Source organism: Malaclemys terrapin, chromosome 9 (genome assembly GCF_027887155.1).
Source record: "Malaclemys terrapin pileata isolate rMalTer1 chromosome 9, rMalTer1.hap1, whole genome shotgun sequence".
NCBI classification, from domain to species: domain Eukaryota; kingdom Metazoa; phylum Chordata; order Testudines; family Emydidae; genus Malaclemys; species Malaclemys terrapin.
Genome location: NC_071513.1, coordinates 34,615,323 through 34,687,411, shown reverse-complemented (window position 1 = coordinate 34,687,411; position 72,089 = coordinate 34,615,323). Strand labels below are relative to the sequence as shown.

General features: G+C 40.3%; 2 long non-coding RNA genes across 2 annotated transcripts in view; one reads left to right on the top strand and one right to left on the bottom strand.

The window, feature by feature from the left end:
• LOC128842813 (uncharacterized) overlaps positions 1-4,246 on the top strand; it is a 9,225-nt gene extending 4,979 nt beyond the window's left edge. The window contains exons 3-4 of the long non-coding RNA XR_008446124.1: positions 1,558-1,673; positions 3,372-4,246. This is a non-coding gene — a long non-coding RNA (uncharacterized LOC128842813). The remainder of the gene's footprint in view (positions 1-1,557; positions 1,674-3,371) is intronic.
• An 18,638-nt stretch (positions 4,247-22,884) lies between these two features.
• On the bottom strand, positions 22,885-67,315 carry LOC128842814 (uncharacterized). The gene is made up of 3 exons (XR_008446125.1): positions 67,059-67,315; positions 63,193-63,294; positions 22,885-22,938 (listed from the first exon to the last, which is right to left on the bottom strand). It is a non-coding gene; the product is annotated as an uncharacterized LOC128842814 (long non-coding RNA).
• Positions 67,316-72,089: the final 4,774 nt, after the last annotated feature.

Sequence of the window (72,089 nt, the reverse complement as noted above, 5' to 3'; positions counted from 1 at the left end):
ACAAGGACAAGTGCAGAGTCCTGCACTTAGGACGGAAGAATCCCATTCACTGTTACAGACTAGGGACCGAATGGCTAGGAAGCAGTTCTGTAGAAAAGGACCTAGGGGTTACAGTGGACGAGAAGCTGGATATGAGTCAACAGTGTGCCCTTGTTGCCAAGAAAGCTAATGGCATTTTGGGCTGTATAAGTAGGGGCATTGCCAGCAGATCGAGGGACGTGATCATTCCCCTCTATTCAACATTGGTGAGGCCTCGTCTGGAGTACTGGGTCCAGTTTTGGGGCAACTAAAATGATTAAGGGTCTGGAGCACATGACTTATGAGGAGAGGCTGAGGGAACGGGGATTGTTTAGTCTGCAGAAGAGAAGAATGAGGGAGGACTTGATAGCTGCTTTCAACTACCTGAAAGGGGGTTCCAAAGAGGATAGATCTAGACTGTTCTCAATGGTACCTGATGATAGAACAATGAGTAATGGTCTCAAGTTGCAGTGGGGGAGGTTTAGGTTGGATATTAGGAAAAACTTTTTCACTAGGAGGGTGGTGAAGCACTGGAATGGGTTACCTAGGGAGGTGGTGGAATCTCCTTCCTTAGAGGTTTTTACGGTCAGGCTTGGAAAAGCCCTGGCTGGGATGATTTAGTTGGGAATTGGTCCTGCTTTGAGCAGGGGGTTGGACTAGATGAACTCCTGAGGTCCCTTCCAACCCTGATATTCTATGATGTTGATAAATAGAGAGGAACTGGTTGAGAATTTGAAAGTGGAAGGCAGCTTAGGTGAAAATGATCATGAAATGGTAGTGTTCATGATTCTAAGGAATGGAAATAAGGAGAACAGCAAAGTAAAGGCAATGGATTTCAAGAAGGCAGACTTTAGCGAACTCAGGGAGTTGGTAAGTAAGATCCCATGGGAAGCAAGTCTAAGGGGAAAATCAATTGAAGACAGTTGGCAGTTTTTGAAAGAGACATTAAGGGCACAAGAGCAAACTATCCCACTGTGTAGGATCAATAGGAAGTATGGCAAGAAACCACCCTGGTTTAACCAGGAGATCTTCAATGATCTCAAAATCAAAAAAGAGTCCTACCTAGCTTCCACTTTTTGTCAAATTACAAAGGATGACTATAAACAAATAACACAAGCATGTAGGGACAAAATTAGAAAGGCCAAGGCACAAAAGGAGATCAAAATAGCTAGAGACATGAAGGGTAACAAGAAAACATTCTACAAATACACTAGGAGCAAGAGGAAGACCAAGGACAGGGTAGGACTGTTACTCATTGAAGGGTGGAAACAATAACTAAAAATGTGGAAATGGCAGAAGTGCCTAATGACTTCCTTTGTTTTGGTTTTCATTAAGAAGGTTGGAGGTGATTGGTCTAACATCATAAATGCCAGTCAAAATGAGGTAGGATCAAAGGCTAAAATAGGAAATGAACAAGTTAAAAATTACTTAGACAAGTTAGATGTCTTCAAATCACCAGGGCCTGATGAAATGCATCATAGAATACTCAAAGAGCTGACTGAGGAGATATCTGAGCCATTATCTATTATCTTTGAAAAGTTGTGGAAGATGGGAGATTTTCCAGAGACTGGAAAGGGAAAATAAAGTGCCTGAAGGGAAATAAGGACAACCCAGGGAATTACAGACCAGTCAGCTTAACTTCTGGACCTGGAAAGGTAATGGAGCAAATAATTAAGCAATCAATTTGGAAATTCTAGAAGATAATAAGATAAGTAACAGCATAGATATGTCAAGAACAAATCATGTCATACCAATTTGATAGCTTTCTTTGACAGGGTAACAAGCCTTGTGAATGTGGGGGAGAAGCTGTAGACGTGGTATATCTTGACTTTAATAAAGCTTTTGATACCGTCTCGCATGACCTTCTCATAAACAAACTAGGGGAATGCATAAATGGCTGAAAAACCATTCCCAGATAATAGTTATCAGTGGTTCAGTCATGCTGTAAGGGCATAACAAGTGGGGTCCCACAGGGATCAGTTCTGGGTCCAGGTCAGTTCAATATCTTCATCAATGATTTAGATAATGGCATAGAGAGGACACACGAAGTTTGCATATGATAAAAAGCTGGGAGGGGTTGCATGTGCTTTGGAGCATTATAATTCAAAATGATCTGGACAAACTGGAGAAACAGTCTGAAGTAAATAGGATGAAATTCAATAAAGACAAATGCAAATTACTCCACTTAGGAAGTAACAATCAGTTTCACACATACAAAATTGGAAATGACTGCCTAGGAAGGAGTACTGCGGATAAGAATCTGGGAGTCATAGTGGACCACAATCTAAATATGAGTCAGTGTAACACTGCAGAAAAAGTGAACATCATTCTAGGTTGTATTAGCTGGAGTGTTGTAAGCAAGACATGAGAAGTAATTCTTCTGCTCTACTCCGTGCTTATTAGGCCTCAACTGGAATATTGTGTCCAGTTCGGGTGCCACATTTCAGGAAAGATTTGAACTAATTGGAGAAAGTCCAGAGAAGAGCAACAAAAATGATTAAAGGTTTAAAAAACATTGCCTATGAGGGAAAATTGGAAAAAAAAAATGGGTTTGTTTAGTCTAGAAAAGAGAAGACTGAGAGGGGACATGACAACCATTTTCAAGTACATAAAAGGTTGTTACAAGGAAAAGGGAGAGGAATTGTTCTTCTTACCGCTGAGGAAAGGACAAAAAACAATGGCCTTAAATTGCTGCAAGGTAGGTTTAGGTTCGACATTAGGAAAAACTTCCTGTCAGGATGGTTAAGCACTGGAATAAATTGCCTAGGGAGGTTGTGGAATCTCCATCATTGGAGATTTTTAAGAGCAGGTTAGACAAACTCCTGTCAGGGATGGTTGAGATAATACTTAGACCTGCCATGAGTGCAGGGGACTGGACTAGATGACCTCTTGAGGTCCCTTCCAGTCCTATGATTGATTTATGTGATTTAGTTAGTTAGTCAGTTAGTTAGTTTTACAGGTATACAAATTTTGCTCAGACCCCATACATAGACCTGTGAACATATCTCCATTGCACTACTTTTAAAACTAAAATCTCACTTGTGTTAGGTCTGTAATTTAATATGTGACCAAATATCTGCAATTAATCTGTAACCAACTTCCTAAAGTTCAGCACATCTAAAACAATTGGTTCTCTAGCATCTGAGTTTTTTATTGAAGAGGCTCAGTGAATACCAAATGATATCACAGCATAGGAATCACCCGGTGTGTTCTGCTTCTTCAGATATTAAGAGAGTTGTCACTTAATATAGCAGCAATCAGTAGTGACCTCTGTAGTTAAGGTCGTACAAATTCCAGGGTGGGGGATCAGACCAAAAAAAGTTGTTGTTTGTTAAAAAGCATTCTTTTCTCAGGCATCATAGGACCCCTAATCACATCAGCGATACCATCAGGGGCTCGTTCACCTGCACATCTACCAATGTGATATATGCCATCATGTGCCAGCAATGCCTCTCTGCCATGTACATTGGCCAGACCGGACAGTCTCTACGCAAAAGCATTAATGGACACAAATCTGACATCAGGAATCACAATACTCAAAAACCAGTGGGAGAACACTTTAACCTGTCTGGTCATTCAATGACAGACCTGCGGGTGGCTATCTTACAACAGAAAAACTTGAAAAACAGACTCCAACGAGAGACTGCTGAACTGGAATTGATATGCAAACTAGACACAATCAACAAAGGATTGAATAAGGACTGGGAATGGCTGAGCCATTACAAACATTGAATCTATCTCCCCTTGTAAGTATTCTCACACTTCTTATCAACCTGTCTGTACTGGGCTAGCTTGATTATCACTTCAAAAGTTTTTTTTCTCTTACTTAATTGGCCTCTCAGAGTTGGTAAGACAACTCCCACCTGTTCATGCTCTCTGTATGTGTGTATATATATCTCCTCAATATATGTTCCATTCTATATGCATCCGAAGAAGTGGGCTGTAGTCCACGAAAGCTTATGCTCTAATAAATTTGTTAGTCTCTAAGGTGCCACAAGTACTCCTGTTCTTTTTGCGGATACAGACTAACACAGCTGCTACTCTGAAACCTGAGAAGACCCTGCAGTTCTAATGGCTCGTAGATTTAAGATAGCCTGAGCTTCCGATTGTCAGTAGGTAAAGTCTCCTGAAATCCTGGCTTGGAGTAAGTCCTGGGTGGGATTGTTGTCTATAATTCCAAAATCTGAACAAACTCGCTTCAGCTCTTTTTTGAGGTAAGAGAGTTAAAAAATGCTTTCACGTTGTGTCCTAGTAGTAATAGGTTCTTGTAAAGGGATAACTTATAAATGGGTGATCAAATCTGTGCATGTTAGTCAAAATGTGCCAGGCACTTTACAAGTATATAAGGAGAGAAACAGAACCTGCCCTTATGAGTTTACACATGCTAAGCTACTCCAGTCATGATTTGCTTGCCTTGCTTGTATGTGGTGGGGTTTTTGGTGTGGAGGGCAGGGATTGTTTGTTTTGGGGGGGTTGTACCCTTGATACCTAATTAGTGTGAGGTCTTTGGGGAAGCATCTTTGCTTTATTTTGCCTTTTTATACCATGTCTGCACACTGAGGGCACTTCCAGAGCAAATATTCATAATGGGAAACTTAAAAGATAGAGGAAATACAGTGTGTACAATGTGGTATGAAACTCAAATGAATGCAAAGGGGACAAAGGGCTTGTCTTCACTACCCGCCCGGATCGACGGGTAGAAATCGATCTCTCGGGGATCGATTTATCACGTCTCATCGGGACGCGATAATCGATCCCCGAATCGACGCGCATACTCCACCAGCCAAGGTAGGAGTAAGCGCCGTCGACGCGGGAGCCACGGTCGATTTGCTGCCGTTCTCACAGCACGGTAAGTTGGATCAGATACGTCGAATTCAGCTACGCTATTCCCGTAGCTGAATTTGCGTATCTGAAATCGATCCCCCCCGTAGTGTAGACGTAGCCAAAGATTCTTCCCTAACTGCGCAAGTGTCGGGGTGGGGAGGGAGGGAGGTGATGGGAGGAGACCGAATAAACAGAATTTTGTGTTGGGCCAACATGTGTGAAGGGTTCAGAAATGTATTGTAAATGAGTTTTTCCAGGTGTGTTTAGGGAAACCTGACTATTAGCCTATCTAAATTTGACTTTTTACAGAGCCTGCAAAGGCTAGGAGTATGTGGGTCCACGGTGGTGGCTGTGTCTATTAATGTTTATCTTTTGTGATTTCATCTTCCCATAATATCTGAGAGCTTTGCTTTAAACTAGTAGTCTGTGATTGTGACTGGTGAGATAAAATTTTCAGTAAGATACAGAGTGCTCACGCTAGTGTATGTGACAAATTGCAATGACAAGGCTGTGTTGATGGCAGTTTATGATGTGAAATGAAATCATGACCACAATATTATAAAGAGGTGTGCTTGAGGCATCCTTGCTGAGCTCTGAGTGAAGGAAGATACAGTTAAAATGCCCACTACTTGCACTCAGTTTTTGCCAGAGCTGGTCAAATAATATTCAGATGCCACATTTGGGGAGAGAGGTGGCAATTGCTTTGTGAATCATTCACAAACTAGTCTTGTGTCTCAATGATACACACACTATCTGAAATTATTAATGATGTTCATTATAAAAATAGTGATAATGACTGTTGTGGACTGTTCTAACTATGTGATGATGCTTGATCTGGGAGATTAGCTACTCATTCCCATGGTTTTGTTTCTGCGTAACTGATTTTTTTTTTTTAAAAAAAGGAGAATAACTAATGGGAAATGACAAACAACTAATGCAGCTATAGCACACATTCATGAAACTTTCAGGATATTCAGCAATCTCTTGCATACCTGGCAGTCATCCAAATATGCATAAATAACTAGAAGTATGAGCCCAGAAAAAGATGCAAAAGCATTTGTGAGTCTGTTCTAAATATTATCTACCTGCTGTGGTTAGCTCCATACCTATCCAAAGGGCACAAATCTTATTAAATCTAGACAACAGGCTGTTGTATTTGGGGTGACCAGATGTCCCAGTTTTATAGGGACAGTCCCGATATTTGGGGCTATGTCTTGTATAAGTGCCTATTACCCCTCACCCCGATCCCGATTTTTCACACTTGCCATCTGGTCACCCTACTTGTATCACACCATGCAGCCTGATCGAAAGCCCATTGATGATGATAGAAAGACTCCCATTGACTTCACTGGATTAGGTCCACAGAGAGATTGCCTGCTGGAAGCAACAGAATTCAGGACCAAGTTTCATCCCAAGCCAACTAATGTGGGTGCTGAGACTATTACAGAGGCGGCAGATCCTGCCCCTTGGGAGGAGAATACTTTACAGAAGTGGGCTTGACAGGATCTGCACTGTGCAGACTGTTTTTGTAGGTATGAAGGTTGCTGCAACAACGGTCCTCTTGAGAGTGGATAAAAATAGAGGGAAAACAGGGAATTCTGCTCTGAAACAAAAGAGAAACAAGAAGCGCAAAAGAATGAAAAGTAAACAGGAGATTAAATTTCTCTAAATCTTAATGCTCTGAACTACTAATTAGAAAAGTCATTAGAGGGAATTAGGATTTTAATCTGAGAGTGCCCCTGAGTTAGGTACTCAGTTGGTTCAGAGTGACTATACATTCAGGGCAGACTTCCAAAGGTACTGGATGGCCTTGCTTGCAGACCCAACTGCCAAAACAAATTTTGCCAGTGTAATTGAGTTCTTGCTGTTCTAACTATTTGATTAGAATATGGTTGCAAATTTTTCCAGTGTGAATTGCATCCAAAAATATAAAGGTAACCCATAAACACATGCTGCACTTTCGTTAGTTTCTATTTCTTAACATTTCTTTTCTAGTTAATTATCATTTAAAGGATAATCATCTGTTATCTTTTGGTACAGTATCTATTTATAGTTGACAAGCTTGCTAAGATTTAGATGAGAGTATGTCTGTGTTTCCTTTGAAAAATTGTGGTTTTCATCATTTGATTTCTGGCCCATCACACTGAGCTGATTAGTGTACTATGCAGATATTCTGACTACAAGCATAAATCAGTTAAACAACTTTTTAACTGTAGTTTCCTTTGAGAGGAAATAAATTAACGTTGACATGGTTTCAAGTGCTTTTTAGGACAGCTCAAAAACACTTTTACACTCATCTTATTCTCTCAAACAACGTCCATTTAAACAATGTAAATAGTTAACAGAAGGTACTTTCCTAATGAAGGGGGGGGGAGGGGAGAAGTAATTAACATATAAAACCTTTAAGTTCCTGATTTAAGAACAAGTGCAGATGAACATGCAGTGATTATGAACTACCAATAGGTGCCAGTATTAGATAATTGAGATAAGGGATCCAATGACAAACTGAAGTACATCATAGAAAAACAGAATAAAAATCATAAAAGGCGTATGTTATATTTAATTCAAATGTTATTAGTTTCTACTTCTCCAGTCTTTTCTTTAGAGCTAGAAAGGAATATTATTTTATCAGAAATTCAAAGGAAGAAATAGGAGAAGAATCGCCCCTCTCCCCCATTAGTCACTTACTACATGTTTTTAATTGTCTTCAAAGAGACTTCCCATTTTGAATGCTTGATTTCAGCAATGTACTCCATCAGCCTCTGCATGTGTTTTTTTGCAGCATAAGGGTCTCTGGCATCTTCCACAGTTCCACCATGAAGTAAACAAAAACATAGATTTAAGTCGGACCTCCGTGTCAAAGAACAGACTAGGTGATGCAGGTATTCATTTTGTCTCATCACAGCCCACTCTTTTAGGTAGGACAGTCTTAGTAATGTGGGGCATCAGGTAGGTTTGCTGAGAATTCTGTATTCTATCTTCCCACCATTTGTGGTAGTGGTGGTGAAGTTTTTGGTGCCTCCTTTCCCAGTTGGTCTACATTGCAGCCAACCTACTTTACCTGGTACATTTCAATCCATTTCAGAGAAATATTTCACAAGGATGTTAAATGTCAGATTTATGAAATATCTCTCAAAAGCAAAGCGTCCAGCGAGGGCTGTCTTTAGGAATTATGGGGCCCTACGCAGTATTATTAAACTGGTGACCCCATGCTCCACTGAAGGCAGTCCCCAGCTGGCACCACAACCCCAGTGTGTCAATGGGGCACAGCCACCACCCCTGCCCACAGACCCCCCGAACTCTCCCCCCCCCAATTGCTGACACACACCGAGCTTTGTACACAGCAGACTCTGTGGCAGTGGCTCAATACAGGCTTCGCGCTGTCACATGCGGGCTGTATCTTGCCAGAGCCCCCGGCCCTCCTGCAGCCCCTAGCCACTCCTGGCTCACCACGAGCATTTTGACAGGAAGTAACAAGCAGTAATAACAACAATAATACAACTGTGTGTGTGTGCATGTGTGTGTAAGAGAGAGCCAGTGTCTGTGAGAGAGAGAGAGAGAGAGAGCCAGTGTGTGTGTGTGACTGACTGTGTGTTGGGGGACTGTGTGACAGAGCGTGTGTTGGGGAGTGTGAGACTGTGTGTGTGTGTGTCAATCTGTATTGGGGGATTGTGACTCATGAGAGGCAGTGTATGTGAATGTGAGAGCCAGTCTCTGTGTGTGTTAGGGAAGTGTGTGAGACATTGAGTGCACTGTCACTTGAAGTCCCCCACTCCCTCCATCCCTCCCCCTCTCAGCCCAGATTACACACACATACACACACACATACACACACACACACACATTCACATGGAAGTTTCACTCTTCTGGTCCTGGCCCCAGCCCGGCCCCTGTGCTGCTCTGGTATCCCTGGGGCTGGGGCAGCAGAGCCGGAGGCTGGAGCCCTCCGCCGGCTGTCTGAGGAGCGAGGGCGGGAGCAGGGGCAGGGGCAGGGAGAAGCCCAGCATGGGGCAGGAGCTGGAGAAAAGAGGATTCCAGCCATTGCCAGGGAGGGGAATGGTGCCCCAAATTTCCAGGTGCCCTGCGCAGCCACACATGCCTGAGGACGGCCCTGCGCCCTGCTCACAGAGAGAAAAAAACAAAAATGTCCACAATAAACAAAATCTCTGTTATAAGCCACAGAAACTGGCCCTACTTCAGAAGAAATCAATAACATTTTTTTTATTGGCTAAAAACGGTGTGATATTAGGCAATATGATATTTTGTCTTTGTCTTTATTTTTCCTTTCTGATCAAACAGTTTCACTCAGTTTCTTTTTAGCCATACAACAGTTCAGGTTCACTTAAAACTGAACCCAGATGAAAGTGGCAAATCTGGTCTATGTTAGCATTCCATAACAAAAGCTCAAATCTAGTGACATCTGGCCTGGGCTTTCACTCTGAAAGTTTTGCACAGTTCAACTCAGAACCCATCCTGTGATCTGTGCCCAGGTATGTAGTGAACCATACCGCTTGGTCTTTGGCTAATCTTATTGGACATGTGACCTTTCAACACGCTGGAACAAATCTATTAATTTTTATGCCTACGAATCTTTCCCTTGTAAAATTAAGGCATAATTGATCCATATAGGAATATCACCACTGGTCAAGGGTAGCATGGGTCCTCTCCCCCTTTTTCATTTTTACTACCAGTGGGACTGTTTAGAGATTAATTGGATTTCTTTGCATGGCAAGGCAGAAGTGGCAGAATCAGGCCCTTCTTTGGGTAAAGGCACATAATGAGTTGTTGGACATCTGCTGTAAAAATAACCCTTATCTCTGCTGGGCAAATAACTGCTGTCTCTGTTGTTTTTATATTTTTAAACTATAACCTGCTGAAAACATTAGATGATTTTACAAGCTTGGACTCTGTAAAGACAGTGGTGTTATGCCAATGCAAAAAGTAATTTTTGGTTTGGAAAACTAATTTAAAAAAAAAATTACAAAAATACTCTCGGCATATTGGGGAAAATTACATGCAGCAAAACACAGTAGCCTTACACAGCACTTACCATAAAGGCAGTTCTTTATTATCTATTTTACAAAATTCTCTTTATTTTCTCTTTGTCATGTTTAGTTTACAGAGAAACCTAAAAGCAAAATAACTACTTTTTTCCCATTGTGTTAATCTGAGCTCTAGAAAATGTCACTCGCTAATGTTTATGCAATTTTGAGAAAGTAATTCGAGAGCCCTAGTAGGTGAAAGTAGAGTGCTGGATGAGTTTTGCTGTCCCATGAGAATTTTTGAGATTTCAGAAAAATTTCCTGTCCAAAATTACCTAGGCAATTTCAACAATTTTCATGTACTGAAAATCCAAAAAAAAAAAAAAAAAAAGTTGGATCAGGTCATTGAAAACGTTTTCTTTCAATTTTTAACTTTTTCAATGTTTTCACTATATATTAACTCAAATTTCTAAATAAAAAATCATTACAAACCAAAAACCAGAATGTTTAGGATGTTTTTGGCTATTTCAAAACTCTTTCATATTCTTTTCAAAATGGAAAATTTGTTGTAACGTAGACTTTTCCAGGAAAAAAATTGCCTATTTTTTTTTTTGTAAAGAGTATGGAAAAGAGCAAAAAGCTAGAGAAATCTGATATAGGTTAAAAAATAGTTGGATGTTCTGATACATGCTCCAGTAGTTGGCCATTGGGCCATAATTTCATGCAAAGTCTTTTATTTATTTAATATAGGGAATGTTCTTGAACAGAATTAGTTTTATTTATGTATTTTTATTTGCGAAGTAACGTGTGCTTCATAATGTAGAAGCAATTCCAAAGGCCATGAGAATGTTAGATAAGCCACATCAATGTTGAGATAGCTGGTGTAAAACTATTTTGTAAAGAAAATTACTTTCCTTTTTGGCTTCAGCGATCAGGAAAGGATATTAGGTTTGCAGAATCCTTTGATGTTGAGCGGATTCTAACATCTGAACAATACTGTGCTATTGGTATGTTAAAAATCTGTCAGTGTTGGCATATTGAAGTGTATTTTTTCACCTGACATTTAAACTTTTGTAAAGCATGAAGATAAAACATACAGAGGAATAGAATAGCCTGTTGGTGGCAGCAATAACTTATATTTAATTTCTTGTGAAAAGTCTGGAAAATATGCAGCCCACAAGCAAACTGTAGGCAACTGCATGTAACAGAGATTTCTAGTTATGCATTTAAAATTATAAAGTGGGTCTAGTCTCTAGTTAATAATTTAGAGAAATTGTGTATCAGCATGTGAGTCAGGACAAAGGCATATTGCTTGGCATGGAAGTTAAACTTACAGAATAATGAGATTGGCAGTGAGCTGACAACATGCCATCATTCTACTCTCAGCTCTCCCTTACAGAATGTAGTTGGAAGTCTCTTGCTCTCTGTGCAACTTTTGTGGGCCTCATCATTGAGGAATGCTCAGCTTCCCCAGGTGGCTCAGCAGAATTTATGGTAGTAACACATCTGCAGTCGCTTTCTCTTGCTGACTTACCACATTCAGATTTTAAGAGGTTATTTTGAAATGTATGATAACACTTCCTGAGAACACTTTGCATATGTATTTTGAGCTGAAATTGTTGAAGTTATGTAGCTTTTTATTCATTTTCCTGATTGGCTGTGTCTACCCCATGTGCTCAGGATGGTCAGTTGAAATAATTTCAATCTTTTCAGGAAAAAGTGACTCTGTTTTGTGTTGTGTATCTCAGCCAGTGTGCACATGTGTCTGTGACTTCAAAGCTCAATGATGCATTGGCAATATCTTTATAACCATGGAAGGGGGACCAATAAGATATTAGACCATCAATTTCATCTGTCTGTTTGCACTTAACAAAACGTGCTTGTCATTGGTAAAAGGCCCAAATCAGAGGGGCTTGGAAAATGGAAAAAAAATTCTTGTGAAAATGTTCATGAATTGTCACTGATAGTTAATTTTAGATAAAAATAATTTAGACACACTCTACACAAAAGTCAGACAGCGTTTGCCTAGAAGCCCACAATTAATAGACAAAGAAGATGGTAAGAAATGGTAAACCTAGAGGAAGGGATGTACTTGGATTAAATCTTTACTGCTCCTTGAGTTTTCATGATATAGTTTATGGGTCGACATCATACCTGTTACTCGTGTTGTAGCCTGTTGTAGTGTAACCCAAAGAATTAGATTTACTGTGTGGGGTCTTTCTCAGGAAAAGACAGGCTATGCCACTAAAGATGACATACTGAATGTTATCAGTGCATGTATTTTCTCATCTGCACATTGCCTGTTTTTTCAATTCTTCTGCTGGAGTTAGCTGCAGGGTTGCTGATTTCTGTGTCCTCAGGCTGCCTGCCTATCTTAAATTCCATCATATGTACCCCTCTTCCAAAGTTTGCACAAATGTTGTCAGCTAATCTACTCTAGGGAAGAAGCTGCAACACAATGGAGAAAAGACTTGTTGACCAGTGTTCAGCCCACTGGTGCACTGTGTTTAAAAGTTCACTGTGTTAGTTTTTGGGAGGAAAATTAGGATACAGAGTAGTTGTCCATATCTAAAACTTTTCCCATATTAGTGTTACGGGAATTAGAAATGAAATTTTAAGAAGATTCATAGCAATTCCAACTGGTGTTCCCTTCTCCTCCACCTTTCTTTTTTTCATTTCATTATTTTAATAAATAAAGAGATATTCACTATCACATTATAGGCTTAGCTGAGGATATTTGGAGGATTTCTACTTCTTGTTTATTTTCTTCTCAAATCTATAAACTTTACCAAGTATTTCTTAAGTGAATCCCCCATTTTCTTTTGCAATCTCAGAATGAATCAGTTTTTCCCATACATAACTTGTTTTTTTTTTTGTTTTTTTTATCTGTTGTGACAGACCCAGACCAGTGGGGTACAGGAGTCTGGTAGAGGGCAAATATACTGGTCACTGGATGAGTAGTTTTCTGTTCCCTGAGTGACCAGAGAAGGGGCTGCACTAGAGTAATCAGGAACCTGCTACAACCAGTTAAGGCAAGCAGGCTAATTAGGACACCTGGAGCCAATTAAGAAGAAGCTGCTATAATCAATTAAGGCAGGCTAATCAAGGCACCTGGGGTTTTAAAGGAGCTCACTTCAGTTTGTGGTCTGAGTGTGAGGAGCTGGGAGCAAGAGGTGCAAGGAGCTGAGAGTGAGAGAGTGTGCTGCTGGAGGGCTGAGGAGTAGAAGTGTTATCAGACACCAGGAGGAAGGTCCTGTGGTGAGAATAAGTAAGGTGCTTGGAGGAGGCCATGGGGAAGTAGCCCAGGGAGTTGTAGCTGTCATGCAGCTGTTACAGGAGGCATTATAGACAGCTGAAGTCCACAGGGCCCTGGGCTGGAACCCAGAGTAGAGGGTGGGCCTGGGTTCCCCCCAAACCTCCCAATTGACCTGGACTGTGGGTTCTTCCAGAGGGGAAGGTCTCTGGGCTGTTCCCCAACCCACATGGTGAATCTCTGCGGCAAGAAAATCTGCCAGTAAGTGCAGGACCCACCAAGATAGAGGGGGAACTTTGTCACACTGTATGGAAGATTTTTCCTTGACATAGCCCAATTTTTTGCTTTCTCTTTCTTTATAGGCAAAAATGCTTAATATCATGCTGAGATGAATAATGGGATTGCAAATACAAGTTAAGTGCAGGTCAAATTGCAAAGTCATGTACATACCTAGTTAGTTCATTTAGCCAAGATTGATGTCCAAAAAGGACATGCTCATTTTTAAAGTCCATTAGAGTATTAAACTAAATTCCATGAAACTTTAAGTGTTGCTTTAGTAAAGATCATCGAATCTCTTTAACTTTTTAAACAATTCTAAGAGGCTCTCCAGTGCAGGGTTGACAATAAGTCTGTCCACAGTGCTGTTAAAATAAAGGAGCCTGTCAAATAGGAGAATAAAGACTATTAAGTGGAGAAACTGTTAAAATATAGACACATTAGTTGTCCTCCTTTTCTGAGAACTTGTGGGAGCCAGACTGGCTGGATTTGAGGATTTTTTCCAGTTGTCTTTAGCTGAATCATGTTCCAAAAGATATAGACTTCTTCAATAGCTTGTAGTAAATAATGGTGTTTGTTTATTTTCCCCCACCCACCCCCCATCGCCTGGAGTTCACAATCAATCATTTGCAACCTTAAATATGCTGCTTTTTTTTTTAACCTGACTTGATTCTTAAGTGATTTCAATTTTCTTTACAATGAAGAAATGTTATAAATCAGTAACTTAAAATTTGGACATTGCTTTTTCAGAGTTTTTGGATTTTACTTTACAGTTAAATTCTATGCAACTATTTCTCTGCTAATTTCTCTCAACTCTACTTCAAATCCACATTTTCCTCTACTGAGGAGACCGATTTTGGGAGAGATTCCATCTTAGTATGCTGGGCCAAAAAAACATTCTTCTTTTAAAAAAGCTTAAAAAAAACAACGTTTTGGTTCAGGCAACATTTTCAAAAGGGGCAGGATAGGACTGGCCCATTCCATTGCTGCCCAGATCCTGATGGGTTGTAAAACTCTGGGCCATCTAGTTACCCTGTAAAGGGGAGCAGACCTTTGTATCAGTCTGGAACAGGAAGAAGCTTGTTTGTGAATTTTTCATCTGCTGTAACTGGAACTGATCCTCTCTCCTTCCTCTTTCTTTAATATTATCTTCAACAGTGCCTCCATCCACCCTACCTCAACATTGCGGGTGCACATTTCTTTTAAACAGAGGCAGCCATGTCAAACACCATACCTAAAGGCGAACCATTCCTTTCAGGGTGCGCTTACAAACTACAGTCAGTCACTGCACATGACTGAGTAAGAACACATACGCTTACTGAAGGTAGAAGTAATATAGGTGACTTGACAGGAAGCTGCCATCAAGTAATAATTAATTGAAACCTACAATTTATACAAAAGTTTTAAGGGTACATTGACACTAGAGGTGGACAGAAACTGCATTTTCCATTTTACAATTTTGAAAGTTTTCTGTTCTGAAACAGAATGAAAACAAAAAATGTTGAGATTTCCCAAGAAGTGAAATTCCAGAATTATTTCAAGTCAGTTGAAACATTTTGTTTTGATTTTGACCTTCTTTAACTTTATAACTATATATTAAAAAGTAATTTTGTTTTGAAACATCCTTTTTGAACTATAAAAGTTCCATTTCAAAAACATTGAAATATCCTGATTCAGCATTATCAAAACGCCATGTTTAGTTTTTTCACAACAAAATTTCTTCAAAACTGGCACATTTGTCTAAACATCAATTTAGATAAAAATGGCATTTTCTTCAAAGTCCATTTTGACAAAATTTCCGACCAACTCTTATTGACACCACTATGTATCACTAGTCTAATGATATTTGGCTGTGAAAACCCTTTCACCAGAACATCTTTAGGTAACTGATACAATTAATACCTTTTAAAGATGCACCTATACATTTGCAGAACCAAGGGTAGTGTCCTGTGCAAGGCATATAAATGTATAAGAAACTCACTCTCATTAATAAAATAAATGCTGCCTATCTAAACAGACATTTTCCTCATCCAGGTGGCAGTTTGTCTAAATCAAAAGAATAAAACTAACCTCAAGAAAATCTTATGTCCCTTATTAAAAACATTAAGTGGGCATTGATATCCATTTCAATACTGTAGCTTCAAAGTAAGTTCTGATGTTTTAATTTTGCGTGACATTTGAGGAATAGTGTAGTCTAAAGTGATTTTCTGTAAATACAGACGGTAATATTAAAAGACTTTATTCTTTTGGTAGAAGTTAATAGTATTGTTACCATGGCACATTTATTCCTTTAATTTCATGTAAATTTAAATTTTATGATGTTTGCTTCTCCAAGATTATATAATCCCTTTTTTATTGAAAAGAATCACAGTTATGCAAATTATGATATCCAAGGAGACAACCAGCAATTAACAGTGAAAGACAGGCTGTTACCTTAAGAGTTTTATTCACACTGAACAAAATAGGACTTGCTTTAAAATAAACCTTTATTTAAAAGATTCAATTTGGTGTAGTGTGTGTGTGGTTTTTTTTTGTTTCTTTTTTTTTAAAGCACTTCGTTCAGATAAAAGTTAGTAGTCTCAGTGATGTCATCATGTTTGTTAATGTCTTCAGTTTTTGTTCCTTTTACTCCTAATAGATTAGTCTGTTCCCTTGCTTAAAAAAGAAAAAGGATGCTTCAGCAATGACTAAATTACTGATCCTGAAAAGCTCTGGTGGAAGTTCTGTCACATCAGGATGAGACCCTTTTTATGGTAGGATTTATATGAAGCTATAGATGAGCATAGGTATTTTGATCCAAGATATGAGAGTAGTTGCAAGTAGAGTTAGTTGTGTAGTCAGATAACTCACAACTTGCAATACTCGAGGCAAATAATGCACCGAGCACTGTGTTTGGAGGCCAGACAGAGGGTTTGGATAATGTAGAAAATAGTCTGTTTGTTTAGTGCTATACGTGTTGCACTCTTTACACCTACACTCCATACGATGCATCACCCTCTGTTTGCTTCTGAGTGCACTTTTAATCTATAGAAATGGCATAAATCCTGTCTACTTTGAGAAGCATCATTCCTTGGATTCCCTCCCTATGGTTGGGATGAGTTAAGGCACCACAATGAGCAATGGACCATTCTACTGGACCACATCATGTGTTCCATTCCACACTAGAATGAATTCTGCTGCCTCTCCTTTTAGCACCATGTGCTCAGGTAGTGTTCTGCAGTACAGGGAATAGCAGCTGGCTGATGGAGATAGCAACATGTGAAGGAGCCTTTCCTCGTCTGCTGTGGGCCTCTCACACTTCCACTGCTTAAGGAGCAGAGAGACTCTGAAGAAGGGAACACAGGAGTGACCATGCCACCCTTCCCTTCCCTTTCCCTTCTGGGAGGTAAAACACCTCCCAGTATCTAAGCACGTGGGCTTCTCTCTCTTGGTTAGGGTAGGTCTAAAGTGGAGCTGTAATTTCCGGCTTGGGTAGATATACTTACATTAGCTTGATCAGAGTAATGTGCCCAAAATAGCAGTGTAGCTGTGGTGGTGCAAGTGGCGGGATGGGCCATCCATCCAAATGCATACCTAGGGTTTCAGATAGGCTCTTACTTGGAGCAGCTAGCTCATCCAGCCACTTGTACTGCCAGGGCTACACTTTAATTTTTAGGATGCTAGCTGGATCAGAGGTATGTCTAGTCAAGATGGAAGTTACACCTTCAGCAGAGTGTTGACATACCTTCTAGGGGAAGGAAGGAGCCAGGGCAGAGAGCTGTCAGAGCAGTTGGACTAGCGCACAATAATGTCCTCCAGCAGTTTAGACTATTCCCCTCTTGTTCTGAATTAGTTGTGGAGAATCATGGGCAGGGACGCATTGACATTCAATGGGGTTGGTGCTCCTAACTCACTTAGGCACTTTTGAAAATACCACTTTAAACAGCTGGTCGAGGATGGAGTTTGGATTCCTTTAAATTACGGTCATGGTTGTGAATAACCTAGGGATTGTCTGCTTACTGCCAACACTTGGCAATTTGTTATTAGCGTGCTGTGTGTTTTTAAATTATAAACACTCCCAGAGGTTAGTGTGATAGGTAAATGCCTTATAAATACAGATTATGGAAACTAGCATGTTTTCCCAAAAAGCAAAACATTTTTCATTCCTGAGCTTTTTCTCACAATGAACAGCAAAGTTTTCAACTGGAAAACTCTCTCATTTTTTTTAAGCCTGTATTATCATCTTGATGGGGGAGGGGGAGAATGTGGGGCTGGTGATATCACAAGAAAATAACGATTCATTTACTTAGTGCCTTTCATTTGACATTCTCAAGACATTTAATTAATTAAACCTCACACTACTTTGTGAGGTAGCCATTACTATTCCCATTTTTGTTAGATAGGAAACATTAAATATGGAGATACTAAATGAACTTTTTAGTCCCTTTTCCTTGGCATGAGTCATGCAAATATGCCTATGCATATTTGGGACCACGTACAGTACATCTGGGTACCCTGTGTATGTAGTATAGATACAGGATTGAATGGGAATACTTAAATGTGATGCTGTTTCTATTTTTGGAGCATGACTACACTACATTGACCAGTTCAAGTATGTTGGCAGCTGGGATACAGAAGAGAGTGAGCTTGAATGTGAGAGACATTCCAGACTGGGGAGGCCTAGAAAAGTGTGTGGAATAACATCTGACGTGTTGTGTGTGACAAGCACATGCCTCTGAGACTGAAAGCCCAGAGAGCCGCATTGGGTTTTGGAAATTGTATGGAGGGCTGGTTAGGGGAGGGGGTCATGGCCCAGCCCCCACCCCTATCTGTGCCCCCCCTCTCCCCCGGGACTCCTGCCCCATCCAAACCCCCTATTTTCTGATGGCCCCCTGGGACCTCTGCCCTATCCACTCTGCTCCCTGTCCCCTGACCGTCCCCGGAACCCCCGCCCCTGACTGTCCCCCGGGACCCCTACCCCATCCGACCACCCCTTCTCCCTATCCCCTGACTGCCCCCGGAGCCTCTGCCCCTGACTGCCCCCTGCCACCCCAACCAACCCCTCCTCTCATTCCTGACTGCCCCCCCGGGAACCCCTTCCCCCATTCAACCCTCCTGTTCCCCGCCCTCTGACCGCCCCGACCCCTATCCACACCTCCAGCCCCTGACCACCACCCCGAACTCCTCTGCCCTCTATCCAACCCCCCTGTCCCCTTACCGCGCTGCCTAGAGCACCTGTGGCTGGCGGTGCTACAGCCACGCTGCAGCCTGGAGCCAGCCCCGTAGTTGCCACCGCGCAGCACAGAGCACCAGGTCAGGCCGCAGCTCTGCAGCTGCGCTGCCACAGGAGCTCACAGACCACTGCACCAAGCATTGTGCCGGTGGTGCAGTGAGCTGATGCTGCTGGCCAGGGGAAACAGCAGAAGAGGGACCGGGGTTTAGCCTCCCGGGCCAGGAGTTCAGGGGCTGGGCAGGAGGGTCCTGCGGAACGTAGTATGCCCACCTCTGGTATAGAACAATGGTGGAGCGACATCGGGGTGGATAGATGGCCGGGACAATGCCTACAAGTGTTCAGGATGATGTCTTCATGCAATAAAAAGAACTTCATAAAAGACAGATTTCAAAATGAAAGCATTAGGATGGAAGTCAAAGTTCATGACATTGCTGACAATGTATGAAGCATTTTAGTTCGGACATGTACAGAAGATGAATGAAAAGGATCTGGTGATGATAGCATGGCAGGAGAGAGTGGTAGGAAAGAGACACCAAGGAAAGCCGAGGAAGCTTTGGATGGATTTCATCAAAGAAGATGGTAAGCAGGTGGACTTTAGTGCCTCTTTGGACAGACCAGGCTGGCAGATGCTTGCACAATGACCCAACCTCAGATGATGGGATAAGAAGAAGAAGTTTTTTCTATTTTTATGTTTCAGGGTTTTTTTTCAGGTCTTTAGATAGCATTCATGTGTGAAATGCAATTTGTTTGAGTGGTGGATGTGAGACAACTGTCTATACTATTAATATTGGATCTATCTATTTTTGATACCCTCAACTATGATACAATTAAGGGTTAGTGCAAAGGCAATGAAAGCTTGATAAGAGAGCTTTTGACGCTGGGGTACATTTCAGTAAATTGTGTGCAGTAGATGGATGCTGTTAGTCACACAAAAAGAAGAACAGGAGTACTTGTGGCACCTTAGAGACTAACAAATTTATTAGAGCATAAGCTTTCGTGGACTACAGCCCACTTCTTCGGATGCATATAGAATGGAACATATATTGAGGAGATATATATACACACATACAGAGAGCATGAACAGGTGGGAGTTGTCTTACCAACTCTGAGAGGCCAATTAAGTAAGAGAAAAAAAACTTTTGAAGTGATAATCAAGCTAGCCCAGTACAGACAGTTTGATAAGAAGTGTGAGAATGCTTACAAGGGGAGATAGATTCAATAGATTCAATAGATTCAGCCATTCCCAGTCCTTATTCAAACCGGAGTTGATTGTGTCTAGTTTGCATATCAATTGTAGCTCAGCAGTCTCTTGTTGGAGTCTGTTTTTGAAGTTTTTCTGTTGTAATATAGCCACCCGCAGGTCTGTCACTGAATGACCAGACAGGTTAAAGTGTTCTCCCACTGGTTTTTGAGTATTTTGATTCCTGATGTCAGATTAATTCTTTTGCGTAGAGACTGTCCGGTTTGGCCAATGTACATGGCAGAGGGGCATTGCTGGCACATGATGGCATATATCACATTGGTAGATGTGCAGGTTGGTGTATTGGTACTGTTTGCCTGATTATTATTAGGTATTGATGCTGATGGGAAATGTTTAAGAGGCAGGCATCAGGTGCCCTAGCTATATATGAGTGCAGAGATTTTTTTCTAGAAAAAAAATGATCCCAGGGGTGGACTAAGCAGTCCTTTGGGAGAAACTGTATGAACAGCAAAATCTGCGGTGAAGATTTTGAGCTGAACTTGTTTATTATATTATTTTCTTTATTAATAAACCAAACCCCAGGTAGGAAATTATTGTGGATTTCATATACTGTGGATTTAATATACTACTCAATATATATAATATAGCTTTAGTGGCAAGACAATCTACTCCCATTATAAGGCAGGCATATAACATATACTTTATAGATTTTACTTTTGATCTTTACAATTTATTTGTATGCAATATGGTCTCCTGATGGAGGATAGCATGTTGCATTGCACTCAAACCATTTGCAGTTGAACAATAGACTGGACACAGAGGGTCAATAGCTATACTTCATCCAACACTATTATACATGTGTAGCTGTTACCACCATAGTTTCTTTTCTGACTCTTCAGCATATTAATCAAGTGCACAGCAGTGTCAAAGATCCTGTTCATGGAAGGTGCTGAGGATATCTTAATAGCACCCTCCCCTTCTGTCACTAAATGTCAGAGACCCTGGTCCACAAGCTGTCACCATGGGACCTGCTGACTGTTGTCAGAATAGAAGCTGAACTTAGGGGACCCCAGTCCTGGGATCTGATTGGCAGAATGCTGGGGGCCCTGATTGGTCCACAGCCTCTATTTAAATCCAGCACAGGCAGGGTCGGCTCCAGGCACCAGCTTGGCAAGCAGGTGCTTGGGGTGGCCACTCCGGAGAGGGGCGGCAGGTCCAGCTATTTCGCGGACGGTCCCTCATTCCCGCTCAGAGTGAAGGACTGTCCGCCGAATTGCCGCCGCAGATTGCAATTGCGATCACGGCTTTTATTTATTTATTTATTTTTGGCTGCTTGGAGCGGCCAAAACCCTGGAGCCGGCTCTGAGCACAGGAATGGGAAGTTGTTCATGCAACTGAGATCCACCTTGTTCTGCACTGTGTACTTCTTGCTCCAGCTCCCCTGGCTTGACTTCCTGGTGTCCCAATCTGGCCTGACTCTAGTCATTGATCCATGATTCTGCTCTCAAGTTCATCTCCTGCTTCTGATCTCCTGATAACCTGACCCCACATGACTCTTGACACTCAACTCTTGGTTTGCCCTCTGGCTTGTCTTGGACTCTGACCTTCCAGTATCTGACTTGGCCTCACCCCGCCCTTGCTTTGACCACTAGGTCAGAACATCTATGCCCCAGTCATGACACTAAAGTTCATGGGAGTTGAGGGTGTTCATCTGCATCAGCTGAGTTCCCTACACTCCCACTGACTTTAGCCAGGGAAATTGAGGACACTTGGTACCCTGTAAGGTTAAGCAATAGCAGTAAAATATTACTCTGATAAAAATAGCTCCTAAAATTGTGATGTGGTACTTGAAGCCAGTAGTGTATAAAACAGCATAATCTGAGACGCTCTTTCATTTAGAATTTCCTTTGAAATTTTTACCCATGGTCCAATTCCCATTTTCATAATTGATTTCAGCACTTAAGTGCTTTTGAAAATCTCCCATCATGACTTATTTGAGATTGCCCCCAATACCAATCAGTAGTAATTTTATTAGCATTTTTATTTCAAAGCTTCCTGTTTGTTAGACGCTTTTTCAAGGAGACCTGAGAAATGGTGGATTTGATTTGAATATAATTACAAACTAATAACCCAACAAGAAATGGTTAGGATATGAAGTGTGCATGTTATCTTCTTGGTCTCTTTACTGTGGTTAGTTTCCCAAATTGTCCTCATGCAGTGTTCTTTATCTCTTCTTACAAAATGGCCTTATCTTGCATTTGCTTCTGGAAATCTTTTCATTGGTGCTAATTAAGTGTCTTCTCTTGCCATCTGAATCCTGTCCCTTTTCCCAATGTGAACAATAATCCGCTGAAGTAGTGACTATTGGCCAATGTAGATTTAATCACAATCCACTCCAACAGTTTAATCTAGTTTTTATTTTTTGATTAAACTTTATTGTTGTTTTTTTTATTTCCCTAAGGAACAGCTAAATGACCATATAGGAGGTAAAACTCTAAAAACTGTGATAGCAGCGGTTATTACCAATCTGTGCAGTAGGTTCCAGTGAACTGAAGTACATATAATAAACCAAAACTTTGCCCATCTCTCTCATTATTTGGAAGCAGAATCTTTTTTGAGATAAAAAACGACGTGGTTGGTCAACTTTAATATAGTTTGTTTCTTCCTCTGTATTTCCTCATTTCACCCAAATATTGCAAAAATGGCTAATGTCATGGAATGGCTAATGTCATGTCCCAGCCAAACATGCTGAAAATCTTGTATAAAAGTCTTATGAAATTTCAAGTTCAGGTCTCCCTTGTTTTCTGTTCTCATTTCAGAGTAAAAGATGGAAGGTTTGTTCTCTGGATGGTTGTCAGTGTTAGTATTTTGATAGTTGCCTGCCTCCAGAGTCTAGACTCTTCATCTTGTTGTGAATAGAACGTGTACATTCACCTCTGTGTCAGGTTTGCATGCTCACTTTCAGATGCCTGGCTGGCTGACTTTCAAGTCCCTTTTCCCCTGAGAAATCAACTCTACCCCCACTTCCTAGTAATTAAAATGGGCGGTGGGGACCTAAAAACCTCCTGTGAACATGTAGCATAGAGGCAGAATGTTAGAGAACGAATTGGTTTTCCAAGTTTTGGTGCAAAATAGAATATTTTTCTAAGTTGTCTGTAGTTCTTCAGTAGGTCTGTAAGTAAAAATACAGTTCATAACAACTCTCAGTTTTCCTGTGTGATTGTCATGCTATGGCTTAAAGTGAAAAGTAATGGGTTCTTGAACTTTTCCTAGAGAGAATAAATGGGCTTATTTATCAAAGGCCAACTCTTCAGTGAAGAGCTTACTTCCTGCATCGCTAGTAAATACACAAATGTTGTGTAAAATGATAAATATGCTTTAAGTGCTTGATTTTTACCTTTTAATTGCCCAGTACATTCTCTATCTTTTAATCCTCTTCCTTTAGAATGTGTAAATTAAATTGTAATAGTGCATAATAGAGGACATGGTATCTCTACACACAGAAATGTGGTGTTTGATCATTTTAAACTGGCCTTCACTTTGCAGGTGTGGCTCTTTCTCACTGGATTCACTTTATAAAGTAGAAAAGAAGAGAAGGCTCTTCAGGCAGCAGCAAAAAGAGTGAGATTTCTAATAACTCAGCATAGACACTTGGTAAGGATTAATCCTACCCATGACAGAGTTGATATAGAGAGAGTTTCATGGCTGTGTACAGCCACCCTCATAACCAAGTGCTAGCAGTTTGTATGTGACTTAATTCATGCAGACGGAATCCCCCCATGGTGTAGAAATTTGTGCTAATGGAGAAGGCGACAGAAAGGGGAATTTCTAGGTCCCTAAACCGCAATACAAATTTATACTGCCCTTTGCAGCAAGCACAAACTTACTAGGGTGACCAGAGAGCAATTGGGACCCCATAAAACCAGCATCAAAGAGTGCCCATAGGGTACTGAGGTGGATGTGAAATCCTTAAGACAGCAGGATTCCTTGTCAACTAACAGCACCAGATAGAACCTCAGCTTCATTTCACTCTGGAAGCTGTTAGGTGCATAGGATGGATTTGCTCTGTTCTTTCAAAATCAGATGACTGTGTCAACATTATTCTGGTTGTGATGGCCTTGCCACAAGGCTCAGAATCCTCATGGCCATTGAAATATTCAGACCATACAGCTTACTATAATATCTCTTCTGGGTGGAAAATGGATTAAGGTGAAACTAAGACTATGAATTCTGTCCACTATAGCTAGCAGCTCTCTTCATGCACTTGTGGACCACAGGGAGGGAGCAGATATCGGGGCCAGCATGTACATTTTGGAGCATTTAGTCCAAAGTGAATCCATCTTGAGGCTCGCTAGTCACTATCCTATCATGACAATGAAGAGCAGAAAAGCTACAAAAAAGCAACTAACTTAGTACTGGAGAATAATAGGTAAAATAGAAAGTAAGTCTAGGAAAAAAAAAACATTTAGAGACAGATTCTGTTTTGTCAAACCAAAATATATCTGGAGTAATTCCACTGGAGTCAAATCTACAGTGGTATAATTTACAGCAGAGTTTTATCCATAAAATATAAAACTTAAAATCCCTGGCAGACCTCACTTAGAAATTAAGCTATTCAATGACTAATTATACAAAAAAACCTGTGCTTTTCAGTGTAACAAGTTTAATAACAAGGCAACAAGGCAGCACTGATTCAGAAAAGCCCATTCAAAGCATGTTCTTTCTTTAATCATAACATCTACATTATATAAAGAGCTACGAATAGAACATCAATGTGGTTAATGCAGAATGAAACCTAAATATGCATTGCGGATGGGTGGAACAGCTACAGGTTTAGAGACTCATTTTAGATATGTTTCAAAAAATCTGAATGACCTGAAACTTATCCCTCCTTGCCATACTCAGTTTTCATTCTTCTTTCTCTTGAGCCCAACCAGATGCTCCCACAGTTTCTCAGAAAGGACTGTGAAACTTTCTTACCTATCCTTATTTTAATACTAAAAATTGTACAAAAGACAAATCTTAAGTATTTAGAATCTCTATAGATCAATATATATTTATTTAACTGTCCTGTAGAGGTGATGATCATGGTAAATTGCAGAACCATACAATAAATTGATCATGTACCTCCCCTTCACTCTGCCAATTAATCCATCTCCAAGGACATATTCTAACCCTCTGAACAACACAAAAATTAAATCAGCCTTCCAGATAAACATTTCTTCTTCGCATCCATAAATACGGGATTTCTCCCCCCAAATCACTCTTACCTGAGGTCTAGAGTAGTGGAGATTGAGCTTTGGTTCAGTTAACTTTTCTTCTTAGGAAAATATATTGCTACTTCAAGGTCTGATAGCACTATAGGGACCTATGTTTGTTTAATTGGCAAGAGCTAATTTATCAGCTTTCCAATGGGAAAGCTTACTTGTACTCTGCAAGGGCCAGAGACTTTATAAAATCAGGTCATCAGAGACTCAAAGACCATCTGTCATTTTTAGAGGTTTTAATGATCCCTCTGTCTCCTATACTGAATCATGGGTGATGAGACACTTGGTTTAATAGGTGCAGGGAATATTTTTAAAATTAATTTAAAAACTTATTTTTAAAAATGCTCCAAAAGGTTCCTAAAATACATTGTTCTGTAATATGAGGCATGCACAGCCTGCTTGATGTGATTCAAAGGCTTATCTGTGGTCATTTGGGAAGTTCTGTAGAGCTCACTCCTGGCTTTACCTCTTGGGAGTTAGATGCCAACCTTAAACATATAGTGCTAAAATTTTTATACCATGCTGCACCATCATGTACCCATATGTATAATATGGCACAAGATTATGTGTTAGGGAACTCCTGGATTCTAATTCAAGCTGTAGCTTGACTTTACTGTTATGGCTTTGGTTAAGAACCACTTAAAGTGCCTAACCCTGCAAGATTAATGTAAATAGCTGATTGCATCTCAGATTGCCCATGTGTATAAGACAGGTGACACAACACAGTTGTGTTATGAGGATTAGTTAAGATGGACAAAGTATACAAAGGATTAGAAGCACTAGAGAAGTGCTAAATAAAAATATCATCATGATGTAATTGCAGTATGGGATTTGACACTTTATAGCCTCCAGTGACAGACATTTATCAATACCCAGGACAGATAGATAGGACTTATCCTACAATCAACAAAAACCCTAAAAAGACTTGTTGTAACTGTTCAGTGTACTTGGGCCTGTTAAAGGCATTAGAATAATTAGATTAAAGGTAGATGGGATTAAAATGAAGACTCTCAAATCATTTAATAAAATAAAATAATATAAAAAACATTACATAAAATGAGTGCGTTCTTTCTTAAGGAAAAATGTCCTTCTATATTCTGGCATTTACTTAAAAACAAAAAAGGAACAGAGAAAATAAAAGAAACTAATTCTGAGGACCAGATTTTTAAAGGTATTTAAAGTATCTTTTAATAATCTAGCCCCAAGTGCCTCAAGTAGTCACTGTTCTCTGGGACACATTTCCTGACCACTGATTTAAATTGTTTCACAGTGGTTACAGATGGGATTATTTCATTTCTTTAGATTTAACCACTTTAAAAAAAAATGCCCATACAGAAAGTCTGAGCGCCCTAATAATAATTACACTATGGTAACTATCCAGCAGTATTAAATACTAATATACAAATTCATTCCGCCAGCCAGCAAAAAATAATCAAATGGAGATGATAATTTACCTCAGCCAGTGAAGTAATCAAAGTAAAATAAGTATCAGAGGGGTAGCCGTGTTAGTCTGAATCTGTAAAAAGCAACAGAGGGTCCTGTGGCACCTTTAAGACTAACAGAAGTAGTCTGTCATACTTCTGTTAGTCTTACAGGTGCCACAGGACCCTCTGTTGCTTTTTACAAAGTAAAATAAGAATATCGGTAAAGACCCTTTCTCCTAATTCTCCTTCTCCCACCCCTTTCATCCTGTCCATAGTAAAATATGCCGTGATCTAATTGTACTCTCTAAATGGACTCATGATGGGAACTGAGCAAATTAAACACCTCTCAGCCACAGTAACAGTTACTGTTATAAAGTCCAATAGTTGCCCAAACTGTGTTCTTCAGCATGACTGCCAGGATGTATGTCTGCGTTAAAATACCTTGGGTTATCTATTACAGCCTGAAGTGCATTACTGAAGCATTATGCCAAATAACTTGAATTGAGACAAATAAATATAACTTGAACCTCTTCCATTTCCCCCTCAAGCCTTCAGTCATTGTACAGGAGTGGATATGGGAGCGTGGGGGCGGTAGTTATATAAATAAATAAAGAGAGGAGGAGAAAGAGATCCAAACTAGTTGGTGAGTTGACAGCTATATTTTAAGAATCAGAAAAAGGGTGTATGTGCATGTGTGCATCAGGATGTATGTGTAAGAGGTAGAAGGGGAAGGAGCCATCCCCAAGCTTTACTTTGAGTGCCAGCTGACACTTCTTTCTCATGCTCAAGATCTGAGGTAACATGGTGTGCCTCGGCAGTGACAGGAGGACAGTGAAGGAAAACAAAGTAAGAACAACAACAAAAATAAGGGAGGGATGTGGTTTTCCTTTCCTATTTATTATCTGACAACATCTGTTTTACTGCCATACTACATTTGACCTCTAATAAAGCAAACTATTACTGTACACACAAGCTACTCCTTTATTGTGTTAGAAAAAGGAGCACTTGCAATTGTTCATCCTTCGATGAGAGGAAGAACAACATAGAGGGAGGGATGCAATCATCCACTTTCGCTAAATAGACAATTTATTTTGAATCTGTTGTGTTGTAATGATAAACACACAGTCATTTCTGTCTCCCCTGCCTTCTCTCTCTCCCTTTCTCTGTCAGGCTTTTGACACCTACTCCAATTACTTTGCAGTTTGTCTTCTCCAGGCCTCGATTTTCCTTAGAGAATGTTTGAGAGTATTGGATAGAGTATTATCCTTCTGTGTGGTGCCTATGGAATATCTGCGCTCTCCCTCTTGGGGTGGTTTCTGTCAGACATTCACAATGCATAGCAAAACTCTGCCTTTGACAGGAATACATACACTGACCTTCAATTAGACTGCAGGTTAAGACAATACTGGAAAATCAATAGCTCATTTTCTCTCTCTTCTGCTCAGATTTTGATGTTTACTAAGATAAAGGATGACAATGCTAAAGGCAGGAATCTTGGCTGAACATCCATTGATGTTACCATGGGCTCAAGGGGTCGTGCATTGGCCTAATCGTTGCAAAGCTTCCAAACTCCGATCTGTCAATAAATATCAGCCACCGCTTTAGACAACAACCACTACTTCCCCTTTGGCATCAGATATCACTTTCTCTCTTTTCTCCCCCCGGATTTCCACCCTGAGCTTTGACAAGAAAGGTGCTGGGTAATTGGAACTCTATTCATGGAACACTGTGGCACTGAAGGATGTTGTTTAATTTTATCACTGTTTGCAGTTGTCTAAACTTACATTGCCTCCCAAGGAGTGGAAAGAGGGATTTTGATGTCTGTCAGAAGTGTGCAGGTAGAAGTGTAGAACAATAAAACCTTAGGGAAGAAAGATAATTATGAAATGTCCATCAGTTTTGTAATCAGGGAAAGTTTGTACTAAGAATACAGTAGTGATTTCTCTTATCCTGGTTATTATTGTCTCAGTTAATAGTGTTTGTCTTCCTTCATTTAATAATAGCAGCCATACTTATATTTCATATTGAAACTGTGCTCTAATGGTATTGAGAGGTAGACACCATCCAACAAAAGCCAGGAAAATTCTGTGTTTAAGATGCCATCCTCTTTTTTTAAATTTTTCCCTTAATGCTACATGGGCCGGGAACTAAACCCAGGAGTCAAAGACCTGGTACTGCTCTTCCCAGTTCTCCCACTGATTTTAATGAGTGGCCTTAGATAAGGAACTTAATCCTAAATTTCCAAAACTGTCCACCAATTGTTGCTTGCTATAATGTGACATTTAAATATCAAATTGAGGCAGATATAATTAGTGGGCACTAAAAAAATAAGACTATAATGTCTGTGTGCCTCTTCCCTAGAAAAATTTATAACCAAGTGCTAAGGTCTAGCCTCAGGAGCATGTTATGAAAACCTAAGCAAATTTTCATGACAAGATGGTTTAAAAAAAATGCTTCAGCCTCTTTATGCTATGCTGCATCTTTGTCAGAAAATAGGTATGATTTTTTTTCTGTTTCAGACAATTGTTTCAATTTTTCCATCACCAAAATGGATGTAATGATTACTCCTTCTGAATGAAAAAACATTGTGCAATGTGTTATTATTTTGGAGTGGGGTTTTATAAACCTAGGTAGAAATCCTAGACAGACTCCCAGTGAGACTGCTGAGAAAATACTTTTCAGTTATCTGTAAAACTTTAAACAATTAATCCAAGCACAGGGATCCCTGCTTGATAAGGACCACTTAGCAACTAAAGAAAATGTGTAGTTTCAAACACCAACCATTTTCTCTATAGTTGCATGTATCTTTAAAAAGTATGGCTCAATTTATTTTTTTAATGGAACATGTTTATTATCTGCTGAAAGTTAGCTAATAATGGACATCAGTTTGATCTTTACTTCAGCATTCATTACTAGTGAAAGTTTTCATAAATAATACACCTGGTCTTATGGATTTTTTTGTATGTAAGAAGTCAGATTTCAATAATCACAGTGGCTACACACTGTGCTGTGCAGACACCAAAATTAAAAGTATGTCCATACAAACATAAGAATGGCCATAACGGGTCATACCAATGGTCCATCCAGCCCAGTATCCTGTCTTCAGACCAGGGCCGGCTCCAGCTTTTCTGCCGCCCCAAGCGACCAAAAAAAAAAAAAAAAAAGACAAGCGGCAGCACTTCAGCGGCAGCTCAATCGCGCCGCTTCTTCAGCGACACTTCAGCGGCGAGTCCTCCCTCTTTTCCTCTTCGGCGGCAATTCGGCGGCAACTCAAAGAGGCAGAGAGAGAATGAGGGACTTGCCGCCGAATTGCCGGCAAAGACCTGGATGGAATGCCGCCCCTTTGAATTGGTCACCCCAAGCACCTGCTTCCTATGCTGGTGCCTGGAGCCGGTCCTGCTTCAGACAGTGGCCAGTGCTAATTGCTTCAAAGGGAATGACAGAACAGAGCAGTTATAGCTTAACCCCTGATTCTTGTGTTATGTGAAGGGATAAATAACACTTTCTCCACATCCATCCATGATTTTATAAACCCCCATCATATCCCCCCTTGATTGTCTTTTTTCCAAGCTGAACAGTCCCAGTCTTTTTAATCTCTCCTCATATGGAAACTGTTCCACACCGTTAATAATTTTGCTGCCCTTCTCTGTACCTTTTCAATTTCTAATGTCTTTTTTTTGAGATGTGGCAATCAGAACTGCACACACTGTTCAAGGTGTGGATGTACCATGGATTTATATAATGGCATTATGATATGGACTGTCTTATTATCTATCTCTTTCCTAATGGTTTCTAACATTGTGTTAGCTTTTTTGACTGCCGCTGCACATTAAGCAGATGTTTTCAGAGAACTATTCATAATGACTTCAAGGTCTCTTACTTGAGTGGTAACAGCAAACTTAGGACCCCCACCACCATTTTGTATGCATAACTGAGATTGTTTTCCAATGTGCATTACTTTGGATTTATTAACTTTGAATTTCATCTTCCATTTTGTTGTCCAGTCACCCAGTTTTGTGAGATCCCTTAGTAATTGTGAGATCCCTTTGTGGCAATATGTATGTGGGAATATATGAATGATACATGGCAAATATATTTACTTGTAATTTTATTTTGGTCTGAAAGTATCTAGTCTGCATTTTGAGCTAATAAACCACGCCATATCGATACACTTTCAATAAAAAGCTGTGTTTAAAAAAAACAACCCTAGGCATAAAAATTGAGCCAGGGAGACCCAGTGGTAGTTCTTTGCTATGCCATATGGGAGACTATCTCTTAAACTAGCCTTGCTGCTGTGTTAAGCCTGCAGTGAAGAAGTGCCCCACATTGCTTTACATTCATCCCTCTGGGGAGAGTAGTTTTCTGTAGTTCTGACTGGCAGCTTCCAGACCTTGGCTGAAAATATAGTAACTGTGATGTAAGACCTTAAAGGTGGGGAAGTGTAAAGTTAGGAAAACTTATTAGGTCCCTTAAGAGCTACTTGAGGGAGGTGAAGGAGTCCTTAGAGACTATCTGCCAGTGACTAAGAGTACAAGAAAACACAATAGTATGTAGCTAGCTTCACTTGTCTGAATGAGAAATCTTTAAATTCTTCTATGTTTCTGTTGGCTCCCAGAGTACCTTTTTAGTTTCTTTCAAATTCCTACAGGTTGCCATCTCTCCTCTCTTCAGGTCTATTTTCCTTAGGGCTTGAATATTGCATTTTAAAAGAAATAAAGGGTATCGTTCTCCCTAGGTGAGGTCTCTGCCTACATTAGTAATCCCAGTAACATGTTGCTTTCTGAGGCACTAGCTGTGCATTACTGCAGGCTTTCAGAGAAGCAAAGCAGCACAAGACTGCTTGAGGGAGTTTTCTAATGAGCTGTCCATGTTTCCTTTAGAAACTTTCAGGTGCCTCCTTGATACAGAGGGAGCTTAGGAATGGGATCTCTTTTCTTCCCTTTCCATATAGATGTAGGTATGATATATCCAGTTTTCTTTAAGTGGAAGGTATTCCGGAAATGCTGGGTCAAGAGATAAAAGCCTAGCTCATTTGTAGATTTTCAATGTAGGAATCAAAGGACTTTAGGCTTGACCACAATGTAACCTCTCACGTGCATAATCACTGCTTCAGTGAATAATGGTTTGCAGGACTGAGCTTGTGTTTTTTCTGTCTGTATGATTATTTTTTTAAAAAAGGTTTAGAATAAAATTCTCTTCTGCAATGTGGACTAGGTGATTGTTGTATATGCTGCACTCAGAATTTCCATTGATGTTGGCAGGAGTGTCATTTTTGAAAAATGCAAGGGGGTGGAAGATGAATCAGTATATAGAACGTGTTCTGTCCCAAATAGCATAATGAATGAGGAAAAAGTAGGCAGTTATTGATTTCCTAATGACTGTTTCTAAAGCTAGGAGTGAGGGAGCAGCTGCCACCCTTTCCTCATAGCAAATTATGCCCCTGAAGAGCATGGGGTCAGACGTTAATTTTCGATGCAGTGTCACAGACAAATATTTTTTTTTCTTAACCACTTCTTTACTCTCCAAGTGGAGGTTCTGTGCTGATGAGTGTGGTATCAGAACCTAAATGGAATAGATATGCCTGAATTCACATGTCCAGGCTGTCTTCAGAGGATTGAATTGTGGATTTCACATTGAGATGGATATTTGTGTGGTTTTTTTTGCAAACTTATATCCACATCCAAACTTGTCAGAGTTCATTGAAATCCGAATTGCTCTGCACTTAGGCTCAGCTCTGATTGACATAAAAGGAAATACTGTGTGTGGGACATGCATACAATATGCAGCTATTCTGTACTATTGATGAATACAGATAGAATTGCCAACTTTTAATGGCAAAAAAACAAACACCTCTGCCCCACCCAATTCGCTCCATCCCCCCTCCCTCCACCGCTCACTCTCTCGCACTCTCACTCACTTTCACCTGGGTGGGGCAGAGGGTTGAGGTGTGGGAGGGGAGTGAGGGGTCTGAGGTGGGGCTTGGGCAGGAGGTTGGGGTGCAGGGGGAGGGAATGGGCTCTGGGCTAGGGGTGCGGGCTCCAGGTGAGGCTGGGGATGAGGGGTTCAGGGTGCAGGAGATGGCTGTGGTCTGGGGCAATGGGTTGGGGTGTAGAGGGGGTGAGGACTCCAGCTGGGGGTGCAGGCTCTGGGGTGGGGCCAGGGATGAGGGGTTTGGGGTGAAGGAGGGAGCTCTGGCCCGGGGCCAAGGAGTTTGGCGTGTCGGGCAGGGGTGAGGGTTCCAGGTGGGGCAGGGGGTTGGGGTGCAGAAGGGTGTGCAGGGTCCCAGCGGCGCTTACTGTGGCTCCCAGGAAGTAGCCACCAGGTCTCTGCAGCCCCATGGCTCATGGGTATCCAGGGAGGCTCTGCATGCTGCCCTCACGCCTGCAGGTGCCACCTCCTCAGCTCCCATTGGCCCTGGTTCCTGGTCAATAGGAGCTGTAGAGCCGGCACTAGGGATGGGGGCAGCGTGCAGAGCCTCCCTGGCCGCCCATGCGCCTAGGGGCTGCAAGGACCTGTCAGCTGCTTCCGGGAGCTGCACGGAGCTAGGGCAGGCAGGGAGCCTGCCTTAGTCCCAGGCCCCCACTGCACAGGTGACTGGAGCCGCCAGGATCCCTTTTCGACTGGGTTTTCCCAGTCGAAAAACAGACATCTGGCGACCCTTAGTACAGATCTGCTTGGGGTTAAAGTAAAGGGGGAAGTGGGAACAAAGAGCTTTGTTCTGAATTGGGAGAGCAGTGCTCTGATTTTGCAGGTGAAGTAAGTTCTCCCTCTTCTGTTTCAATTGGCTGTTAGTCACGGCATCCCAGAGATCTACGGCAAGGTTTTCTTTAGGATATTGTATCCCTCCTTAGCTGAATGTTCTCATTAACTATGGGCACCAAAGTGTTCCTCAGTCCCCTCCTGTGGCTGTTGGGTTGTGCAATGAAGACTGGGTGACTCCTTGAAACTCTGGTGCCCTTACTGAAATATAGCACAGAACAAGACCCTTTATTCACTTTGATGTGAAAATTAGATCCTGGTTCTCTTGTCTGCTTGGATTTTTGATGGATCGGTGGCCTGGTGCGCCACTCAACATTTGGAAAGAAGCTATGTGTGCCAAGCACCTAACACATTGATTCACTCTGCTGGAAGAAAAATGGAGCTTTTATCAAGTTGGGTGATGTGGTAAGGAAAATACTTTCAAAGCTGGCCTCAAAACATGGGGTTTTGTTTTGTTTTCCTTTTCCTCTAAAAATAAATAAATATCTGTCCAGTTAATTTACAGATTTCATCCTCCCCTCATACCCAGTATCTCCCAAAATATTCTAATTGCTGAAGCAGGTTGAGCTAAATTAGTCAAATTATTCATTGCAGATTATTTGCTCAGTTCCCTTGTTGGTATTCATGGACTGTCTATGAGCAGAGTGTTCGCAGTGTTGGTCCCAGGATATGAGACAGATAAGGTAAGTGAGGTAAGATCTTTTATTGGACCAACTTCTGTTGGTGAAAGGTACAACCTTTCGAGCTTCACAAAGCTCTCCTTCAGGTCTGGGGAAGGAAACCAGTGTGTCTGAGCTAAAAACAAGTTGGGACAGATTGTCAAGCATAAGGTGTTAATGTATATTGTGGAAGACCACTTTAATGAAGTGGGCAATTGGGTATTAGATTGTTGAACACAAATGGCTTACCCATGTTGTAGGAGACCACTTAAAATAAAGTGAGCAATTAAAGGTTAGCAGGCAGTACCTTGTTTTACAAATTGTTGTGATAAGCCATACGAGTATCTCTGAATCCATGGTTTTTAGTGTCTAGAACAATTTTCCACTTCATTTTAAGTGGTTTCCCACAACATGTGTTAACCACTTATGTTTAACTGTCTGTCCCAAATTGTACTTAGCTCAGACGCTCTGGTTTCCTTCCCCAAACCTGAAGAGGAACTCTGTGAAGCTAAAAAGCTTGCACCTTCCACCACCAGTAGTTGATCAAATAAAAAGTATTACCTCACCTATCTTCTCTCTCTGAGCAGATTCTTTTCCTCAAATGTTAATAGCTTAAAAAAATCAAATGATTTGAAATAATGTTACACTATCTAGATTGCATATGAACAATTCTGTGGATATTCACTACTGGAACTGTGGGGCTTTTTGTGACTAATCAGATAAATCCCATGGCAACAAACCCTTCCAGCACAAATACTTGCATGTGATGATTTCAAATTCTTTCTGCAAATACTGGTGCAGCTAACTTTGAAATTCATTTTGCATAAACACGTATGCCACTAAGTCAGTTAGTCACAAAATGTTCATGAAAATCAAACATACTGAATGGATGTGAATGTGGTCTAAGAAAGCTGATTTTAAAATACATCTGAACATTCACAGAGGTACTCTTCTGCCCCCTCAGAATGGACTTAGTAATTGCTACATTACAAACAGAACCTTAACTCTTGCAACTACACTATTCAACCCTTCTGACAGGTCTGCAGCTTGACCTGCATCCATACTGCAAATTCACAGGGGTTGGACCCATATCTCAGAAGGAGTCATGGTCTGATCCACCCCCCTAGCAGGGTCATAAGCCCAGGTCCTGTGCTTGCTGACCCAAGTCAGACCAATTTGCATGTAGATGGAAGGCGGTTTAGGCTCAAACCTGAGTCAAAGCCCAGGCTTAGTGTGCAGTGTAGACATAACCTCTCACGGAATCCCAGAGCCTGGGCTCCAGTCCAAACCTGGACATCTACACTGCAGTTGTATAGCCCTGCAGCCTGAGCCCCACAAGCCCAGGTCAACTGACATGGGCCAGCCATCGGTGTTTCATTGTAGTCACTCACACCCTGAGCAACCTGAATTTCACTCACTCCTGTGTGATTTTTGAAAGAGAGTTCATCCAGGAGCCATTGAATTCTGACCTCACACTTGTGCGCCTTTCGTATCTGGTGCTTTACAATGGTGCATCTGTCACATCCACTTCTGAGCCCAAACTCTCGTATTAGGACATGGGTAATAACTCATAGACTCTAAGGTCAGAAGGGACCATTATGATCATCTAGTCTGACCTCCCGCATGATGCGGGCCATAAAAGCTGACCCACCCACTCCTGGAACAATTCTCTCCCTTGACTCAGCTGTTGAAGTCCCCAAATCATGATTTAAAGACCTCAAATCGCTGAGAATCTTCCAGCAAGCGACCCCTGCCCCATGCTGCGGAGGAAGGCGAAAAACCTCCAGGGCCTCTGCCAATCTACCCTGGAGGAAAATTCCTTCCCGACCCCAAATATGGCGATCAGCTGAACCCCGAGCATGCGGGCAAGATTCTCTAGCCAGACCCTCTGGAAAAAGTTCTCTGTAGTAACTTTTAATATCCCATCATTGACCATTGTTACTAATTACCAGCGATGGCACGTTATTGACCTATTGACTAAAATCACTTTATCCCATCAAACCATCCCCTCCATAAGCTTATCAAGCTTAATCTTAAAGCCAGAGAGGTCTTTTGCCTCCATTGTTTCCCTCGGAAGGCTGTTCCAAAACTTCACCCCTCTGATGGTTAGAAACCTTCGTCTAATTTCAAGCCTAAACTTCCCGATGGCCAGTTTATATCCATTTGTTCTCGTGTCCACATTAGTACTGAGCTGAAATAATTCCTCTCCCTCCCTGGTATTTATCCTTCTGATATATTTAAAGAGAGCAATCATATCCCCCCCCCCCCCAGCCTTCTTTTGGTTAAGGTAAACAAACTGAGCTCCTCGAGTCTCCTTTCATACGACAGATTTTCCATTCCTCGGATCATCCTAGTGGCCCTTCTTTGTACCCGTTACAGTTTGATTTCATCCTTTTTAAACATGGGAGACCAGAACTGCACACAGTACTCCAAATGAGGTCTCACCAGTGCCTTGTATAACGGAACCAGCACCTCCTTGTCCCTACTAGAAATACCTCGCCTAATGCATCCCAAGACCGCATTAGCTTTTTTCACGGCCACGTCACATTGCCGACTCATAGTCATCCTGCGATCAACCAGGATTCCGAGGTCCTTCTCCTCTTCCGTTACTTCCAATTGATGCGTCCCCAGCTTATAACTAAAATTCTTGTTAGTCATCCCTAAATGCATAACCTTACACTTCTTACTATTAAATTTCATCCTATTACTATTACTCCAGTTTACAAGGTCATCCAAATCTCCCTGCAGGATATCCCGATCCCTCTCCGAATTGGCAATACCTCCCAACTTTGTGTCATCCGCAAACTTTATCAGCCCACTCCTACATTTGGTTCCGAGGTCAGTAATGAATAGATTAAATAAAATTGGACCCAAAACCGAACCTTGAGGAACTCCACTGGTAACCTCCCTCCAACCTGACAGTTCACCATTCAGTACGACCCGCTGCAGTCTCCCATTTAACCAGTTCTTTATCCACCTCTGGATTTTCATATTGATCCCCATCTTTTCCAATTTAACCAATAATTCCTTGTGCAGTACCATATCAAACACTTTACTGAAATCGAGGTATATTAGATCCACCGCATTTCCTTTATCTAAAAAATCTGTTACTTTCTCAAAGAAGGAGATCCTGTTGGTTTGGCATGATCTACCTTTCGTAAAACCGTGTTGTAATTTGTCCCAATTGGCATTGACCTCAAGGTCCTTAACTACTTTCTCCTTCAAAATTTTTTCCAAGACCTTGCATATTACAGATGTTAAACTAACAGGCCTGTAGTTACCCGGGTCACTTTTTTTCCCCTTCTTGGAAATAGGAACCACATTAGCTATTCTCCAGTCAAATGGTACCACCCCCGAGTTTACAGATTCATTAAAAATTATCGCTAACGGGCTTGCAATTTCTCGCGCCAGTTCCTTTAATATTCTCGGATGAAGATCATCCGGTCCGCCCAACTTAGTCCCGTTAAGCTGTTCGAGTTTGGCTTCTACCTCAGATACGGTAATGTCAACCCCCACTCCTTTATTCCCATCCGTCTCGCTTCCACTATTCCTCAGCCCTTCATTAGCCTCATTAAATACCGATACAAAATATTCATTTAGATATTGTGCCATGCCTAGATTATCCTTAATCTCCACGCCATCTACAGTCTTAAGCGGTCCCACTTCTTTTTTCTTTGTTTTCTTCCTATTTATATGGCTATAAAAGCTCTTACTATTGGTTTTAATTCCTCTTGCAAGGTCCAACTCTACACGGCTTTTGGCTTTTCTCACTCCATCTCTACACGCTCTGACCTCAATAAGATAGGTTTCTTTGCTGATCCCTCCCATCTTCCACTCACTGTACGCTTTCTGTTTTTTCTTAATGACCCCTCTGAGATGCTTGCTCATCCAGCTCAGTCTAAATTTCCTGCCTATGAACCGTTTTCCCTTTCTTGGGATACAGGCCTCCGACAGCTCCTGCAACTTCAATTTGAAATAATCCCAGGCACTTTCTGCCTTTAGATCCCTAAATATGTTAGTCCAATCCACTTCCCTAACTAGTCCCCTTAATTTATTAAAGTTAGCCCTTTTGAAATCGTAATCCTTAGTCTCCGATTTAATTCTGTTAATCTTTCCATTTAGTTTAAACCGAATTAGCTCATGATCACTCGAGCCAAAGTTGTCCCCTGCAACCATTTCCTCAACGAGGTCCTCGCTACTCACCAAAACCAAATCTAAAATGGCATCCCCCCTCATCAGTTCAGCAACTACTTGATGAAGAAATTCATCAGCTATCACGTCTAGGAAAATCTGAGCCCTATTATTGTTACTAGCATTTGTTCCCCAATCTATATCCGGGAAGTTAAAGTCTCCCATGATTACACAGTTCCTATTAGTATTTACTTCCCTAAAAACATTAAAGAGTTCTCTGTCCATATCCAGGCTAGATCCCGGTGGTCTATAGCACACCCCAAGCACTATCCCAGGGGAGGCTCTAGTAGTTCTTCTACCCAATGTGAGTATTGCCCAGACAGACTCCGTCTTATCCATTCCATCACTTATTATTTCTTTACAGTTTACCTTATTATTGACATACAATGCTACTCCCCCACTTTACCTTTGATCTGGTCTTTCCTAAACTGCACATACCCTTCCATACCTGTACTCCAGTCATGACTACCGTTCCACCATGTTTCAGTTATTCCTACGATATCTGGTTTCATTTCTCGGACCAGGAGCTCCAATTCCTCCATTTTATTACCTAGGCTTCTCACATTGGTGTATAAACATCTTAATTTATGCCGTTTGGCCTCTCTCACATTCATTATCCCATTTGGTATGGACACCGTACTGCTAGTATGACCTACACATACAAGCACTACAAAGACAGACGCAAATACAGGTACCTTCTCCTCCAATGGAACGCCCACTCAAACTCCCCTGTTAGCAGCCCTGTTTGCCGGCTCCTGTGCCGCTGCTCGCAGCTGTGCCGCTGCCTGGTTGGGAGTAGATAGCATATTTGGAAAGAAAATAACATTTGTTTATTTTCTAGTTGAAGAGTTACCAATCTGATACTGGTGCTGTGCTTTGGCATATCCTGCAGCGCCCCACATTTCCTTGACTCAAATGCACCAAAATAAATTGTTTATCTTTCACTGAGATCTTGTGAGCGAGAGCATGAATCTGATATCATACTGTCTTTCAAAAGAAGGTGCACCAGTGACTTAATGGAGCTACTGTTGATTTACACTGATATGACAATGTTAAGAACTGAGCCTCTAAGGAGAACTTAGATATGTCCCACTTCTCCCCAGTATATACCTCATTAATGCTTTGAATGCTAGGCTCACTAGTAAAAGGATTTCACTGACGCCTATTTTACTGTAAGAAAAAGTGCATAAAGTCGTCCCTGAAAGATACATATTATTTCTCCTTCTATTCTCTTTCCATTTTTGACATTAAAAATGACACTAGACCATCATGCATACCCCTACACTTGGAAAAAGCATCGTAAGATCTTTGACCACAGCTCTAGTTTGTAAATAACTTTCTTTTGTGCTTCACTTGGTTAAGTAATAGCTTACGTTCATTTGCCCTGCACAGGATAAAAGCATTTATAAAATCCACCTTCAAAATAACTTTTCTATTAACCTTGCGACTAACTTCCTTATCCAAGTCCCATGTTAGCAGTGTGTGCCAAGAATGTGTGCAGTAGGGCATGTTGGTGTGACTGCTGGTGAGTTAGAAGCCTTCCTCATCCCCATCTTTACACTTTCACTGGGATCCAGTAAAATAGTAACTTTTCTGATGGCTGAATTTCAGTTTGAATGGTGTCAATGGGGTTTTGAATGTGAATCTTTATCCTCTTCCAGGGGCCCAGACCTAATTTAATTTTCCAATCTCTGCCCCAGATGTTCAATAAGGCATCAAGGTTACTTTTTTAATGATAGGTCAGAGTATAATTTGGCTGCTGACTTGTCAGATCCCACTAGAATTTTCATTAAATAAGTCACTTGGGTAACTCCAAATTACAGCTAACATGATGATAAAATATATAAGATTTGCCAGGACTGCTCTCAGGGTAGGGTAACTTTTAGGTGTGATATGGCTGCTTTTGATACAGAAGATCATCACTCTTGAGTTTAAACAACACCAGAGTTATTGTTTTTTTTTTTTTGGTCAAGTTCTTACTAGATCATCAGATTTAAAAAAAAAAATAGTTTATTTTCAGTTCACATTTACCCAGGCTTAGCACAACAGGTGCAGGCTTGTTTAGGAAGCCAGAAATAAACAGAAGAATCCAGCTACCTTCTTTGTGGATTTGAACTTCAAATGTTTGTCATTCCAGCTTTTCTTTGCAGGTATAACAGGATTTATAAGTGTGGCTTGGAGCCATTGTTCAAATCCCAAGACAGGCAGTAAGCTTCTAAGCTGTTTCAGTATAGATAAACATGAAATACTGGTATGGAGGTGTCAGTAGCAACTCCATCATTAGAGTGTAGATTTTGGACTCGCTCCTCAGATACACTGATCATAAGCCTAAGGGCTGCTCCTAGTTATTCTGGCTAAGATGGTTCCATAGGGATTAATCTGCTGTCCAAACATCGCCTGGAGAACTGCGTGCTCCTAAATCACCTCTTCTGTGCCTGAGGAAGGAGAAGGTGGCATAAAGCTGGATCTGTCTATTTAAATCCCCTTTTGAACTTCTTGAGCAGTGCTGAGGGGACGTGAGTAGGGCCAAAGGTTTGGCCTTTTCATTCTAAGCCTGATTTTTTAGCACCTTCTAAAGGTTTTTATCTAATTTTTATTGATATTTATATAACAATAATAATAATAAAAAACAATAACACCCTGCTCCCCCCCAAACACAAGAGTGGAAATTAACATACAGAGGATAAAAGTATAAATCAGAGATCGGCAACCTTTGGCACACGGCTCACCAGGGTAAGCACCCTGGTGGGCAGAGACGGCTTGTTTACCTGCTTCGTCCGCTGGTTCGGCCGATCGCGGCTCCCACTGCCCAAGGTTCGCTGTCCCAGGCCAATGGGGGCGGCAAGAAGTCATGGCCAGCACATCCCTTGGCCCATGCCGCTTCCCGCAGCCCCCATTGTCCTGGGAGGGCAAACCGTGGCCAGTGGGAGCCGCGATCGGCTGAACCTGCAGACGCGGCAGGTAAACAAACTGGCCCAGCCCGCCAGGGTGCTTTCCCTGGCGAGCCGCGTGCCAAAGGTTGCCGATCCCTGGTATAAATCATTACGTTATATACATAAAATGAAATACCAATTACATAAAAAGCTATTAAAATACAGAAGACATAGACATAGGGAAAGGGAGGGGAGAGGGTACCAGAACAAGGTATTCTTTCTGGAGCCTAACCCAAACCACCAATTTAGTCTGACATTTTTATGAAGTCTGCCCATTTGTCAATGAACTTGTCTGTAGTTCCCTGTAACTTTTGAATAAAATAACTTATTCTTTCACCAATTGCTATGCTTTAAAGGGGTGTAAGAAAAACTTCACTTGAGAATTTATTGAGGGAAAAAAAATAAGTCAATGTTAATTTTTTTCCCCCAAGTGTCTTTTATTTTTTGAGGGGGGTGGGAAATGGCATGTATTCACAGCTTCTCTAAACTCTTACCATTGCTCAGAGATGGCTCACTAGTCACAGTGCAGTATTTATTAATAAAATATTTTCTACTGAGAAATGTTTGTCATTGTGCACTGAACCAATGAAGAGTAGGAAGGAATCCAGGGCAGTGTCAGGGCTGACTGCTACTTTAAACCACAGGTGACTGTGTGTTGCAGATCCCACTCTATCCTAATCTGCAGAGGACAGGAGGCTGTGACATCTCAGCTAGAGAGCATTAGGTCAGGCTGTAGCAGCTATGCTTTTAGCTCTGAAGGTCTCAATTTCAATCCCCTTTGTGTCAGTCAAGAGGTGATTGTCACACTAATACTTTCTAATACCGCTGCTACCAGAATTGCCCAGCACTTGAGGTACTGTTTTTGGTGGTGACCATTCCAAATCAGGCTTAACAAAAAGATGGTGTCTTCTACAAGAAAGGAGAGAAATTGGGTAAAATAAAAATATTGTAACTTCTGCACTTTGACTGTACCTACTTGGTGACCCATATTGCATGAAGTGGGAGGTTTTAAATACAGGTTGTGTAATAAGAGGGATTCAGAAATTGAGAACAGAAATGATTAGAGGCATGGAAAGATTTCCACATGGGGAGAGACTGTAAAGGTTGTGACTAATAGCAGACATGAACAGAGAAGAGGAGATACTTTTTTGCACAGTGCATACACTAATCTGGTGGGGTTAGTAGGTTTTAAGAAAAATAATTACCCATTATATATTGAGGAGAATATCCACAGTTGCAGTAGAAAGAATAAACATGAGGGATTAGCCAGATGCTATGGTGTAGTTAGAACAGAAATGTGGTTATGAGCAGGATATTCCACAACTGTCTACTGTGGGGTTATTAAAATTTCCCTGTAGCATCTGGAATAGATGGTACTACTATCGAAGGCAGGATACTGGACTAGATGGACCACTTTTCGATATGATATGGTAATTCCTCTTTTTCCTGCTATGCAGCAAGTAGAAAAGTAGTAAAGAAATGGTGGTTGTTAATTTGCTTGATCGGGCTGAAATTCAGTGTAACAGTGCCTAAATTTAGTGTAGAAAGCCTTTCATTTCTGTCGGAAAGTAAATGTACCATGTGAATTTTCATTTCATGCCACATATGTAACATACATATTCTACCACTCTAACTATAACAAGGTGACCCAATCTTTCTAGCTATAAAATTTTAGTACTTCATTTTATTGAATCCTAATGAACACAGCAAGCAGTAGCTACACTTGGAGCCCTGTGGAGCTGTAAGGAGGTATAGCTCCCACTAGCCCAGAAAGGAGAAAAGGTATAGGTTCATTAAAAATACATGAATCTAAATGATGTTCTCCTGGATAAGAAACATTAGGACACACCATAATGAGTTAAAGGCAAATGAGATGATCAGAATTATGTTCTCTATAAATAGCTGCAAAGATGCTGACTGTGTAAAGAAAACATAACATTTCAATGTGCAGTTATATTTCACAGCTAGTTACAAAATTCCCTTGTGCAAGTTACGCATTAATAAATAGACATCACACTGCACACCTCAACAGAATTGTTCATATGTCCTTTAATGTATTTTCAGGCAATTTCTATTTGGGGGTAAAATGGCTATCAGACAGCATTTCAGCAATCGCTGCCTTCCTGAAGGTTTAATCCAATATTATGAGTTCTCTATCATGTGGTTTCCAATATCAAAGTCATAAAATCACCCCAGCCATGTGGTGTAGGATTATTCCCAACTATTTAATCAATTTAGGAAATTAGATGTTACAAATCACCATGGTATTTAGCCACTGACTAGAGATAGGTTAATGATAAACAAAATTATTCGTTCTAACTGCTCTGACCTACACTGTGTTGTATCTTGTCACTGAGGCTCTTACCCAGTCTGGGAATTGCAAGAGAGCATAGGCCACATATCCAGCATGCACCCTGTGCCAAAGGGAGATGTGAAAGGGTAGTATAGAGTCAATGAAGCCAGCACTGTACTAGCTGGAGATCCTCTTAAACCAGAAAATTCACAGTTGCACTAGTCTAGCAACTATATTACTGACCAGGATCTGGCACTGTGTATCAATAAAGCTTTTACCCATTTCTGTCATTGCTTTCCTTAAAAACTGGAGGGATGCATATTATGTTAATCTCGGATTTCATGTGCCTAAAAATGTTTGAATTTCTGTGTGCAAAATAGAACTTTCTTTGCTACCCCTAAAAATGTAACCATCGATCTGATGAGTTGTCGGCCATTTTCTACCAGAAAGATGGATTCAAAGTTTATTTTTTTTAAACAAATCTATCACTTTCATATTTCCTGCTCTTAGTTTCCATCACTAGTTATGAGGATAATTCTTTCCTTTATTCCAGGTGGAAAAAAATGTTATTGTTAATTTACCATCTGTCATTTGATACCTTTTTTCCTCCTGTCTTATAAAATGCTGTCCCATTCAGAGTTTTTACTATTTGTTGATCCTTTTCACATCCTAATTTTATCACATTGCTCTTTCTAGCCTTTTTTTATTTGTTTAGATTTGACTAGGATGAATTTCAACTGACATCTTAATTCTGACATTTAAATATGTTCTATTTTTATGTAGGCATTTTAACATATCATTTCTGTCCATATTCCAAAATATATTTTTATAACTCAAATCAGCTTTCCTAAACTGCTGTATATGCTTGTACGTGCTTCCCTTTGTATGTACACATGGTGTGAAATGGTGATTTAAAATTCATACATCCTGTGCGCTCCCCCCAACATAAATTACTCCATACAGGCCTGATTCCAAGACCCTGCGCAAAGCCTAAGGAAACAGTCAGTATTGCCAGGTGGTGGAATTGGTTGTAATCTACTGGTACCCCAGGCAGGGTATTAGATAGGTGGATGACCCAGGAGTCATATCTTCATTTGTGGGCAAAATATCCAGTTGCTCCCTTCTCCTTTCCAATTCCTGTTACAGAGGTTGACCACGGAAATGTGTCCTGCAGCACCCTGCTGATTCTCTCCCACACCCCTCACCTCGGCCCCCATGCAGCAAACTGCATCATTTCCACTGAGCTAGATGTAGAATAGACTATATGAATGCTGACTCTACGACAAATTCTATAGAATATAGTCTTGAAACTGTTGGGGTTTTTTTACATATAATTTCTCGGTCAATATCCAAATAGTTACAATACTCTTTTGCACTTCGCAATGGCTTTTAATAGCTTCCATTTGCTGATGTTTCCTGATCTAGTTTCTTATGCTACCAGAGTTTAGGGCAGTGACTAAAAACCTTCTTTCATTGTTTTGAAACTTAGTCAAATAAATAGTCAAAGAAATGTCCATCACGTTAACTTTTGCAGAAAGAAACAAAGTTATTTCATTCCGCATCAGTAAAGCAGTTCAGACCCCTTATTTTATCTATCTTTTTAGTATATATATTCTGATATTTTAAATACCCAGTCATTTTTTCTGATTAAACCCTATCTCTCATTCCAATTCCATTGAACTGTATCCTTTGTTAAAGACACATGACTCTCATCCATCAGTCTTACACACATGTGCTTCTATAATTTGTGGAAGAATAATTAATTTCATAACGTTCTTTTCTCTCAACTCTTCTTTTGCTTTTCCTTAGTAACCCATCACCCTCACGCTACTGATCTACACATACAGAATGTTCATTCTCTGTTTGGGTTTATCTCCTTCATTCTAGCCTTTCTCACAGTCTACCTTCAGAAAGGAGGGAAATAAATAATTCTGAATCAATTCAGCTGTGTTATGAGATCTACTCACTGGTTGATGGAGAAGTCTAAATGCATCACTTGCCACTGGGAGAACTGTGCATGCTGCAAGGGTTCAAGTCAACTCCTATTCAAGTAAAGGAAACACCCTCATTGACTTGAATGCTAATCTGAATCAGACCTTTCATATGTAATTATACATCTGTATTGATAGACTGTCCACCTATATTCGTACCCCTGAGCTAGGACACAAATCTACATAGAAATTAGTAGCTGTTTCCCACTACCTCAGACAGAGGTGAAGAATGTGAAAGTAAACTGAGTGGCAAAAAACAAAAGTCAAAGTAAAGGGCTTGTTTAAAAAAAGTAGTGAGAAGGAAGTAAGATGAAAATGAAATGGGACAAGGAGATTAAATTTCCTATTTTAGCTATAGGCATTGATTTTGATTTTTATAGGAAAATACACCATCATTTTTCTGTGTCTAAGACTATCCTTGCCTTACCTGGGATGGTATGTTTCTTCATACCAGTAACAAAATTATTTCAATTTTCTATTTAGAAATTGATAAAAATGCCTTCAGGAGACATAAGCTTCTCTAAAGATGTCATACAAAAACTACCTGCTGGTATAATGTACCTACACCGCATTTACACAAAGAACAATGAGCAGTGGAAAAAACACATTGACCATATTTGGATAATTAACAAACCTTTAAAAACAAAACTGTTTGTATCTTCTGCCTGAATCTCAGCTCGGGTAAATCAGTGTTAGCTCATTGTGTTTCATTTATTTATTCCAGCATCCTTGTGTTTTTTTTTAAAAAGCAGTTTCACTATTTTTTTAAATATCATTTAAAATCACATAGTCCCTTAAAACTGTTTAGACTTGGGAGACGCCTACGAGTAAATCAAAGGATATTTAACTTCATTGAAAAAGTGACCTCTGTAGTCATATACTTTAGCAATGCAGAAGTGAACCAAATCCACGGTGCCAAGCAGATGGTGGGAATATGGCTTTGTGTGGTGCTTGCCATTCCCCTACAAAAACATCCTCACAATCCAGGAGATATGCAGATAAAAAAACCCAGCACTCAAGGGCATGGGTCCTTTCATAGTCTGACAAACTACAGGAAAAGTCATGGGCAATTCTTACTTCTGCTTGATTTCTCAACATCTTTCATCAGCTAGTCTAAAAATTGACCCATCACCATAATTAGAAGAACAAACACAGCTGTTCATGCAAAATATTTCAACCAGCTCTCTTGGTTCCATAATGCTGGTTGCATGGTCTGAGGATCTGAAAGGACTTTTAGACATTGAATTTTCATTTCCATCGTCCCTCGGAAGTAAGTATTTATTAATCCCTTTTCAAAGGAGGAGTCATGGAAATGTTAAGTGAGTTGTCCAGAACCACACAGGAAGTTTGGATCAGAGCTAGGGATCAGACTTAGGCTTCCTAGCTCCCAACTGTGTACGTCACTAGAAAGAATCATGATTTCTTGACTTTGCTGGCTCTCCTTAGAAGTAGCTCAGTTCAATCTGGAATAGGAAAATAATCAGCTCTCAATAAATTTCCAGCCAGTGAGTTTCACACAAAAACAGAGCTGAAATTTTGGTGTGAAAAGCAAGCTATCACCACACAAAATCCAGCCTGACTTAAAACTTTACTAAAAGAATCTGAGCTAATCATTTTTCACCACTCACCTACTGAACCTTACAAGAATTTTCCTACACTGTCACTGGGCCCTGGATTTTCACTTCAGTCAGTGTCAGTACTTCTAAAGGCATATTTGCATGAGCATACCATTTCTTACCTGTAGAATCACAATTCTTTAATGTTTATGATAAGAACGCAAATACACAATAAAGTAAAATAAACACAGATGTGTGGGTATATGTATCTCTATAGTCAGCTATCGTCATACTGGAACTAAATGTAAGTATTATATGAAGACTGAACCCTCTGGTTTTGTAGCATGTCTCCTCTAGTGATGTTCCCTCCAAGGCAGAGATTGCATGAAGAGAGTATTACAGTTGCTCTTTCTGTGCCTAGTGCATGGATAGGCAGTTTTCTCTTAGCACTGTTTCAGTGGATGACAATCTTTCCATTTCCATTCACTTCAATGGATCAAGCCCCATTTGCTATTGTTGTTGTTTAAAAAAAAAAAAGTTTTAAGGGACATTTGTGTATTTTTAGTTACATTTCTTCATACCATCACAGGTATTGTAAGCAAATAAACCACTATTATTTTGGAAATACAGAGAACAAGATAAAAAAATCAGCCTGAAGTCTCCCATTGAATTCACTTGGTTTTTGGATCAGTCCCCATGCAAAAGATCTCAAAAAACTAAGTGATTGGGCAACAAAATGGCAAATAAAATTTAATGTGGATAAATGTAAAGTAATGCACATTGGAAAAAATAACCCCAACTATACATACAATATGATGGGGGCTAATTTAGCTACAACAAGTCAGGAAAAAGATTTTGGAGTCATCGTGGATAGTTCTCTGAAGATGTCCGCGCAGTGTGCAGAGGCCGTCAAAAAAGCAAAAAGGATGTTAGGGATCATTAAAAAGGGGATAGAGAATAAGACTGAGAATATATTATTGCCCTTATATAAATCGATGGTACACCCACATCTCGAATACTGCGTACAGATGTGGTCTCCTCATCTAAAAAAAGATATACTGGCACTAGAAAAGGTTCAGAAAAGGGCAACTAAAATGATTAGGGGTTTGAAATGGGTCCCATATGAGAAGAGATTAAAGAGGCTAGGACTCTTCAGCTTGGAAAAGAGGAGACTAAGGGGGGATATGATAGAGGTATATAAAATCATGAGTGATGTGGAGAAAGTGGATAAGGAAAAGTTATTTACTTATTCCCATAATACAAGAACTAGGGGTCACCAAATGAAATTAATAGGCAGCAGGTTTAAAACAAATACAAGGAAGTTCTTCTTCACGCAGCGCACAGTCAACTTGTGGAACTCCTTACCTGAGGAGGTTGTGAAGGGTAGGACTATAACAGCATTTAAAAGAAAACTGGATAAATTCATGGTGGTTAAGTCCATTAATGGCTATTAGCCAGGATGGGTAAGGAATGGTGTCCCTAGCCTCTGTTTGTCAGAGGATGGAGATGGATGGTAGGAGAGAGATCACTTGATCATTGCCTGTTGGTCCACTCCCTCTGGGGCACCTGGCATTGGCCTTTGTTGGTACACAAGATACTGGGCTAGATGGACCTTTGGTCTGACCCGGTACGGACTTTCTTATGTTCTAAGTAACATCGAAATTTCTAAAAATAATGTTTTGGGGTTTTTTGCTCATTCTAATTTATTTTGATAAGTCTTGTGTTTGTAACTCAGTCTGGAGCTAAAGAATGAAGTCTCCATGGAGCTCATTATGCCTAATTCAACCTGAAAATTAAATCTGGCAATTTAACTTTTCAGAAGCAATGTTTCCTGTAGTGGAAAACAATAGATTCCTACAGTGATTCTACTATTATAAAACTGTATCATGAAATTTTAATTGGTCATTCAATATGTTGTGGCCTTGGGCTATTGATAAACAAGGAATTGTACCCATGTCTGTGGAAAACATGTGTAATTCAGAAACCTTTTTTCTTTTCACATGTAACAATTTAAACCTTATTTAGTTTTCTTGTAATAAACTGGAGCTTTGTCAGACTTTTGTCTTCCTACAACAAAGCTTCTCAAAGGCAGGTCTCTGTTTGTCTGTGTAATATCTCTTTCCTACCACTGAAACATTACACATTTATTCCAGCAGTAGTGAAAAGAGACCTGCATCCTATTAAAGAGCAGAGCTTTCAGTGGATAGAGTTGCATATATTTTCACTCTCCTTCAGGGCCTCTGGTTTAGTTAGTTATTATTTAATATGATTTTCAGGAGTCCAAGCACTGGATAGGCTCCTGCCCATGAACCTTCAAGCTATATATTAAGTATTTATTAGACGGAAACCAAAGCAGGAAAACAGCATTCCTTTTCCAGAGGTCTAATTTAGTCCAAACACAAATCAATGCATAACCATGCATTGTATTCTCCCAGCAAACACTATATTTTTAACATGCACCTTTCTCCATAAGTAGAAAAATATTAACTACTTATATTTTTGAATGTGTAAAACAAATTTGTTCATTTCTGATCAGTAAAAATAGAAAAAAGAAAACTAACCATATTGGGTGTTGGTGGAGAGTCTGAATTTCCCAATGTCTTTAGATCTGTTCAGGGTGAAAGTGACACAGTTTTCCCTGCAAAGCTCTACAGTAATCACTGGGTGAAGATATGCTTCCCAGAATTGATCTTTAAATCATCAAATTCTTGTCCCTGTGGAGACAGCTTAGACACATGCAGGATCAATGCTGGTATGCTAAAGCAGACAAAATCAAGTCATGAGACCAAAGACTTCTATGCTGCTTGGAAAGATATATATGTTCCTACACATACCACTACAATGTCTTTTGAGGAGAGTGGGAGGCCTAACACTATCAAATGAGAAATCCTTCAGAGGTGGCCACAGCATTTCAGTGTTCCTTTGAATTCATCATCCAACAGCATAGACAAGGCACTAATAAGAATAGTGAATCAGCCAACGTGTAATGACAACATGGACACAGACCCATCCCTTGATGAAGTTATCAATGTCAGGAATCACTGCAGAGCTCCCAGATCTAAAGGCATTCCTGCAGAAATACTCAAGTACAGAGGGAGAGCCTGCTGACGGGACAGCCTGGACTATTTCTTAATATATGGAGTACTGAAGATGTACTGCAAGACTTCAGACACCACCACTGTCACCATATACAAGAGGAATGGTGAAAAGTCAACCATAGTAATTATTATGGGATCTTGTTACTCTCTAACATTGGAAAGGTTCTGACTAGAATTCCCTTTTGAACATCTGCTACACAATATGGTTAATCACGTGCTACCAGAGTTGCAATGCAGTTTTAGGCCAACGCAAGGAATGGCATGATATTTGTAGCCCAGCAGACGCAGGAGAAAGGCAGAAAACAGGAACTTTACAGTCTTTATTGACCTGGCTACAAGCTTTTGACACCATCAGTAAACCCAGGCCTTGGCAATTATTACTTAAGTTTGGTTGTTCAGAAATATTCACCAACATTCTGAGGCTATTTTATGATGGAATGCTCAGAAGAGTCTGCATAGATAGTGTTCTGCCTGACCCATTTCCTATCACCTGACAATCAAGCTCAAAAAGAGGTCCTGTATAAATCTGTGCCAGGGAAATCCTACACAAAACTAATAGTCACCATCAGCAACACACAGCTGAGTGCTGTTACAGACTTCTGCTATCTTGGTAGTATATTGTCTAATGACATTACTATAGACAAGGAGCAGACAAGTCATATCAACAGAGACAGTTCATCAGTTGGCAGACTATCGGGCAGAGTCTGGCATCAATATGGTATTAAGCGTCAAACCAAGTTAAAATTATAAAGCGGTTGTGCTATCCCACTTGTTGTATTGGTGTAAGGCCTGGACCTGCTACAGGCATTACATTAAGATCCTAGATAAGATTCATTGATGACATCTGTGTGCCATACTCCTGCATCAAATGATAGGATAAAGTTACCAATAATGAAGTTCTGGAATGTAGTCACTGCACAGGTATTGAAGCCATGCTTATTGCATCAGAGTTACAATGGGCTGGTCATGTGTTGAGTATGGATGACACCAAAATGCCGAAGCAGTTGCTGCCTGGTGAACTGAAAGTGGGCAACCACATGTGAAAAGGCCAGAATAAAAGCTTCAAGGACACACTGAAGCAGTTGAAACAGTGCAACATTGACATTGAGAACTGGGAGTCATCACTGACAGATCATGCTGGCAGTCAGTAGTCAGCGATGGGGTTACCTGGTTCAAGATTAATTGCCATATGGCTTTTGAGACACAGAGGCTAAATTGTAAACAGCAGCAGGCACAACTGAGCTACCTATGCACTTCATGAGGAAAGGACTGCCACTCGCAATTTGGTCTTATTAGCCGCAAACACAAGACATAAAACTGTCATTAACGTCCTCTTCAGCCACCACCACAAACAACAACTACAACAAGCTTGAGATGGGAAGGAAGGATAATCTTGTAGTTAAACGTTGGACTGAGATTCGAGAGATTTGGATTCTACTTCTGGCTCTATCACAAAGGACCAGGAAGAGATTTCCCCCCCACACAAACACACATACACACCATCCATTGTATTATGGGTTGTTGTGTGTTTAATCTCCTTCCTCTGATGTGTCAGGAATGGCCATGGCTGGAGATGGAACATAGGATGGGGAGGGTCAGAGCGCTGAGTTGGCACCAAGCATTTTCTCTCTCAAGTGCTTGGCTGGCTAGTTCTTGCTCACATGCTCAGGGTTTAACTGATGCCCATATATGCGGTCGGAAAGGACTTTTCCCCAAGTTAGAATGGCAGTGAACTTGGGGTGGGGTTGCCATCCTCTGCAGCATGTGGGTGCAGGTCACTTCCCAGGATTATCTAGGTATTTCACTTGATCATTTCCCTACCATTGCAGAGGCCTCAGGCACTAGTGCATCTCAGTCCCTCCTATTCTCCTATGGCACATAGTCTAGTGGCCTGTGGGCTGTAATATTTTGGATTCATTTTGGTTGTTGGGTTTGGTTTGCAGGTTCCTGGGTGGGGTTGATGACCTGTGATAGACAGATGGTCAGACTAGATGATCTAGTGGTTCCTTCTGGCCTGAAACTCTATGACAAGCTTCCAGTATGAGCTTGGCCAAGTCACTTCATCCCATTTTTTAAAACGAGGATAACAATACTCCTGTCTCCTTCCCTTTTGTCTTTTATATTTAGATTATAAGTAAGGCTACGTTTTAGTCATGGGTATTTTTAGTAAAAGTCACGGACAGTAAATAAAAATTCATGGCCCGTGAACTGTTCATGACTTTGACTATATACCCCTGACTAAATCTTGGGGGGAGCAGCCCTGCGGTGTTCGGGGGGGGGAGGGGGTGCAGCACTGGTGCTTGTGAGATACGGCTCAGGGGGGCGTTGCTGCTGCTCACAGGGGGCGGGGGGTTGGTGGGGCTGTGGCAGGTTCGTCGGAAGCAGCAATCTCCAGCTCCTAGCTCCAGTTGCTGCCTCCGCTCTGCCCCAAGCCCTGGTTCTGCAGCTCCCATTGGCTGGGAACTGTGGCCAATGGGAGCTGCAGGGGCAGTGCCTGTGGGCTGAAGCAGCACGTGGAGCTAGGAGCTGAGGGAGGGGAGTTCCTGTCTCCCTTCCAGGGAGCCCCCCCAAGTAAGCACCACTCTGCACCCCCAGCCCTGAGCACCCACCCCACCCAGACTCCTGCTGCTGGGGGTGGGGGTGGGGGAGGGCAAGACTGCCCCAGCAGCAACTGGTGCAACTGGCCCAGGAACTGCCCAAGCTGCTTAGGCGGCTCCTGGGCCAGCCGCACGGACTGCTGCAGAAGTCACAGAGGTCACAGAAAGTCACAGAATACATGACCTCCATGACAAACATGAGCCTTAATTATAAAGTCTTCAGGGCAAGGACTGTCTGTAACTATGGAGGTATATAATGGCCAGCATAATTGTGCTCCAGTCTCATTCAGGGCTTTAGGTGCTATTTTAATAAACTGTTGTCAGCTGGTGTGATTCATCACCAGAGACATCACGTATTTAAAAAGAATACCACTAAAATACTCATATGTAACTTGGTTAACCTAAGTTGACCCAGGGAGTGCAGGTTAGTTTGGAGGCCTTCTTATTTTCCTGCTGTGACAAGTTTACAAAGAAATTATTATAATAGGCTTATGAGAAAAGTTTAATTGCAATATTTCTGAAAATATTTGTATTTATTCTATAGTTTTCATCACTTCCATGATAATTTTACACACTTTCCATGACATTTTGGGGTGTAGTTTCAAGTTAAAAAGAGGGAAAAGGAGGATACTGGTTGTCTCTAAGGCTCTTAAAGCTTCCGCTTTCAATAGTGCATTGAGGAAGATGGCTGTGAGCAACAATGCCTCTCTCAAAACCACATTTTAATTTAGGTGCTTTAGAACTTGTGGGTGTAGGGGGAAGGTGAACCTTGTAATCCAATTAGTTGGAGGCAACAGCAGGTTTTTTCCACCTCCAGCACATGAAAAGCGTTTAAAACACTACCCTATATAAGAGGCAAAGTTTACTAGGTAAAGCACAGAAAGGGGTCAATGCACTCTCTATTACTGAAGAGTAGGCATTTGTGCATTTGGAGGCAGTTGTTAGACTTTTTATCTCAGAAAAGTTGGCATCTTCTGAATGATTTGCCCAATGCTGACACCTATTCCATTCCTGAAGGCAGTACCCTACCCCAATCCTGAGTGCTGGATCAAAGTACAGGTCTCAAATATGATTTGTTTTGTTTGTTTGTTTTTTGTGGATTCAAGTTGCTGCTTTTCCTTCTCAGGCATAAGCAGTGATAGGAAAAGGAAATAAACTGTGAAGTTAGCTGCTCAGCTGCTCCCATACTATTGGCTTTCAATGTCTCAGCAGCCCTGGGGGCACCAGCTTTAAGATTCATGACAGCTGCCTTTCTCTTGGGACATGGAGCTAGGATCACCACCTGTAGTTCAGGGGAAGACACAATCATGAAGCTGGATCTATCCATGGTACAATCACCAAGGACTTACACCAGAGATGGTTTATAACCATGAGAGGATGTAGCTGTGGTTGCTGTTGCTCAGGTAATAATCCCAATGAAAAGATAGCATGAGAAGTAATGGTATGCTCTTTTCTATATATATATATATCCTGAATACTCTCATACCCTTGGGGTGTTATTTCCAGGCCATTTTTCCCTTAAAGTTTTTGACTTTCTCTTTGCTTTTTTCTTCAAAAAATCACGATTACTACATTTCTCAAGCTATTTTTGAGTTAGTAACCTCTCACATGGCATGGGGGAATTATGGAAGGAACACCATTTTCTGATGCAAATTCTGTGTTTTGTTTTAGTTTTGGGGTTGCTTTTAACAAAAAGATGTACATAATTTTAATACCTTGCTCAATAAAAATAACCCTCTATAGAAAGAACAGCATCAGAGTTTAAGTGTGTTATGCCACTAAGGGGAAAAATAAAAGCCTAATACATTCCTCATCCTGTCATCCAACATTATCCACCAAATATAAACCACTTATCAGTTATGATTTCTTTTGCCTGATATCCAACTAATTCTATTGTTTTTTCTCTTAAAGAATTTCCATTGGTGACACTGATATTGATCATCAGTGGCATCCAAGACTTTGTTTACTTAATCCTTTTCTACCTTTTTATTCCATTCCCATATCTTCCATTTTTTTCTTACCCTTGCATACTTCAGCTAGCTTTACAGAATTCTTCTTTTAAAATCAGACATACTTCAGGAACACAAAATGTGAAAACATGACTACTTCTGAACTCAGGGGTAAGAAGATACCATCTCCTTTTCCCATCTGTATGCATGTTTCCCTGGTGTGTGCCTGTAGTGGGTTTGTTTTTTTACTATGATTACTTCCTAAATCTCTGCCTCTGCAGCTGGTACTTTCAGGAGGGATGTTCTAGTCCTGAAATCCCTGATTCAATGGGACTTGGAAGTGCCAGTTCCAGTAATTGGGTCAAAACAACTGTCCCATCTAAGAAATGCATCAAAGTGCATAATTCTGATGCATTATCAAAAAGTCAACTGGTTCTACTCTGAAACCTGACTTGAACAAAGGTAAAAATCATCAGCCCACTAAAGCTGAATGAGAAACTCCATTAAATAGTTGAATATGCTCTTCCCAGAACTGCAGCCACTGGAGGCTGAGAATACTACAAGTTTATAGTTTTCTGTTTAGCTGAAATGCTAGAAACCTTGAACCATAAATGTTGATCTCTAATTACATTTTTTGGTTCATATTGTGTTCAAGTTTCACCACTGCAGGACCTGCCATTTAATCACTGGTTCCTGTCAATAACTTAATTTGATTCAATGCTTCTTTCTCCAGAATGCTCCTCAAATGAAATTTTGTAAAGCCTAATTTAAGAGGAATAGCAGATAAATCTAAATGACTATAATTACCTTTATTATGATTAAACTTCATTGTATGAAAAGCTGCATTACAGGAAAGGCTGCATCAACTATTTACCAGAAGACATGATGTTGATGATGAAAGAGTTCAAATGAAATAAATAGTACACACATACACACACACACACACACACAATGTGGTGATGTTGATTAATAAATTCTCTTCGGATTGAGGTAATTAACAAATTCAATCTGAATAAGAAAAATCCCAAGTGATCTGAGAATCTTTAGGAAGAGAAATGTTAAAACCTTTGTCAACAGTGAGAGATCACATTTGTCAAATTAGTACTGTCAGAGTTTAAAACAATAAAACATAGACACAAGAAATGAAGTTTTACTGCACATATAGTAGAATAGAATGCAAACAAAATGGCCCACATGATCAAGCACACACAGAAGGTGAATGAAGAGCCATTTGAAAAACATTGGTTTGTCGTCTCTCTTTCCATGGAAAATCCCCGAAGATTTTTAAAAATATCCACAAAAAATATTTTGCATGGTTCAGTTTCATAAAAAGTGAACTGCATATCTTTGGCAGGTGGCCTTGGATTTAAAGCAGAAATGTTGGGGGCAAGGACTATGTCTACTAAATGTAGAGCAGTAAAGGATCCATGAGAACAGATGATCCTGGCACTGCAGAACTTTAGTCATTTGTGTGTAGTGGGCTGCCTCTACTTACATATCTCAATCATTCTTCCCATAGATCTTGCCACATAACTGGCTGTTCTGCCATGCTCCCATTGACTCCTGCATCACAGTTTTCCACACTGTTCCCTGACAAGAGAGGTTGAGGCCCTGGAGTAGAAACGTATGCAGTAATTCACCATGTAAGTTAGGACATGTTTTGATGGCAGCATGCTGCATAAAGCAGCTATACCTGCCTGATAACTGTGTCCCTCCAATGCACAGCTTTAAGTATGTATTGTTGATGTAGAGTGAGGGGCCATTGGTAGCTATGTGGTGAAGGGGACAGTGCTGCTTAACCATCTTGTCCTCTGTCTAATCAATGAGAGTTTCCTTCTCTCTGTGCCATACAACCAGTGCCCAAGGGTCCTTGTCTTTGTCCTTTATATACAGGAAACACTGGCCACCAATTTTTAATGATGTCTTCTTTTTATATTTAAACTGAAACTGAAATTAAGCTTTGTGATAGGCCAATTAGCTATGACCAAGGCCTCTAGTATTCTGTAATTTGAGAATTTTCTCCATAATTTCCCTTTTGTTGCATAATTTTCTCTTCTATGATGATTTCTTTGTGTGATTGTAAGAAGTCTCTGTCTACCATTCCTTTTTGCCTGGATTTGCTATGCCCTTTCCCTGGGATGACAGGATTTATTTGAATTAATTTTAATTGGCAAATACATTATTCACATAACTGTGGCAGAGAGAACATTGGGTTGAAGCCCCTTGTCACAAATCAATTGTCACAGGAGTGGCTGAAAGCATACCGTTGCTCAGTAAAGCACTGAGCCTGCATCCCTTGCGCACTACGCTTAGAAAGGAACAGTGTTTATATAAACTAATACTTAAAGGCATATGCCTAGAGTAAATCAAACAAACAATGAATTGTTACTACAAAAGGCACGTAATTCCAAGAATGACACTCATTATCACATTCATCTTCTCACTACGTATACGTACAATATATCCCAAACATCTGAGAATATCTCAAATTTTTGAAAATATTTGTAAGAACTAGGCTGAGTGATCTGTAGGAATGACAGGGTTGTTGAACCATAGTTTGCATTTAACTGTATTGTGTTGTCATTCTGACATGCATGATAGAGCTCCAGTAGCATGACAAAAGGTTTCCAATCCTACCCTAATTGAAGAGGGCACTACAAAGGGTATGATAGTTTAGACCTATAATGTTGCCATTGGATATACACTCAGCCTCCTTCCCAAGCACTATTCAGCATATTTGTATCAATCTTCAAGACATTTGAAATGAGATTCCAGTTTGCATTTTGATGTATTTCTGAACCTTGAGCCATGGCCACAGATATTTAACTAATGTGGGTGTGAATCTTCCTCTTGCTCATCTCTAAACAGCAATATCCTTTCGAAAAAGCCCCGGCACCAGCTGCTTTGGACCTCAGAGATTTTTGTGGGATTGTTGAGGTTGGGGCATGTTTAGGGGGTAATGAGTGGCCTCTGGAAGTGACAGCAGTTAGGGCAGGAAGGATGATTCCCCTTTGAGATATCCGTTTTTTCATTGAACCTCCAGTGCAACCAGAAGGGGTTATTTCATTCCCAGCCCATGAGAGCCAAACAGTAAGGTTCAGTTTGTTAACCCAGTAACAAAGCAAACCTTGCTAGCATGCAGAGCTTTCCACACATTATGTACCTTTCTGTATAAAGATGTATTTAAGGCAATACCTTGAAGTGCACATAGCAGTTAAACTTTAAATGTACCTGTAAAACACTTCATTAGGGTCAAGGTGATTTGAGCCACCCCTCTAAATGTATTCCTCACTAGGAATAAGAAAGAAAGTTGTACAAATCAGATCTGGATAGAAATTGAGAAAAATTAAGGATCCCAATGCTATCTACTGAGATAGATGTGCATACCTCAATGTGTTTATAATATCCAGAAGATATACAATTGTTTTGATAAAAGTTTTAAATTGTCAGTGTTTCAACCATATTTCAGTTGCATTAACTGCATATAACTCTTTGCACTGAGACTTGCAAATTTGACCCTAAGGCTTTGCTCAGTTTATGAGAATATGATTTACCAGCAGTGAGCAAAGATTTTTATACCACTCTAGTAGGGACTGCATTTTCTAGCAGGTACAAGAGGGGTCTGAGAACTAAGAGATTAGGGAGCTTTTTATAGCTTTGAGCTCCATCAATGAGCTTTAGGGCAAGGACTGTTGGTGACTGTATGGTTACATGGTGCATGGAACAATGGGATCCTGATGTGCTTTGCTTCTAGGCATCAGTGCAATATAAATGTTAAATGTAAAAAGCAACAAACAAACAAAAAAAGTTCTAAGGGAGAGATCCGAAAAACAAAAATGGAAGTTAGGCACCCTACTTTCCTGGACTTTCAGTGAAAGTTTGGCAATTAACTGGCTTTTTGTGCCTTTTGAAAATCTTCTCCTTAGGACTTCATTAAAAATTAATATTTCTATTGCAGTAGCATCTAGAAGCCAACCTGGTTGGAGCCCCTAGATTGCTTTCAGCAATTAATATTTCTTAGTAACTAGTACCACAGTCATCACTAAATCATTCTATGTTATTGTAGAGGTTTTGATTGGCAGGACCTTTTTTCTTACTAGTGGGAGTTTTGTGGTGGATGTTTCTAGTCAGAATGAAGCATAGTTAGTAATTATTTGTTGTACGATGGCCCCTATAGCCTTCCACAGACAGCAGGGCCCCATTCTGCTGGTTGCTGTACATATGCATAGTAAGAGCTTGTACCAAGGAGTACTGTGGTCCATTGCTGAAGAAAAGATTAATTGATAGTCCATTTTGAGTTTATTGAGACTGTCCTATTAACTTCTGCCATAATGTGCTCCAAAGGCAACTTCATTCCGTGTCAGGTTACAGAATGTTGCTATTAATGCAAGGGAATGCCTTTATTAATCAATAAACCAATTCCCCTTCTACAAGCAAAATGTTCTTCTGAATAGTTCTATAGAGCTTCATAAATATTCAATTCCCCCATTAGCCCAGTTAGGTATACAACAGTAGGTTTCTAAATGCATGCATTTTGTAACCAAAAACAACTTTTTAAATTAAAAGCTAATGCTGTCTCAGACACCAACCTGCTGGTTTCAGGTAGACATAATTCAGAAATGTAATAGTTACAACTTACATAGTTCTTTTTTAACTGCAGGGAAAACAGGAGAGGCCAACAATTCACCCTCACAGGATTGTCTTTGTCGAGGACATTAGAGGGATGACAGTACCTAACACATCTGCATTAAAAATACATCTGTTTCGCAAAATGCAGGAGAGAAGCAGATAAAGGTTATTTTAGTATTTACGTTACTCTCTTTGATGTTACCAATCTAAAATTCATATTGTCTCCAGTTTAAAACAGCATCTGATTACACAGCACTGTATGTTCCTAAATAACTTTAAGGAATAAACAATAGTGTACATAAGCACTTTTAATTAAACTGAGAGAGGGAAGTATCAGAGGGGTAGCCGTGTTAGTCTGAATCCTGAATTTTGAGAGAGGGAAGTTTAAGTTTGTTTCTTTTCCCTCAATTTTTTAAGTGTAGTTAGTGCTTACCAAAGGTATCAGATGCTAGTGGAAACAAAGTAGGTACAGAATTAGAGAGATAGGGGAGAGAGGCCTCAGCACTGGTGTGGCTCATATTTGTTGTGGGGAAGGACTATACCCAAAGGCTAGCTATTACTAAAGCATCATAACTTTTCATGGTGCTTTACATCAGGTAAATATACCCTAATAAGGGATTACTACAGTCTCTTTCCCTTGATGCAGATAGGTAATTCTTATTATTAATGACAATTATGTGTATATATAACTAAGAAATCATCCCTTTGTTATGGCTTATTCCCATTATTATAAAAGTGGCATGTTTAATGCTGTTTGTTTATTGCAAATGCCACCTCACTGAAACCTGACATTTCCTGATTAGTCTCTTGCCCAGCTTGAATTACTTCATTATTCACAAAAGGAACAGCTGAAACTTTTTTGTCTTATAGAAAATTGTTCATTAGCAACAGCAAATAACTAACATTAGCCAACTTTGAAAGCATGGTTTAGAGCGTTTGATTGTTCAGTGATGAAGTATATGCACAGCAGATTATTTTCCCTCAACAGAATTAGTGGTTGGGCTATTTGTGTGGGTTGGGGGCTGGGGGGATGGAAAGAGCTGACAGGGAGGTACAGGCCAGGGAACTGTGTAAGGAAAACACAAAAGATAAACATAAGAATTTAATGTTAATGTTTTTATTCTTTCCCTGATGTGCATCCTTCTAATGTTGGAAGTTACATGTGCACATGAAAGCCCTTAAGAGCGAGCAATTATATTTGCATTTTTTCTTTAAAAAAACAGACCTGATGCTCCACTGTTTTACACCAGTTTTATGCAGGTGTAACTCCAGTATGGCTTTTAAGACCAGAAAGCTCTGCATCCTGTGTGGCTATCAGAAGCATCAGATACTCCCCATATGAAATCATAGCCCCATTGAAATCAGTGGCAGCATTCCCAATGGGGTCAGTATTTTACCCCCATTTCTATTCCCTTTTCTATTGCAACCTGTTTGCTTTTGCCAGATGGGTCCATTCTCCCAAAGGGGCTTCCTAAATCTATGAGGAATGGTAATTTCAATCTGCCTATATAGGTAGATGAGATCCTTCTGGGAGAAATTCTTTGATTTCTGTTTACCACAACACTGGCTTCCGTCATTGGAAGGATGAGGGAGCCATATTAAGTAGGTTCTGCTCTATCATCTACATATTTGCTCTATATAGCAATCACTCTGCATCTTTTCCATTCACAATTTTCGCAAATCCTGGCTTTCAGAAGCTGTAGCTGCCAATCTTGAGTTTGCTGTACAGTGCTGTACACTACTTGGCTGCATGACAAAATACACAACATTCTTCACACTAGGTAATAAATATTTGTCCCTCACACACACACACACACACACACACAATGCACATAGAGTAAACTATTGTGTGCTTTCAAATTTCACAGGTGTCCCTGCCTCCATCTGGGTTCTAATTGAATGACTTGTTGTTCTCTTTAAACCTCACTGAGAAATAAGCTAATTTTATTTGTTTGGTTTTTAACTCCCACCTCTTGGCCATACACTTCTGGCTTTCCATTCTTTTCTAATTCACATATCTAATTCCCATCCTTAAACTTCCACTTTAATTCCATTTGTATATGGATGCTGTATGTGTTCTCTTTCTAGCTCTTGCTTTTCCTACAGCTAGAGGGGTTTATTTATGGTATATTTAATGGTTTATTTGAAGGTTATGCCATGTCATCAACTACTGAAAATGCATTTGTCTTTTTAAGGATTGGCCATTTCCTTATAAATTGCTTACTGAATATACCTAAGGCATTTAGAATGAAATGGAGACCTTTATGATATAGAAACTCCATTTGCACTGGGTGCTGAGGAGTTACAATTTTTCTGTCATGTAAATAAATTGTAAGCTATTTGTAAGATATGTATACATCTTGGTACATTATGCAGCATGCTTGTGATTATAATATTAATTCTTAATATCTCATTGAGAGACCAAGCATAAACAAAACCATTACCAAGAGCACTAGGTGTTTATATCACCACTGTGCACAAGAAACCTTTCTAATAATTTTGCCCTGGTCACCCAAGGAAGGTCTGAACGTTTTCCCTTTAATGCTGAGATAATTTTGCATTACCACAGCACATCAAGAAATCCTAGCACTCACTAAAAGGCTAAAGAAATATGTGAATAGCTCCACTGAGGAGGAATAAATTGAAAGAAAGTTGTGGAAGATTGACAAGTACTTTAATGAAAGAAGGAGTTGAACCATGTTATCTACATAGGCTGTAAACCATATTTTGCCATGATTCACGTAGTTCACTTTGCTGCTAATAGACACAAACCTATCTGTCTAATACGTTGTACCTCTGTTGACTCCCCATGTGTTGTGAAAGAATCCTCTTATAATGTATCTCTAATAGTAAAGGTCCTATTTTTGGTATACTGTCCCAGGTTTTTAGCTTTTTCTCATGACTTTGTCTCTGTATTTTGGAGTCATCCCACTAATTAACACTTATTCGCTATAGTCTAAGTAATTGTCTTATTCAGATTCAAACTGCAATGTGAGTTACCACTACAATGTTTTTAATATGAAGTACCTTAACTGTGAACAATTACTTCTCAGTCCCCCTCACCGCTAGCCACCCAACATAAACATATCACAGCAGAGTTGACTAGAAATGCTGTTGATAGAGGCAAAATCTAGGATGTAACCAGTATATGGATTAAACTAGTGGTAATGTTTTTAGTTACAACATTCATTATGGTATTGTAATTGCTGATAAATTATTTCTATTCATATTCTGTGGATTTGATGTGCTGTCACATATTTTAACATAGTTTAACTCAAGAAATGCAGCTGACATTGTTAGGATTTACACCAAAATACTTTGCCAACATCAGTTATGTTTCCAACAATACTATATAAGCACCCCTGAGTGTTTTGTCTTACAAGTCAGGAAGGTGTACTGGTGATTCTGCCTTTGGTGTCTCTCTGAGGTGCAGAGTCTCAGTCTCTAGAGTTCAGGAGCATGATAACACCTGACAGTTTAGCTCACTGGCTTTATTGGCAGGTAATATGTAAACTGAGGTAAATGCACATTCCTTTCTCTAAAACACCTTTACCTGGGTTTATCACCTTTACCTAGGCTAGACTCTCTGCTCTTAAACACGTTCTGGTAACATCATACAGAGAGAATTTATAACTACATATATAAAGTTAACACACATGTGAAACGATCTAGAGTGGCTCAGGATTATGAGTACCAACTTCAGGACGACCCATTAAGAAGCTGTGCACAAACCCCAAATTGGTTGAGTTGTATACTTGGATTTCATCAATGAAGTATCAAGTGTGAACTCCTCAACCACTATAACTGCCTTCATAAGGAATCACTGACAGTCCCCTTGAGTACAGTACTCCACTCTATCTTGCCAACCAAGCAAGCTTGCTTTTGTGATAGATGGTCCCTTACACCAAAAATCACAATAATATTCAGGTTATTCCCAGTCTCAAAGGACCAGTCATTTAGCCGAGGTCAGTTACACCCTAGATCTCTCACAAACGACGACACTTATAGCCAATCTTATAATACAGTGTTTCCCGAACTTGGGACGCCACTTGTGTAGGAAAAGCCCCTGGCTTTGTTTACCTGCCGCATCCACAGGTCCTGCCGATCGCGGCTCCCACTGGCCGCAGTTCGCTGCTCCAGGCCATTGGGAGCTGCTGGAAGCGGCGCGGGCCCAGGGACATACTAGGAAAAAAATTAAAGAATTAATTACAAGGTTAAAGCAGGTAAACATACACACAAATGAGTTAGTCTTAGGTTCCAAAAGGTAATAGAAACAGCTATAATGTGCAAGTTCTATATGTCCTTTAGGGCTAGCCTAGGCCAAGCAATGGGGAACTCTTGCTTATGCTTTGAAATCTTTGCCCCTCAGAGTTCAAGCAGGATAGAGATATAGTTCCTTCTTGTCAGGGATTTTTATTCCCTTCCACCCTTAGTTCAAGCTGATGGGATGAGTCCACCTGCAGATCTCCTTTTCTTGGGTGTTGCAGGGGGAGAGAGCAACCAACAAAGTCTTTGTTCTTTGACATTTCACAGTGGCGTATTTGCTTTCAATGGGCCTTCTTAGTGGCAGGACCCAACACCTTCTGTAGGAAGCCAGTATTTCTACATTAATTAATGTTCCTTTCCTGTTTGATTTACACAATTACAGAGGACTACAATGCAAGCATTTAATACCACCTTATAACATGAGTAAGATCAATACATGAAGCATCCTACAAGTAGTTCAGAAAGGCTACACACATTCTTATAAATCTAATATCTATTTTAACAATACTAACACACAGGAGAACCAGAGTAGTTTCTAGCTAAGCATTTGTCTATGTTCTGTAAGGCCTAGGGGCCTTGACATGAGCTGACACCTGGCCTGCTAGCATCACAACATTCATTTTACAATGAATATTTCATATGACGCTTCACAAAGCATTTTTTGTACCAGTATTATTGTGGTATGGTAGAGTGTGAATACCCAGCCCAAGTAATCAAGTGTTCGTGTGCCACCAGTTAGACAGGCCCAGGTCAGAGCATTAGTCATCCTAAAATTGGAAAGAGAGATTCAACTGGAAGTATAAAAGAAATTGAGAAAATATATATGTTGTGGAGTTCTCTCATTCTCTCAAACCAGAACTTCAGGGAAGTTATGTATGTTTGGCTGGGACGGGTGGGGGTGTGTGTGTGTGGAGGCAGGAAGCCTATGACCTAAGACCACTTAAATAACTTTCTTTTTCATTGGGGTTGAGAGAGATTTGCTGGGTTTGATATGGTTCTCCCAACTGATATGTAGAAAGATCCTTATTGGTCATTCTATCTGTGCTTGATTTTGATGGCCAACACGATGATTTCCTAATGCTAGTCATAGCTTTCTATATCAGAAGAAACCACAGAACAAATACTCCACCACCACTGATAGCATGAGCTTTGGCCCAGGATTGGAAAAACAACAATACTGAAGGTCAGGAAAGACAGAGATGAATCAGAAAGACATTCTGGAGGAAACTACCTATTCTATGTTTGGCTGTCACAGGCAATACTATTACTTTGAAGAAAATGTAAGTTTGCCAAATCGTATTATACAAAACATTCATGTGTCCTCACCTCAAAACAAGAAAGAGAAGTGATCATGAGAATGGAAGAAGGTTATTAGTTTAGTGAGAGCCCATATGTATTACAAAGTTGTCACTTCCTATAGTAGATAATGACAACTAAAGCTGTGTCTGACAATTCTAACTTTCATTTTTCTTTTTTACTTTCATAATACTCTTACGTGAAAAATGATACTTCCAAGATCTAAAGAGCTTGAAAATACAGATAAATGATAAAAATTCTGCCTATTCCTTCAGCAAGCAGAGTTTTCTTTCTGTGAGTTTTGTTTTAGATGTATGACTTTCAAGGAAGGGACTGTGCTTTTCTCTGTGTTTGGAAAGCAACGAGTATGTCTTGAGTGCCACTGCAATATAAATAATTAGTAATAGTAAGTGTGCAAATATTGACATTTACCATTAAATGAAAGAACAATTCCTACGTTTGCTCACATTCTGAAACAGTGTGAAAGCTACCATTTGGAGGATCAAAAATCTGTATGGGTTTTGCCTGAGATGATCCCTTTTTGCAGAGAATAGCTGAAACCCAAAGTGCCATTTGTCTCACTTTTTGCAGAAATGAAGGGTGTGTGTGTGTGTGTGTATCTATCTACATCTATATGTTTCCAGCAATGCGAATGTTTTCATCCATCTCTGCTGTTTATTAATAATCAGATCCTGCCATCTGTCCAGGTGTAGAACTCCTTTTGTGTGTGACTCAGTGACAGAATCAGACTCCAAATACTAATAGGGTAGAAAAGATGACTGTTAATCCTCTCAGCAATTTAAAATTCCTACTTGGAAATTGATGTTCTGTCTTAAAGATATTTTGCTCATCCTCCAAAGATAATTACTTTGAGTCAATCTATTTAAAATTCACTCCAAATATTTATCAATCAAAATGTTTCTGAAATATGTAATGGCTGGAGAACTAGCTGTGATTCTCCAGCACAATCTCAATCAACAGTAACAGTTTTAGAAGTGGTGAGAGCTGAAGGGGAAAAAGTACCTTCACAAGAAACTCCATCAAAGATTGCAATCGAAAATAATCATAAATATTGTCTGACAGCTGTACAAGCACTCCAGTCTCACTTAGAAATTAAATTAAATTTGTTTAGCCCCAACATTTCTGAGTTGGAGAAGATGCATTCTGAAAAAAAAATCCTTTGTTAGTTTAGTAGAGAAAGTTACAGATTAACAATCCTCCACTGCACATTTTTAACCTCTCTCTGATTAAGGGTAATGCTTTTATACTTCATAAAATTGGAATATTGGAAGATAATATTAAAACGAGAGATCTGGGGTTGCTTGAGAACTCAGCAGGTTTAGATTTAACTACTGCATTATCTTTAGAGTGTGTGTGCGTACGCACGTGCGCGTGTGTGTGTGTGTATGTTAGAGAAATTTGCCCACCGTTGCATATCCTTACACCATTTACAATTTCATTTAAATATGGACCACTGATTTCAACAATTCTGTTGTCTCAGTTGGGCTATTACATTTACTTCCAGTAGAGATAAAGAGAGTTATGTCTAAGCTTGCAATAAAAACGGAAAGTAGCAGGATAAAGAATCTTCATCATTGTATATGGGCAATTCAAATTCATCACAAGAAACTTCCGATTTTAAAGTTAATGAGATTCTGTGCTGTACTTCTGAGGTGCAGGACAGAACTCACAGACCAAGTGCAGGAGACCTAAATGAGTTTAAGGCAGAGGGTGCCAAACTGCAGCTCGTGAGCTGCATGTGGCTCTTTTACAGTTAAAGTGCAGCTTGTGGCGCCCTCCATACTCCCCCCATTTCTCTTACTACCAGACCTGGGGTGTGGGGAAGCTCGGGGCTTCTGCCCTACTGCAGGGTGGTGGGACTAGGATCTTCTGCCCACCGGAGAGGGGGGTACTGGGGCTTCAGTCCTGTGGGAGGTGCCTACTAGGGCCTGGGGGGGGGGAAAAAAGAGAGAGAGAAAAAAACCGATTGAGGTGCCGCCAAATAGGAAGAGAGGGACTGAAAGACCTGTTGCCGAATTGCTGCCGCAGACCTGGACATGCCGCCCCAATAACGGATGGAGTGCCGCCCGTTTCTATTGGCCGCCCCAGGCACCTGCTTCCTTCGCTGGTGCCTAGAGCTGGCCCTGGTTGAAACGGATCTTGAATGGCCTACAGCTGGGCAGATTGTTACAGTACCAGTGAAAATTCAGATACAGTACAATGTGCTCAATGCAAAGCAGTTTATCTGAGAGAGAATCACATAAGCAGCAAAAGGTTATATAATACATCTTCCTAATAAGCCTCAGTTCCCCAAGCATAAACCCTCAGTAAGTATGTTGGCCCTACACAGTATCCTGATTGGCAAACAAAGCAGGTATACCTACCAGGCATAGATGGAGACTTCTTTTCTTCTTTTCTCTTCGCAAGTACTTGGTCTGTCAAATGTCCCCTGAAGCAGGGTTTTGGCTAACTCGAGGCCCTCTGGTTCAAAAGTCCTACAAAAATCTCTTGTAGCAGGGTGTTGGCTACTCTGAGACCCTCTGGACTTCTGCAGATATTAATGGGGGAACTGAGGTTTTTACTCACGAAAGCTTATGCCCAAATAAATCTGTTAGTCTTTAAGGTGCCACCAGACTCCTTGTTGTTTTTGTAGATACAGACTAACACGGCTACCCCCTGATACTGCAAGTATGATATTCATAGTACTTTTGAATCACATGTTCCAGAAATATGCCCTGTGGGCATTTCATTACTTGTTTTTCTGATCAATATTTTGGAAGAGGCTGCAAAAAGAGACAGACCAAAGGCCATTTGATATTTACTCTCTCATCAATCATTCACTTAATCTCTTAGCAGGAGTGCTGCCAGCTTTTTTCCCACCCTAGGTGGCGGAAGGTCCCGCCCCTGAAATGCCGCCCCCGACAGAGGCGGCGGAAGGTCCCGCCTCCGAAATACTGCCGATGACCGGGCAGCTGAAGATCCGGCCGCGCGGTCACTGCCCCCCAAACGTTAGTGCCCTAGGCGACCACCTAGGTCGCCCAATGGGTTGCACCGGCCCTGTCTCTTAGTGTGGTACCATCCTAAAGGGTCATTTTGACCCAGGTCATTCATTACCAAGCTCACTAGTCACGTGTTTTCTGCATATTTACTTTTGTGAGCTGGCCATCGGCTGACATGACCAAAGTTTCAGGTTAAAACACACATACACACACACACACACACAGATAGAGCCTTTGATTACCATTCAAGTGCAATTTCAGCACTCTTAGTAAGTTTCCATACAAATGGTCTGATGCTAAGAGAACGCTGCTCTCAGAATCCTCTAGCCAATTCAGATGTGCCAAGCCACACCAAACTCATGTTCACCACATTCATTCATATCAATCACAGTAATTCATAATAATAATTTGGCACCGCCCCAACAATATATTTAAAAAAGAAATGTCAGTTGATGGTAGACTTTCAACTCAGTCATTCCTGAATGAAGGATGAGGGCTTCTCTGTCTGCAATACTGAATTTTCACCTTAATGCTTTGTAAAATCATTTTCTCCTTTCTGGTCACTGTATATTTACTTCATAGAACTTTTTAAAAAAGGACAAGTAATTGACCAGTACTTTAGAACATCTATCTAGAGAATTCCCATATTGTGCTTTTAGTGAAAGATTTTGCAGTAACAAATTGTATGCCCTTATTGTTAGACAGTATTTTGTCAGCTTACCAGTATTTTACTCTTGCTGTTGTTAATTTTTACTTTATCTATATATCTATATAAAGTATACCAAAATTCAGTCTGAAAGGTGAATATTTTGGAAAGGTACAAGCATGTGCAGATACAAGTTTATCATTGAATTTATAACTGTTTTAATTCCTGTTTTCTGGAATAAACAAAGATGAAAGAGACTATTCTAAAGATTTCTTTCCTGAGGAGACAGTAATATACAGGGTCAAATTCTGAACTGAGTTTCATAGATTTAACTCCCATTGACTTCAGAATTTGGACCACAGTTGTTAGCTGAGCATATGCTTCTCCCATTTATCTAAAATATAGGAGTGCATCATTTAAAATTAAGATGCTGTCAATTACTTATACTCTGGTAGGAAAATTATGATTACCACGATAGCTGTGTTTTTTTTTAAGTTTGTTTCAATTTCTCAAACTCAGATTAGCATTTCAATGTATAGTCATGGTGCAGTTTTATAGTGGGGGTGCTGACGATGGAAACCATGCATTTGGTGTTTGTTATTGCCACTTTAAGCCAGGGGGTACAGTAGCAACCAAAGCACCCCTAGTTCCAGCACCACTGGGTGTGGGAATTATGCATAAAAGCAACAATGACTGAGAGGATTAGCAGTGTGAAGTACAGTAAAAGAACTTTTTAATGTACTATACGAACAGGCTTCATATTTCCCCCCTACATTTCCCTACCAAACGGATCCATAATCCACTTCCAGAATTCAACTCACATGAAATGCAAGGAGCTTTGAGTCTTCATCTCCAGTCCTCAGGGAACGTATTGTCTGTTCCATTAGCCCTCTCAAAAATATGAAGATTGGTAGGAGATGGGGAAAGGGGAAAAAAGGGTAGCTATTGTATTTCAAAGGTCAAGCAGAAAAAGGAGATCAAGGATCTTCTTGTGGAACATTTTGAAATTAGCCATGAGGTTGCCTTGGTATCTGAAATCATATCCAAGGTAACTAGATTTTTCTGCTTATATTCTTATCAGTTTTTCTCTGTTAAGATTTTCTTTTTTTATTTCAGAATTGATAAAACTCCATTTCTACTGTAACCTACAAATTCAGCAATCCATAGGTGTCCAATACTATCCTTTAATCAGGAGGAAAATATTGTACCTTAAAGAACATATAACACTGCACTATTTTTTATATTGGCATTTAGGGATTTTGCCCTGTGGTTCTTTCCCACTCCCCCATTTCTGTGCAAAGCAGCCAAAGCATTTGAGATATTCTTCCTCTGTGATTGTAGTTTGATAACATTTTGAGCAATTTAATGGATATCTGCTTTGCATAACCTCCTATTTCTCTCACTCCATTATAGCACATAAGGTTAATCAATTATAAATTATGCTGTAAGAGAGGGTTAAAAATGGTCCTTCTAATACTCATTACTGGAGCTTGGTTCATATAAATCACTAAGCCAAAGTGGTGTAAGCCAATTTAATATGTTTAATTTAGACATCAAGATAAATGTTTCCAGGATTTCAGATAAGCTTTTTTGCTGAATCAAATTATAAAGTTTGCATTTGCACAGTTTTTATGAAAACCATTTACTTGTGACTGAGGACACAGGGTATTCAAAAGGCAGAGTACAGCACGAACCAATCAAATGCTATCAGTGTGGATATCATTTTGAAACACCACTTACCTTAAGGTTCCACTATTCCATCTTTCTCTTTATTCCTGCCTCAGATGCCCTCATGTCAATCATCAACAGGATTCTTTTTGGATCTTAGTGCAGCATTTGATAGAGTTTGGCATAATAAGCACTTAGTGAAACTCAGTGAGATGGGAATCCGTGGTAAAATGTACTTTCGGATAAGGGATTTCCTACAGTTCATAAAAATAGCAGTAAAACTAAATGATACTTTTTCAAAGACAAGGCTGCTCAGTGTGGGAGCTCTCCAGGGCTCAGTTTTAAGTAATCTTTTCCTTTGGAATCTCAGGACACTTGAAATCATCTGTATACACCTATGCAGACAATATTGTACTTTGTATCCTGGTTCATGAAACAGATGTACTAGAGAATGAATTGAATGAGAACTTGGCTGTTGTAACTAGATCGGCAAAGGAATATAAATTCCAGCCGAAACTAGAAAAAATAGCCTGCCTTCTTTACTACAAATCACAGAAGGCTCATTTGAAGTCCAATACTTACACTGGATGATGATGGTATTGCTGTTGAGAAGAACCCAGTGTACTTGGAGTAAGGTTTGGACCACATGTCAGAAAAATGACAGCCAAAGCAGAGATTGAATATTCTGTGATGTGTTGCCAGTAATTATTGGGATTCCTGTGGTAGGACACTGAAAGCAACATACTGCTCAGTAGTTCATCCAGTACTTGAATATGCCTTACCTGTCTAGTCACATATTGCTCTCGGTAATCTTGTGCAGTCATCTGTAGTTCACACAATAATTGGAGCTGTAAGATCTACTCCAACAGCAAGTTGTGAACAAGAATCTGACATTCAACATCTTGAGAATCATAGAGAAGAACAGCTCATTTGGTATGAGAATTGTCTTTTTTCCCTGAGCATCACTGCTCAGGTCTATTCAGAAATTGTGAAAAGAAATCAAGACTGAAACAATCGTCTTGTTTTGCAGGGTGTGTACAGGCCATGAAAGAAATGGAAGTACTTGATGATGTTAGGAAGGCAGAGTGAGTGAAGAAGTTTTGTTTCCCTAGTAATTCCTACACATGAACCTATTTGTTTTAGTAAATTTCTCTCCCATTTGAAACTTTGCTTGAAAGAACACACGGACTTGGCCACCCTAAGGAAAATTGCAGAAAAGACTATCCAACAGTATCAGTAACAAGACAAACAGATTCATATATAAATGGATGATTCATCAGATAAATCCTTCAAGAATGGTGGATTTGGTGTCTTCATCCTGTGGCCTAATGGAGCGAGTACAAGAAACAGGATTGGTTCATGATATATCAGTTCGAACTCTATGGCTGAATTGAAAGCTATTTTCACTGCACTACAACAAGTAAACAAAGCAGAAATAGAAGTGGATGTTGTGATGTCTGTTGACTCACAAGCAGCAATCCCCAGTCTCTTTGGAAGAAACCAGAATGCTATCAACAATGCAATTAATAAGAAGGTTCAGAGGATCAGAAAGCAATGCAATAAATTGACTTTTCAATGGATTCCTTCACACAGTTACGGAAACTCATGTTGAAATGACAACAGTTGGCAATATTGGAAACCTATCAAGGGAAATATTGGGTGAAATAAATGGTCAAATGATGAAAGATCCTCTGAATGATATCAGAACATCTTGGAATATAACATCTACTATCATGAGATTGTGGGCAGGGAAGTAATGAAACTCAATAGAGATGGGATCAAGATATATCTAGGCTGCAAGATGTCTGTAGGAGGCTTTAACAGCTGCCCATGATTTTGAATGTAATAGTGAAAGGAACGGAAAGCTTTTCAGATTGGACACCTTGGCTCAAGTCTTACAAAGGACCTGTGTAAGTTGCCAAATTCCTTCTCAAAGTATGTTCTGATATGATTATCTCAGGACAAGACTACAAAAACATGACCTCACAAATTTGATCTTAAGCATCAATGCTATTCTGCTCCCTAGGTAGCCTAAAGTAGGTAACACCATACAAAATAAGTATTTTAAATAGACTGAGGTTTTAGAAACTGGGACTGTGAGT